Here is a 61,498-nt window from a genome sequence, read left to right as displayed (position 1 = left end):
GCGCGGCGGCGGTGGTGGACGCGCGGGGGCCGGCCGCGAGCGGGCGCGTGGGGAGGGAGACGGTCGACGTTTTTTTTTTTAAATTTCCGATCGGGAATTGGGGCTGCGTCCCGATTTAGGGTTCGTTCTTTGCCGAGGGCCCAGATGCACGGCCCTCGGCAAAGATTTTTTATTTTTTATTTTTAAAATTCTTTGCCGAGGGCCACGGGGAAGGCCCTCGGCAAAGAGCCCTCAGCAATTTTTTTTAGGGTTCGATCCTTTGCCGAGGGCCCAAATCCACGGCCCTCGGCAAAGATTTTTTTATTTTTATTTTTAAAATTCTTTGCCGAGGGCCACGGGTCAGGCCCTCGGCAAAGAGCCCTCGGCAATTTTTTTTTTGGTTTTTTTAGCCCAGTTTTTTTGTGGTGCTACAATACATTGTTTTGAACTCAATTTTAAAATTTAGGCCAATTTTGATTTTGTTTTGTATATTTCCTTAATTTATTTCGATTCTTTGATTTTTTTTTTTGAATATGTCAAATTTGAACTGCAGGTGCATGGAATATTGCAATGTAGTGTTTCGAAAAATGTTATTCATGTTAATTGGTGCATGTTGAGTCCCTATCCACGAGCTCGCATCAAATTTTCACGCATCTTGTTCGCGTAACATGGCGACCGACTTGCCGGGAAAGTGTTTTAAAATTATATAAAATCCATACGAAGTCCGAAAATCACGAAACTTGGCGAGATGTCATGTTATCACATGTGTAGGCTGTGGTAAAAAATTGAGAAGGCTTCGAGCGAGTTGCGACGTCGGATGCCTGAAACCCAGACATCTCCACATATTCAAAAAAAAATCAAAGAATCGAAATAAATTAAGAAAATATACAAAACAAAATCAAAATTGGCCTAAATTTTAAAATTGAGTTCAAAACAATGTATTGTAGCACCACAAAAAAACTGGGCTAAAAAAACCAAAAAAAATTGCCAAGGGCTCTTTGCCGAGGGCCTGACCCTGTGGCCCTCGGCAAAGAATTTTAAAAATAAAAATAAAAAATCTTTGCCGAGGGCCTATCCTGGCCCTCGGCAAAGGTCTTCTTTGCCGAGGGCCTAGCCTCGGGCCCTCGGCAAAGCCGATTTATAAAAAAAAAAATTTGGCCGAAAACTGGTTTTTAAAAAATCTTTGCCGAGGGCCTGGTCTGGGGCCCTCGGCAAAGACTTAAAAAAAAATTTGCCGAACCTTTGCCGAGGGCCTAACGGGTGGCCCTCGGCAAAGTTTGATGGGAAATGGCCGCCGTGACCCAACGGGCCTACTTTGCCGAGGGCCGAGGCCCTCGGCAAAGATTTGATTTACCGTGGGCCTGTCTTTGCCGAGGGCCGTACCCTCGGCAAAGGCCTCTTTACCGAGGGCCGTTCTTTGCCGAGGGCTCCTGTGTCTGGCCCTCGGCAAAGAGTCTCTTTGCCGACTGCCCGATATTTGGCCCTCGGCAAAACCTCAGACCCTCGGTAAAGTACGCGTTTTCAGTAGTGCATCCCTAGTTTCCACCGAAACACATCAATCCTGCGTTCGTCCATTTTTGTTTCGTACAAAAACAGGATGTCGGGGTCCTCCTCCTTCTGAATATTCAGAAGGCCTCTCACTGCCGCATCATTCCTCAACCCGCGGCAGTTCCACGCGATAATCTTCATTGGGCTCTGCGAGACTGTTCCGACAGTCCCGTATTCACAAGTTCAGCTTCCAAGATTGTACCCGCACCACTCTTGTGGATACAAAAGAGGACGTTTTTTTTTCAAAAAGGAAGGATTTTATTAATCCACAATTATTACATCGATACAATAATTGTGAACCCACTTCCGGCCTCTGCAGAAAACACACAGCCTAACAAAAGAGGAGGTACGGTGTACGTTCCTTGCCGAAGATGTTAGAAGATAACATGCAGCCGCAACCCCAAGAGGCTGCCCCGGGCCACGATCCATGCCCAGGTCCCTGCTCACTAGCTGCCAATAAATCCCGAGCACAGCGCACGGGTGCCATCGTCGGGACTAGAACACCCTGAACGACCCACAATGCCGGCTAGGCGCCCTATGGCAAGCCCTTATAATGGAAATTAAATGGACCCCTTCTATAAGAATTTGCATAGTCGATAGGGATCACGAGAATCTAGATTCTGCTTAATAATAATCTAGGCTGTTTGGATCTCCAGGATGTGCGGTGTAGTATGGCCCGACCTCTCTCACACACACACAAATCTCCAAATAGTAAGGTTAAGGGAGATAGTTTCTTATAATCCACACAAGAATATATGGTGTTTGGACCCAGGGATTTCTTAGCCAATTCTATTACACTTATGAGATCCAAACAGGCTCTAAAATATTGAGGGTAGGACGGCGTAGGTGCAGATTCAAAAAATGAATTGAGGCTGCACTGACTTAGTCTGTGAAGCCAGTGTGTCATGGATAAAGCTTCTAGGAAATGAACAGCTAAATTATTTTGTTATTAGGACCCAGCTTATTTCACTGACCTGTGTCTTGCATACTTCAGTTTGATGATATCCAACTAAGCCCCCCTTTAAAATTCCTGCTGTGCAGATGCTCAGTTGTTGCACAAAGCATTAGCTACCACACACAACAGATAGAAGAAAAACAGTGTACATCCTACTAGAGAGGAGGCAAAGGTTAGGAAGATGGAGGTAGGGGTGAGCGCCTTCATGGGGGTGCTGGAAGCCCTCTTGCCCAAGCTGGCGGAGATGCTCACTGACAAATACAAGTTGCACAAGGGCGCCAAGGAGGGGATCCGGTACATCCGGGATGAGCTGGAGAGCATGCAAGCTGCCCTTGAGAAGGTGTCGGCAGTGCCACCAGACCAGCTTGACAAACAGGTCAAGCTCTGGGCAGGGAAGGTGAGGGAGATGTCCTACAACATCGAGGACACCATCGATTCCTTCATGGTACGCGTTGATGCTACTGGTGAGTGTGGATCCTCCACGACGTGCTGCTTGAGTACTAAATCCATGCTGCCACGGACGTGCAAGGCTCGGGGCGACATCGCCGCCGAGATCGAGCGAATAAAGAAGGAGGTTGAGGAGGTGAGCAAGCGTCGAGAGAGGTATAAAGTTGACAGTATTGTGGCCCCAGCCCCGTATGAGTATGATCCCCGCTTGCTGGCACTGTACGAAGATGAAGCAAAACTTGTTGGCATTGACCACTCGAGGGAAGAGATAATCAAGTTGCTATCCATGGAAGGTGAAGGTACATCGGAGCAGAAGCTCAAGCTGGTCTCCATCGTTGGCCCTGGTGGAATGGGCAAAACCACCCTTGCCAATGCGGTGTATCAAAAGCTTGAAGACAAATTCGATTGCACAGCTTTTGTTTCAGTTTCTCTTGAACCTAATGTGAAGAATATCCTCAGCAGCGTACTTCGTCAAGTCACCAGCAAAATCAAAGATGACCCGGAGGACAAGGGCAAAAAGGACAAGAGGTACATCAGTTAGATTCTTGCTAGTAGTCGTTTATTATAAAAAAAAAACTGCTATTAAATCATAAAAGAATTCACTAAATTTCCAAGCCTAAAAAGTTTTAAAAACCTTCACAGCCCACATCGCCGAGAAAGCCAAAAACATAATGGAAACAGTGAAACGTGGTCCGAAAAGGAGGTCATCGACAAAATCAGACGTGTTCTTGAGAAAAGAAGGTACGTCGATACTGTTGTCATCTTATCTTATTATACCAAAGCTCCAATTAGATGAGAATTCTAGTGGGATGTAGCCATGGAAGCACATGGTTTACAGACCGACCGTGGTAGGTTCGACAATTTGCGTTGTTTTTTTTTTTAATAAGGAACAAAGTTCCAGCCTTTACAATCTTTCGACAGGGTACGCGAATGCGTTGTTTTGCTTATTGGTCTTAGTTTGCGGTTCTAAACCGTGTTGCTCTGTGAGTGAGGATCGTTTCTCCCTCATTAACTTTCAAATCTGTCACTGCTGATCCTACTAGAAGCTGGAAGACAAGTCCAGATGTGCACGTCAGCACGTGTGAGCCTCCTCTTCTCTTTCTCTCCATTCACCCCTTTTCTCTTTCTCTTTGCTTTGCCGACAGAGTAGAAGAAACTCGTACCAAGTCAGTATTGTCAGTCTTTTTAAATTTCCTACATAACCTAACCTTCCAGGTCCTTTTTTGCAACGTCTTAGCGTTAGGCCTGTGGTTTCTAGTACCAAAACTGCACCCACCACTCATTTATCACCATCTTCATCGAAAACTTCCACAAATAATTCCCCACAGAAGTGTTTGATAGCTGTCCTTTCCAATTCTTCTACACTTTCCTCCTCACTATCATAGGTCAGATCCTCCACTTCCTGCCTAGAAAATTAGCGGATTCTCTAAATCTGTCTACCTCACAAAGTTGATTGACAACACTTAAATCGTTCTCCCTACCAGCCACAAAAGATACCCGAAGGCTATTAATAATATTAACAGCACTACTAATGGACAAACTTCACTGTGTTGACCCTCCCACCTTCCCCACATCGTCCGTACGGGGCAACTCGGGGGCGACCTAGCTCCGTCGCAAGTTCCTCCCACCGCGCCTGCTGCCCAGCCGCCGCCGCCGCTCCCCGGCTAGCGGTGGTAGTGGCCCGTGGCAGCATCCAACAAGGCCTCCCTCCGCAGCATTTTTCACCTCCTTACTCCTCTCCTCTCCTCCTTTTCCCATGCTGAACTCAAGCACAGCGACAGCAAGGACTGGCGAGCAGGGTGGCCAGCAATGCCAGATCTGCGCACCCTAGCCCCAGATCCGGCGCTCCCAGCCCTAGATCTACTTGCTCAGTGTTGGTATAAATTAATACACACAAAATAATCCGCAAACGCACAGATATTATACCATTGTAGCACTTCACCGAGAGTAACTCAGTTTTATATCGAACCGAAAGGAACGGGGGTGAGAATAACCGATTCTAACTTAACTCAACTTCACAATCAAGGCTAGATAATAGGAGCATAGAGGAGACTGCTAAGGTCTTCTAGTTCTAATTTCAGTAAACTTTGTCTTCTATTATTCAATTCTGGGGATAATACTAGAGAAAACACAAACAAAGTATGTTTCCTATAGCAATACTGTCCTGCTAGTCCTATTAACGGGAGGTGGACTACAGAGGATTCAACGAGGCTATAAAAATCACCCTCGTGAGCTACCACCGATTCGGAAAATAGGGTACATCTACGAGTAACCGAGTCTAAGCACCACGCTTACACTACGAATACTAATTTAAACCAGGAGCTACAAGAATTAAAGTACTCAAAAGAGAGTCGCAAACCTGAAGAACAATATGAACAAGATGCTTACTTGAATTAGAAGTCGATTACCAGAGAAATCCCAGAAGCAAGCTCAAGAAGAATTTGATTCCGCCAGGGTACAAGCCATAGAGAGAGTACCGACAGGCCGGGACTCCTCCGAACTCTTCCCTCACACTCTATCTCTCTATCTTTAGAACAAGACTCGATCCTATCGAGGACTAATCTTCTCTTGATTACTAGCTCTAATCCTAGTGGACATATGAATTAGGGTTCCTGGCTTCTCAGCTCTCAGAATCAAATGAGCATTGCCTCAGGGGGGTACGGGCTGGATTATATAGCCCTGAGGGTCCAATGTGAGCTCTTGGATCAAACCGACTTAAGCAGCGACCTAAATGCATCCTCAAAGGCGGTGGAAAACCGACGTAGGAAGCTGGCTGACAGGTGGGCCCACCAGGGGCCGGGCGGCCCCACATGTCAGCCACTCGGGCTCCACTTCGGTGATGTGGCTTCTGGATCCTTCTAGAGTCTTTCCACGCAGGTACCACGGCGGGATTCCGTATTTTCCTTTGACGATTAGGTCCTCTTTGGGGGTTTTCTGATTAAATCATGCTGGAAACACAGATTCACCAAAACTCATAGAATTTGTCAGTTTAAACCTCTAAGTCTAATTTAGTGATTCATTTATATCCTTATGCATGTTTAATTGATGGATAAAATATGTATGATAACTACCGTCAACCCTCGGCGTGGCCAGCGAACGTATCGGTAGAGCCACATATCACCCCGCGGCCAGGCGGCCTCACCCCTGTGCGCCAGCCCATGGCAGCCAAGTAGGCTTGTCCTAGCGCTGGCCTGTAGTGGCAGCGACCGGGCCGAGCGGGGGTCGAGCGGATCTGGCCCCCGATGCCGGATCTGGTGTCCACTTCCGGTGGCGGCTGGCTCGGATCCGGGCGGCTAGAGCGGGCAAAGGCCCCCTGCTGCTGCATTGCAGTCCAGTTGGATGGAGGGTGGCAGCCATGCGGCGCTCGCGCTGCTCGTCGTCGTTTTGGCCACGGCACCCCAGGTCTCCTCCAGGGTCGGCAAGGTCCAGCGGTTTGTGCTGGGGCAAGGACCAAGGTCTTCACGCTACGCGTCAGCCAACCGCAGCTCGGGATGTCCTTCGTCTGATTCATCTTCGCATTGTGGCTGGCCAGAGGGGTGTCCAGCTCGTGGCCGGATGGCTACTACTCGTCGATGGCAAGCTCGCAGGCGGGTGGAACATGGGTGAAAACCCAGCCTGGTTGTTATACTAGGCCAGTTACGATGGCGCATTTGGCATCATATCCCTTGGAGGCATCGTTGTAGATTTCAGCTCCTGCTTCATTATCTCCACCACCTCCAAACAATCGGACTGGATGATGGGTCATTGGCAACCAATATGTTGGGCTAACAGGAGCCATTCTCTTAGAGCATACACCTCCGCTGTTGGGGCATCCACAACATGATCAAGATAACAATACGATACAACTATAAACATACCAGCTGAGTCTCTGATAATCCCTTCGTTGCCTCATCTCCCCTCTCTGGTTTGTAGCCGGCATCTATATTTAGAAGCAAAGTTCCCTCTGGCGGCGTCTTCCATCCATCAGCACATTTGGCATTCTTCTTCATCACTCGTTGATAGTTTGTTGTCAAGGTCACGATAGATAAAGCACTTCTCATCTGTGGTTGGATTGCCTCACCAAGAACGAATTTTCTTCGTTCCCACCATATATACCAGCTGCCTGTTAAAATTAATTCGGCCAATCCTAGGTTGTTCAAATGCCCCAATGTTCTCCATCTATTATTATCTCCGCCACCACTACTGATCCCGATCGATCCACTACTATGTATTTCTAAAATTCCTGCCAAGCACCAATCTTCTGCCATATATCCTGTGCTCGTTTGCGTAAAAACAGCAAGTGTTTGATGTCCTCGCATCCTTCATTGCAACCTGGGCAGCTCCCTGAATTTTCGATATGCCGGTTTGCAAGTATGACCCTACATGGCAGCAGTCCATGCAACACCCGCCAACCGAAAATTTTTATCTTTGCTAGAACATTCAGATTCCACAATTTGGACCAACCATCCACTTCACCAATTGCACCTGCTTGCTCATTAACTCTATTCTCAACAAATTTATGTAACCATTGGCCATGGTAAGCAGATCGGACTGAAAAGAGACCATTCCTATTGTAATGCCATGCTACTAGATCCTCCCTACCATGAGTGAGAGGGATCTGTATAATACAGTGAGCATCCACTGGACAGAAAAGCTCATTAATCAAATCTACATCCCATGATCCAGTCACTGGATTAATTAACTCATCCACCCTCGACACCAAATTATGCCCACGTGGTGTTAAAAATTTTGAGGTTATGACTTGATGGAATCCAATTATCTTCCGAGATTTTTATCTGAGATCCATCTCCAACTCTCCAAATATAACCCCTTTTGAAACATTCCAAACCCGCCAACATGCTCTGCCAAGAATAGGAGCTTCCACTCTTTAGCTTTGCAGCCGCCAGCAGATTTCCATCAAGATAATACCTTGCTCTCAAGACCTTTGCACATAAAGATTCAGGTTCCAACAATAGCCTCCATACTTGTTTAGCAAGAATTGCAAGAGGGAAGCTTTCTAAATCTCTGAATCCCATCCCGCCTCTCTTCTTTGGTATACAAAGCTTCCACCAAGCCTTCCAATGAATCCTTTTGTGATCATTGTCGTCGCCCCACCTGAATTGCGAAATGACATCATGATCCCTTTGCATATGTTTTTTGGGATTTTGAATACCATCATCGTGAATACCGGCACGGCTTGGGCGACTGATTTAATAAGAACCTCCTTCCCACCCATACTTAGTAGCTTCTCCTTCCAACCCTTTGTTTTCCCTCTTACTCGATCAATCAAGTGTCTGAAGCAATCACTGCGATCTATACCGATCATAGCTGGAAGGCCCAAATACTTATCATTCAACGATTCTATGACAATGTTTAGAGCTGCACAAACTTTAGCTCTGTCCTCCACATTAGTATTTTCACTGAAAAAAATACTAGATTTGGCATCACTTACTTTCTGACCGGAACTTGCACAGTACCGATCCAATAACAATTTCAGGTTCTCAGCATTCTTTTTATCCACCTTCATCAATATAAGAGAATCATCAGCGAATAACAAATGAGACACCATTGGTGTATCTCTGCACACCCAAATGCCTTCCAATTCTCCTCTATTTTATGCCCCCTTCAGTAAACAAGAGAGTCCTTCAGCTATCATCAAGAACAAATAAGGGGACCTGTTGTCCCCTTGGTGAAGACCCCTTGTAGGCAAGAAAATCTCGGTTTCTCTTGAGTTAAATCTCACATTATATCTCACTGAAGTGACGCATTCCATAATCAGCTTTACCCAGCGTGCACCAAAACCCAGCTTCAGCATTATCTTCTCCAAAAAAAACCCCACTCTACTCTATCATATGCTTGATGCATATCCAACTTTACTGCACATAGCCCTCTTTTCCCTTTTTTTCTTCTTAATTGCATGGATACTCTCACATGTGATGAGAATATTATCAGTGATCATTAGTCCTGGAACAAAACCACTTTGATGATCACTTATTATATACGGGAGAATGGTCCTCAGCCGATTAGCTAGCACTTTTGAAATAATTTTGTAGACCACGTTACAAAGACTTATAGGAAGAAATTGAGACACCAAAGTAGGTTGATTTACCTTGGGTATTAACACAATTGTTGTATCATTCCACCCCTCTGGAATTGTTGTCGTGTTAATTGCCTGAAGCACTTCTCTAACTAGATCATCACCTAGAATCTCCCAGAACCTTTTACAAAACACCGCATGCATCCCATCCGGGCCTGGCGCCTTGAGATCGCCAATTTGGAAGAGAGCTCTTCTAACTTCGTCATGAGTGAAAGTGTCTAACTGCCCCTCATTCATCTCCGGAGTAATTCTGCGCTAAACCTCCGCTATCACAGATGGGTATGGATCCCCTACTTCTGATGAAAAAAGGTTCTGAAAATAACCTTGGATAATATTTCCCATTACCTCCCCGTCCTCCTGTAGAACACCATTATCATCGACAAGGCCTTTGACCGTGTTCTTCTTTTTCCTTCTCTTGGCATAATTCTGGAAAAAAAACTAGCGTTTCTATCACCGTTTTTCAACCAATTCACCCTGGTTCGCTGAAACCAGTACATCTCCTCTTGCTCTAGCATTAGCTCTAGCAGAACCATAATTTCCTTTTAGGAGGCTATATTAGCATCCGTCATTGGCCCTCTCCTCAATCTCTCTAAATCCATCTTCAGGTCTGACATGCGCTTTGTCGGATGCTTCAATACTTCCTTGTCCCATTTATGCAAATCATCATGAACATCTCTCACTTTTTCTCTAAAAGTTGGCCCTTCACCTCTAGCTGAAGCACGCGCCCAGGCTACTTTAATCATCTCTTCCATAGTATCTTCTTGGAGCCATCGTGCTTCACCGCTTCTTAATACCACCACCATCATGGCGACCAGCGAGATAGGACAGGTCCATCACAATGGGGCGGTGAACTGAACGTGTCATCTCAGTATTTATCAGCGCAGCCTGGGGATAAAGACTCAACCAAAGGGTGTTGGCAACAGCCCTATCAAGTCTCTCCCGAATTTTCCTTCTATGCCATGTGAATAAATCGCCTATATACCCCATGTCAACGAGCTCACAATATGATAAAGCATCATGAAAAGCTTGGAGCTGACGTTGTGTGGTCTTGGTCTACCTCCCTCCTTCTCCGCATTAAATAAAATTTCATTAAAACCTCCCATCACTAGCCACGGGACACTTCCATCCCCTCTCATGGAATGCAACGCATCCCATGTAACGCCCTTTTGACTCCACTCTGGTTCCCCATACAATCCTGTGAATCTCCAACCTATTCCATCGTTGATGACCACATCGATATAATTCTTCATGATTCCTTGCTCACGAATCAGAATACCATCTTTCCACATCAACAATAAACCACCGCTTTGACCATCACTCTCATGAATGAGTATGTGATCAAAGCCTGCTCGCCTTCTCAATCTTTCTGCCTTAATTGTGTCCACATGTGTCTCAGACAGAAAGCACACATCTGGTTTTATCCGCCTCTGGACCTCCAGAAGCGAACGAACTGCTCATGCTGAATTCAGTCTGTGGCAGTTCCAAGCTAGGAGTTTCATTGTTCTCGGCGTTCCTCCTCCCTGGAGGATGCCGTTAGTAAAAGTTGCTTTGCCACTCCCTCCTTCACGTCCTCCTTCCTCTCTCTTTCTCTCCTGAATCTTCTCCAGACTCTCTTCCACCCCTACTATATTAGAGGTTTGCGGGATCAAACTCGCATCCACTGGCGGAGCTACCTTAGGGCCATAGAGGGCCATGGCCGCCCCTTGCCGTGCATCAAGTTCCATAGTTGTCATGTGCCAGTGCATATATATCTCCCCACTGTCTACTGGCATAGCTGCATGCATAGTTGTTTTATCTGTTACCTGATGCATGCAAGCTTGCTAGCTATGGTGCCATGCTTGCCTATAGCAGTACGTTCTTGAGGCCCGTTTGGCCCCTGCTTGCTTTGAGCGCTAGCTCCGCCACTGCTCGCATCCCCCTTGTCGTCAAAGATATCCATGTCATCATCTTCGTCCCCATTTGGATTTGCACCCCTACCTCTTTCTCTTCCCCTGGTCGTCAAAGATATCCATGTCACTACTGGATTCAGGTTCTTTGCCGAGTGCCTGAGGCACTCGGCAAAGGCCAAATTGCACTCGGCAAAGCCTTTGCCGAGTGCGGCACTCGGCAAAGAACACACGGCAAAAAAATGATCGGCAAAGCCCTCTTTGCCGAGTGTCTTTTATCGGGCACTCGGCAAAGAAAAGCGACCGTCACGGCGCCGGCCCTGTTGACGGTCGCTTTGCCGAGTGCCAACCATGTATGCAATGATTTTTTATTTTTTTTAAAAAAAAAATCTTTGTCGAGTGCCCTCTATCCGGCCCTTGACAAAGATGTTTTATTTTTTTTTCTAAAAATTCTTTGCCGAGTACGTGACAACGTGCACGAATTCTTATAAATTTTTTATCATAGCCTCCATATACGATATCACGATATCTCAACAAGTTTCATGATTTTCGAACTTCGTTTGCTTTTTATAGAATTTAAAAACACTTCGCACGCAAGTTCGAGATCATGTTTCGTGAACAAGATGTCCGAAATTTCGGGTCCGTTCCTGGATACGGCCTCACACTACACTCAGTAACATGACTATCATTTTTTGAATCATTAAATTCCATTATTCGTACCACGTGCAGTTCAAATTTATATTTTTCGAAAAAATTCACGTAAACGAAATAAAGTAACTAAATATATCAAAAAGCCACAAAAAATCCCCAAATTCTAACGAGGAGTTCCTGGTACTTTAAAAGGGCTGCACAAAAAATTTGGAGGCAAAAAACAAAAAAAAACTTTGCCTAGCGCCGGGGCATGGCACTCGACAAAGGGGGTCTTTGCCGAGTGCTAAGAATAAGACGCTCGGCAAAGAGGTTTTTTGAATTTTTTTTAGAAATTTTCTCTTTGCTGAGTGCTTTGGGCACTCGGCAAAGGTATTTCAAAAAAAAATGTAATTTTTTTAATTCCTCCCTTTGCCGAGTGCCGAAGCTGTTAGGCACTCGGCAAAGACATTTCAAAAAAAAATTGAATCTTTGCCGAGCGCCGTGTCAGGGGCACTCGGCAAAGTATTTTTCAAAAAAAAATCTTTGCCGAGTGCCTAACAGCCGACACTCGGCAAAGAAGTACGTGGCCGAACACCGTTACACGGGGCAGCCTATGCCGAGTGCTGCTCTTTTGACGAGAGTCTGGCACTCGACAAATAAGTCCTTTGCCGAGTGCCCTTTTTTACCGAGTTCCTGGCACTCAGCAAAAAATTCTTTGCCGAGTGCAATTCTTTGCCGAGTGCGGCACTCGGCAAAGAAGGTCTTTGCCGAGTGCCCGATTTTTGACACTCGGCAAAGCAGTTTGCACTCGGCAAAGGCCCTGTTTCCAGTAGTGTGTCAAGAATGGTATTCTATGCAATTCAACCTATTGCGAGTAACATAATTACTTTTCCACTACATAAACTTGGTCAAACTTTAAAAAGAAAGTTTGACTTATAAACAAAGCTAAAATATCTTACATTTTGGAACAAATGGAGTAAACTGTTTGTAACACCCCAAAATTTGCCACTTTTGAAAATAGAGTTAAAATGATTTATTTGTGAATTATTGTGCACATGAAAACATAGGAAAATAAAAATTTTCATTAATTTAAAATTTATTATAAGGTAGAAACATGTTTGTTGCATTCATGCCGGTCGCACCTCATGTTTCTATGTGCAAAAGTGTGTGTTTTTAGGTTTAGTAGACGAATATCTATCTCTAGGAATTTTCCAGCTTCTTTCTGGAATTTAATTCCTGCCTCCTTCACCTTAATCTTTATGTTCAAAGTTCCCAACAATATTTTTATGAGCTCCAAATACTTTATTTGGGTTCATCATGTTCCAAAGTGTCTCTGAGAATTTTCCCCAAATTTTTCGAGGTCTCGGAGTATTTTTCGTGGCTTAAATATCAATTCTGGACTTTTCTAGAATTATTTTATCCATGAAATTAATTAATTCCGAAAATAATAAATCTCTCATTTATCCCAACGCTCAAAGCCCATGTGCAATAATCCTGATAAATCCTAAAGGCCCATGCATTTATTTACTAATGGGCTTTAATGTTTATTTAGGCCCATTAGTAAATATGGAGGGGGTAACATCAATTAGTACCATATCGCTAGTTGACGTGGATGTGGGGAGTTTTTCTTCCTATATATATCAACCAACCCCTTGGGCAAAGCACACCAAAACTACCATATGGGGAGCCCCTAGTTTGGGAAATCCCTCGTGTAGTAAATTATATTTTTCTCCTCTTCCTCTCGCCGACGCCAACCGCAGCCGAGCTCGATTCAATGTTCCGACGATTCGACGCCCCTAGCCCTAGCTATCTAGCTCTGCCGCTCGTTTTGGGATCTCGCCGATCGAGCAGACCACGTCCGCCACCGCTGCATCGATCGTCGCTGTCCTCCGCTTCTCCAACGCTCGCAACTCATCGTAGCCGAGCCCCCTCGTCAAGGTGACGAAGCTGCTGATGCTCTTACCTCCTCTCTTGGCCTCTTGCTCTCTATTTTGCTCACGCCGCAGTCCATGAATCACAGGAAGCTGCCGCCGCGCCGCCGAGCGAGCTCTGCGGGTACAACGTGACTCTACCAGTCTACCACCATCGAGAACCCCTATGTAAGCTCCTTTGCCCCCTCAATCTCCCGGTATTGGTCCCGTAGCAAAACGAGGCATGTAGGTTCCTTTCATAGAACTCGGTCGAAGCTAGCTCCATCGCCGGCCATAGTTGCACTGCACCGTGCATGCATGCTCTCTCCAGTTCCTAGCTTTGAGGATGTCATCTTTAGCTTTCATGACATCATATTTAGCCTTGATGACATCACATGTTGTTTTCTTGCCGTTTTCCTTTAGAAAAACAAATCCAGAAAATACAATGAAAATACATATACACGTACAATCATCTTGAGCACATCTCCATATTTTCTTTCCTCGCTGGGAATTACACTATGCCTTTGACTACTGCTGACGCATGCTGCTTATGCATGTGTGACATACGTGTACATGCATGCCTCATCTACATACAGACAGTTAATCATGCATATTCACTAAAATACGTAAGTTCTCTTTTCATTTACCAAGTGCAGATATATGCATTGCATCTGTGCGTACCTTCTGCTCACCGGTACCTTTCAAGAGCACATTGATCATCTACAGAATACAGCATCGCATGTACCGCTTTAAAAGCAGAGGCCTTCGGCCTTTACGTCTGGATGCTGCTGCCCCCGTCAGCCAAGCCCTAGCTACCTGCTGACCGGTTTGCAAGATCATGAGGCATGTTTTCTGGATATCGTGTAGCAGCTGGACATGCATGAAGGAAGCCAAGCTAAACAAGCTATGGTAATTCTGCAAAGTTCCTTCGCCTCTTGTTTATTCGATCAGCTATGTATATATCATGCATGACCCTGTGAATCCTCAGTTCATAGTTTAAATACACATCTGTACTAAACTATGCCGATGCCCTTTTATGGCTGTGGAAGCCGCTGCCACTCGGAGCCTTTCCAAGAACATAGGCAAAGCCGTCGTTGCCGTAGGAAGTGTGACATGTCTGCTGTCCACCTTCTCCAAGATCAGTCGAAGTCTATTTGGCTGGCCACGATCAGCTACAGCCAAGGTAGGAGATGTAATTATTTAGGATTTCGCCATCCTATTGTTAATCTCCGCCGTTTAACCGTTTTAATTTCGTTTCGAGCGATTCTAGTTGCATTAGTTTCGTAATTTTGTGCTCTACGCAGTAGTAGTAAAGTTTATCATGTCAGTTAATTATGAATTTATTAACCTAATACTAATTTCATTAATAATTAGTTAATGGTTTCCCAATTAAAAACAATCAGTTTAATTTCGTTCTTGTTCTTTTACGACTGTGCTGATCATGAGGTACACATTAGTAGGAAAATTTATCATGTTTCACATCTTTGAAATTTTATAAGTAAATAATAATTTGATTTGTGCTTATGCAATTGAGTTTCTAATTAAAAGTAACATAGGCATATAATTCGGTCTTTTATAAATTACTGTAAATCTAATTAATGTCACCCTTAATCTCTCTTGATTTATAAGTGATTTAGTTTAATCTTGAAACATAAGTGCTTTCGTTTAGTTATTATATGTTCTTTATCTTTTCGTGTTAAATGTTGAAATGACTTAAAGCATATGTATGATCATTAAAATAGATAAAGCATATAGTTTTTCTTCCAACGTAAATCCTTCGATAGATGTTTCTGTTTTACCGTAGCTTCAATTAGTGTGCCTTTCGCGTGTGTGTGATCGTAGCAATGCATAGATTAGATTTCGAATCTTTTCATGGATTGGTGTATTGTTCTAATCTAGTATGTTTGCTATGCATGCTTGTTCGGATGCTTGTGTGGTGCTTTTCGGTCTTGTCCAGTCGGTGAGTTTTGCGTTGGTGATCTATAAGAAGTTGGAGATCAAGAAGAAGAAGAAGAAAACGTTAAAGATTAAAGCTTACCGAAGGATCGGTGTTTAAGGCAAGTATAGCTTGGGTTTTCTTTCTGTGATCATGATCTTGAAACTTGATTAATGAATATGCTATAAACATAAACAAGATGACTTTTTAGCAACATAAGGACTTGTCTTGTAAGTGATCATCCGGGACTTACAGTACAGCTGTGAGGGCTATATGGCTCTGGCTTTAGCTCAGTATGAGGACCTTTTCTAGCTTGTTAGTGGTTACCTTTATTGGCGTAAGAATGGCTTGACGAATCGGGTATAGTGCGGCCTCTGTCCCCATGTGTATAGGCTGCGTGTCAATGTGCCATCGGGAAGGGGGGCACTACATCTGTTTGCCGAGTGAATCTAATGGCCCTAACTTGTTAGACGAACCTTTGAAAGGCTTCATAGTGAACCCTGCCGACCTTCCTTGGAAGTGGGTCAAGAGACTAGCTACCTCGGGCGAAAGGGTAAATCACGACTCACAGTGAAAGTGTACAACCTCTGCAGAGTTTAATAAACTGGTATACTAGCCGTGCTCACGGATACGAGCGGCCTTGGAACCCTTACATAAGGGATGATGACTTTTATTTGTTAAGATGATCATTTATGTCAATTGTTTAAGATATTTATTATTCAATTATACTTGATCCTGTGGTTATGGAATACACTACCTTGTTGCTATATTTGCTGAGTTCGACATGGACTCACTCTTGCAATTTCCCCCACACCTCAGGCCGGATAATAGTTTGTCAGAGACTTGAGAAGTTAGGCTTGTGATCAACCAGTCAGTTTGGATCCAGTGGAGTGAAGTCTGCACCCGGGGATCAGAGTTGTCTATCCGTTGATTGCTTTCTAAGGTTATCTCTTTTGCTAAGTTCGCTATATATTAAGCATTACGATTTGATACTGCCCTTCATTTGTAGCTATATGTGAGATTTGATTTCCTGGGCTCACATATGGTGTGCATTCGGCTTTGTCCTTGAAACCGGGTGTGACAAGTGGTATCAGAGAAATGCTGACTGTAGGACGCAAGCCTAGTTAGAAATTGGCCGTCTTAAGGTTTTGAAATTGCTATAAAATTCTTTTTCTATAAATCTTGATATTTTCTTCTCTACTATATCTCTATCCTTGCTATTCATCTCTACCTTGGTGTTTTTAAAAGTCTTTATTCTCATCTTCACTCCTTGATTTGATATGCTTTTAGAACTGTCCCTCATCACCTTCTTGCGAAATATGAAGATAAGTCTTAGGATTGTTACCCCTAGTACAATGAGGACGATAGTATCGCAAGTTGAGTCAATGATTGAGTTGTGCACCTTTATTGCTTGTTGAATTATCATTATGCTTATGATTGTTTTGAATCTTTGTAATGATTTCAATGATCTTGTTGGGTGTTCCCATAATTTCATTTAGTTTATAGGCCTAAGGCATAAGGATTAATGCAATAAGTAGATGGGTTTCGCTTATCTCCTGTTTTCTCTATCCTATCTTTTCGGAGCAGTCTGCACTCTTCGGCTTATTTCTCTAATCTTGGATGGCCATAAATCATGAGAAAATTTTGGACAACAGTAGACTTCAATATCTTTCTCTGAGCGCAAGAATCAGCTTGATAGCTATTTTGGTTATGGAGATACGAAAATCACAAGGCGATGCATCTGTGCTGTTTGGAATCTGGAGCAGTTTCTATTGTGCACTATTTTCGACTAAGAAAACTGAGGAATTTGGAAAAGTGTTCTGTAAAGAAGTTGGGGAATTTTATAAGCTTTCCAACGGTATAAGATACAACATCATTGGATTAACGGAGTAAGAGTTACAGCTGTTTTACTGTGCTGCTGTTTTTCTGCTCGCGAGGAATTTCATATTTCTTGTCCTTGCCCGTATACAAGAGTACCATCGGGATGTCAGAATGACTTCATACTGGTTAGCTCATCTAAAAGAATATGCAAGCTGTGCTCGGTGTCCCCTAGTTTATTTTTCTTAAGGAGGGTAGCCAAGTGAAAGAATTTGCAAGATGAAGTGTCCTACGTTCTAGTTTGCGCAGCAGAAGCGTGGTGGTACCCACAGATATGAGAGAAACTTAGAGTTTCAATGGGATTTGGTTAAAGGTCCAAGGAAGGTTTAACCAAGATCATCAAGATTTTGATAGAGCTACTGGAGAAGTTTTCAAGTTAGTTTGGATAAAGAAACTTCAGCTAAGTGTTGAAGGAGTCCAAGAAAAGGTTGAAGTAAAACATAAGTATTAGCTTTACCAGATCAGGACAAGAACTTTATATCCACTAGGATGCACTTTATCAAGGTGTGGAATGTGTCCTTATGCAAGAAGAAAAATATAGTACCTTGTTCATTAAGTCAACTAAGGAAGCATGGGTTGAATTACCTAACGTGTTATCGGGAGTTTTCCACTATGGAGTGTCTTCTTGGAAATAAGAGTGACATCTAGGAGGATCACAAGAATCTACAGGACATCTTCACTAAGCTGGCCTTGAGCTTGTGATATCCTCGTTGGAATGATATTTATTATGTCTTGGAAAAGTGCTATCATTAGGAGAAGCAAAGTCATGGCCGATGCCGTTAGCAATGGAGAGTCATGCTAAGAAGGTTCGGGTGACACCAAGGACTAAGAATTGTATTCCAAGTTTAAGCAACTTGATTGGAATCATTAATGTTTTGAAGATTGGTAGTAGAATTTCCTTCTGATTAAGAGATTTGTCAGTCTTGGTTGGAAGGTGGATATTTTAAGACAATGGAACTGCACGAGGAAGTAAAGAAGAATCCAAGAACAAAGTATCTCTATCTCCTAGTCGACGTCGTCCGAATCTCGAGGACGAGATTCATCTTAAGGGGGGTAGAATTGTAACACCCCAAAATTTGCCACTTTTGAAAATAGAGTTAAAATGATTTATTTGTGAATTATTGTGCACATGAAAACATAGGAAAATAAAAATTTTCATTAATTTAAAATTTATTATAAGGTAGAAACATGTTTGTTGCATTCATGCCGGTCGCACCTCATGTTTCTATGTGCAAAAGTGTGTGTTTTTAGGTTTAGTAGACGAATATCTATCTCTAGGAATTTTCCAGCTTCTTTCTGGAATTTAATTCCTGCCTCCTTCACCTTAATCTTTATGTTCAAAGTTCCCAACAATATTTTTATGAGCTCCAAATACTTTATTTGGGTTCATCATGTTCCAAAGTGTCTCTGAGAATTTTCCCCAAATTTTTCGAGGTCTCGGAGTATTTTTCGTGGCTTAAATATCAATTCTGGACTTTTCTAGAATTATTTTATCCATGAAATTAATTAATTCCGAAAATAATAAATCTCTCATTTATCCCAACGCTCAAAGCCCATGTGCAATAATCCTGATAAATCCTAAAGGCCCATGCATTTATTTACTAATGGGCTTTAATGTTTATTTAGGCCCATTAGTAAATATGGAGGGGGTAACATCAATTAGTACCATATCGCTAGTTGACGTGGATGTGGGGAGTTTTTCTTCCTATATATATCAACCAACCCCTTGGGCAAAGCACACCAAAACTACCATATGGGGAGCCCCTAGTTTGGGAAATCCCTCGTGTAGTAAATTATATTTTTCTCCTCTTCCTCTCGCCGACGCCAACCGCAGCCGAGCTCGATTCAATGTTCCGACGATTCGACGCCCCTAGCCCTAGCTATCTAGCTCTGCCGCTCGTTTTGGGATCTCGCCGATCGAGCAGACCACGTCCGCCACCGCTGCATCGATCGTCGCTGTCCTCCGCTTCTCCAACGCTCGCAACTCATCGTAGCCGAGCCCCCTCGTCAAGGTGACGAAGCTGCTGATGCTCTTACCTCCTCTCTTGGCCTCTTGCTCTCTATTTTGCTCACGCCGCAGTCCATGAATCACAGGAAGCTGCCGCCGCGCCGCCGAGCGAGCTCTGCGGGTACAACGTGACTCTACCAGTCTACCACCATCGAGAACCCCTATGTAAGCTCCTTTGCCCCCTCAATCTCCCGGTATTGGTCCCGTAGCAAAACGAGGCATGTAGGTTCCTTTCATAGAACTCGGTCGAAGCTAGCTCCATCGCCGGCCATAGTTGCACTGCACCGTGCATGCATGCTCTCTCCAGTTCCTAGCTTTGAGGATGTCATCTTTAGCTTTCATGACATCATATTTAGCCTTGATGACATCACATGTTGTTTTCTTGCCGTTTTCCTTTAGAAAAACAAATCCAGAAAATACAATGAAAATACATATACACGTACAATCATCTTGAGCACATCTCCATATTTTCTTTCCTCGCTGGGAATTACACTATGCCTTTGACTACTGCTGACGCATGCTGCTTATGCATGTGTGACATACGTGTACATGCATGCCTCATCTACATACAGACAGTTAATCATGCATATTCACTAAAATACGTAAGTTCTCTTTTCATTTACCAAGTGCAGATATATGCATTGCATCTGTGCGTACCTTCTGCTCACCGGTACCTTTCAAGAGCACATTGATCATCTACAGAATACAGCATCGCATGTACCGCTTTAAAAGCAGAGGCCTTCGGCCTTTACGTCTGGATGCTGCTGCCCCCGTCAGCCAAGCCCTAGCTACCTGCTGACCGGTTTGCAAGATCATGAGGCATGTTTTCTGGATATCGTGTAGCAGCTGGACATGCATGAAGGAAGCCAAGCTAAACAAGCTATGGTAATTCTGCAAAGTTCCTTCGCCTCTTGTTTATTCGATCAGCTATGTATATATCATGCATGACCCTGTGAATCCTCAGTTCATAGTTTAAATACACATCTGTACTAAACTATGCCGATGCCCTTTTATGGCTGTGGAAGCCGCTGCCACTCGGAGCCTTTCCAAGAACATAGGCAAAGCCGTCGTTGCCGTAGGAAGTGTGACATGTCTGCTGTCCACCTTCTCCAAGATCAGTCGAAGTCTATTTGGCTGGCCACGATCAGCTACAGCCAAGGTAGGAGATGTAATTATTTAGGATTTCGCCATCCTATTGTTAATCTCCGCCGTTTAACCGTTTTAATTTCGTTTCGAGCGATTCTAGTTGCATTAGTTTCGTAATTTTGTGCTCTACGCAGTAGTAGTAAAGTTTATCATGTCAGTTAATTATGAATTTATTAACCTAATACTAATTTCATTAATAATTAGTTAATGGTTTCCCAATTAAAAACAATCAGTTTAATTTCGTTCTTGTTCTTTTACGACTGTGCTGATCATGAGGTACACATTAGTAGGAAAATTTATCATGTTTCACATCTTTGAAATTTTATAAGTAAATAATAATTTGATTTGTGCTTATGCAATTGAGTTTCTAATTAAAAGTAACATAGGCATATAATTCGGTCTTTTATAAATTACTGTAAATCTAATTAATGTCACCCTTAATCTCTCTTGATTTATAAGTGATTTAGTTTAATCTTGAAACATAAGTGCTTTCGTTTAGTTATTATATGTTCTTTATCTTTTCGTGTTAAATGTTGAAATGACTTAAAGCATATGTATGATCATTAAAATAGATAAAGCATATAGTTTTTCTTCCAACGTAAATCCTTCGATAGATGTTTCTGTTTTACCGTAGCTTCAATTAGTGTGCCTTTCGCGTGTGTGTGATCGTAGCAATGCATAGATTAGATTTCGAATCTTTTCATGGATTGGTGTATTGTTCTAATCTAGTATGTTTGCTATGCATGCTTGTTCGGATGCTTGTGTGGTGCTTTTCGGTCTTGTCCAGTCGGTGAGTTTTGCGTTGGTGATCTATAAGAAGTTGGAGATCAAGAAGAAGAAGAAGAAAACGTTAAAGATTAAAGCTTACCGAAGGATCGGTGTTTAAGGCAAGTATAGCTTGGGTTTTCTTTCTGTGATCATGATCTTGAAACTTGATTAATGAATATGCTATAAACATAAACAAGATGACTTTTTAGCAACATAAGGACTTGTCTTGTAAGTGATCATCCGGGACTTACAGTACAGCTGTGAGGGCTATATGGCTCTGGCTTTAGCTCAGTATGAGGACCTTTTCTAGCTTGTTAGTGGTTACCTTTATTGGCGTAAGAATGGCTTGACGAATCGGGTATAGTGCGGCCTCTGTCCCCATGTGTATAGGCTGCGTGTCAATGTGCCATCGGGAAGGGGGGCACTACATCTGTTTGCCGAGTGAATCTAATGGCCCTAACTTGTTAGACGAACCTTTGAAAGGCTTCATAGTGAACCCTGCCGACCTTCCTTGGAAGTGGGTCAAGAGACTAGCTACCTCGGGCGAAAGGGTAAATCACGACTCACAGTGAAAGTGTACAACCTCTGCAGAGTTTAATAAACTGGTATACTAGCCGTGCTCACGGATACGAGCGGCCTTGGAACCCTTACATAAGGGATGATGACTTTTATTTGTTAAGATGATCATTTATGTCAATTGTTTAAGATATTTATTATTCAATTATACTTGATCCTGTGGTTATGGAATACACTACCTTGTTGCTATATTTGCTGAGTTCGACATGGACTCACTCTTGCAATTTCCCCCACACCTCAGGCCGGATAATAGTTTGTCAGAGACTTGAGAAGTTAGGCTTGTGATCAACCAGTCAGTTTGGATCCAGTGGAGTGAAGTCTGCACCCGGGGATCAGAGTTGTCTATCCGTTGATTGCTTTCTAAGGTTATCTCTTTTGCTAAGTTCGCTATATATTAAGCATTACGATTTGATACTGCCCTTCATTTGTAGCTATATGTGAGATTTGATTTCCTGGGCTCACATATGGTGTGCATTCGGCTTTGTCCTTGAAACCGGGTGTGACAAGTGGTATCAGAGAAATGCTGACTGTAGGACGCAAGCCTAGTTAGAAATTGGCCGTCTTAAGGTTTTGAAATTGCTATAAAATTCTTTTTCTATAAATCTTGATATTTTCTTCTCTACTATATCTCTATCCTTGCTATTCATCTCTACCTTGGTGTTTTTTAAAAGTCTTTATTCTCATCTTCACTCCTTGATTTGATATGCTTTTAGAACTGTCCCTCATCACCTTCTTGCGAAATATGAAGATAAGTCTTAGGATTGTTACCCCTAGTACAATGAGGACGATAGTATCGCAAGTTGAGTCAATGATTGAGTTGTGCACCTTTATTGCTTGTTGAATTATCATTATGCTTATGATTGTTTTGAATCTTTGTAATGATTTCAATGATCTTGTTGGGTGTTCCCATAATTTCATTTAGTTTATAGGCCTAAGGCATAAGGATTAATGCAATAAGTAGATGGGTTTCGCTTATCTCCTGTTTTCTCTATCCTATCTTTTCGGAGCAGTCTGCACTCTTCGGCTTATTTCTCTAATCTTGGATGGCCATAAATCATGAGAAAATTTTGGACAACAGTAGACTTCAATATCTTTCTCTGAGCGCAAGAATCAGCTTGATAGCTATTTTGGTTATGGAGATACGAAAATCACAAGGCGATGCATCTGTGCTGTTTGGAATCTGGAGCAGTTTCTATTGTGCACTATTTTCGACTAAGAAAACTGAGGAATTTGGAAAAGTGTTCTGTAAAGAAGTTGGGGAATTTTATAAGCTTTCCAACGGTATAAGATACAACATCATTGGATTAACGGAGTAAGAGTTACAGCTGTTTTACTGTGCTGCTGTTTTTCTGCTCGCGAGGAATTTCATATTTCTTGTCCTTGCCCGTATACAAGAGTACCATCGGGATGTCAGAATGACTTCATACTGGTTAGCTCATCTAAAAGAATATGCAAGCTGTGCTCGGTGTCCCCTAGTTTATTTTTCTTAAGGAGGGTAGCCAAGTGAAAGAATTTGCAAGATGAAGTGTCCTACGTTCTAGTTTGCGCAGCAGAAGCGTGGTGGTACCCACAGATATGAGAGAAACTTAGAGTTTCAATGGGATTTGGTTAAAGGTCCAAGGAAGGTTTAACCAAGATCATCAAGATTTTGATAGAGCTACTGGAGAAGTTTTCAAGTTAGTTTGGATAAAGAAACTTCAGCTAAGTGTTGAAGGAGTCCAAGAAAAGGTTGAAGTAAAACATAAGTATTAGCTTTACCAGATCAGGACAAGAACTTTATATCCACTAGGATGCACTTTATCAAGGTGTGGAATGTGTCCTTATGCAAGAAGAAAAATATAGTACCTTGTTCATTAAGTCAACTAAGGAAGCATGGGTTGAATTACCTAACGTGTTATCGGGAGTTTTCCACTATGGAGTGTCTTCTTGGAAATAAGAGTGACATCTAGGAGGATCACAAGAATCTACAGGACATCTTCACTAAGCTGGCCTTGAGCTTGTGATATCCTCGTTGGAATGATATTTATTATGTCTTGGAAAAGTGCTATCATTAGGAGAAGCAAAGTCATGGCCGATGCCGTTAGCAATGGAGAGTCATGCTAAGAAGGTTCGGGTGACACCAAGGACTAAGAATTGTATTCCAAGTTTAAGCAACTTGATTGGAATCATTAATGTTTTGAAGATTGGTAGTAGAATTTCCTTCTGATTAAGAGATTTGTCAGTCTTGGTTGGAAGGTGGATATTTTAAGACAATGGAACTGCACGAGGAAGTAAAGAAGAATCCAAGAACAAAGTATCTCTATCTCCTAGTCGACGTCGTCCGAATCTCGAGGACGAGATTCATCTTAAGGGGGGTAGAATTGTAACACCCCAAAATTTGCCACTTTTGAAAATAGAGTTAAAATGATTTATTTGTGAATTATTGTGCACATGAAAACATAGGAAAATAAAAATTTTCATTAATTTAAAATTTATTATAAGGTAGAAACATGTTTGTTGCATTCATGCCGGTCGCACCTCATGTTTCTATGTGCAAAAGTGTGTGTTTTTAGGTTTAGTAGACGAATATCTATCTCTAGGAATTTTCCAGCTTCTTTCTGGAATTTAATTCCTGCCTCCTTCACCTTAATCTTTATGTTCAAAGTTCCCAACAATATTTTTATGAGCTCCAAATACTTTATTTGGGTTCATCATGTTCCAAAGTGTCTCTGAGAATTTTCCCCAAATTTTTCGAGGTCTCGGAGTATTTTTCGTGGCTTAAATATCAATTCTGGACTTTTCTAGAATTATTTTATCCATGAAATTAATTAATTCCGAAAATAATAAATCTCTCATTTATCCCAACGCTCAAAGCCCATGTGCAATAATCCTGATAAATCCTAAAGGCCCATGCATTTATTTACTAATGGGCTTTAATGTTTATTTAGGCCCATTAGTAAATATGGAGGGGGTAACATCAATTAGTACCATATCGCTAGTTGACGTGGATGTGGGGAGTTTTTCTTCCTATATATATCAACCAACCCCTTGGGCAAAGCACACCAAAACTACCATATGGGGAGCCCCTAGTTTGGGAAATCCCTCGTGTAGTAAATTATATTTTTCTCCTCTTCCTCTCGCCGACGCCAACCGCAGCCGAGCTCGATTCAATGTTCCGACGATTCGACGCCCCTAGCCCTAGCTATCTAGCTCTGCCGCTCGTTTTGGGATCTCGCCGATCGAGCAGACCACGTCCGCCACCGCTGCATCGATCGTCGCTGTCCTCCGCTTCTCCAACGCTCGCAACTCATCGTAGCCGAGCCCCCTCGTCAAGGTGACGAAGCTGCTGATGCTCTTACCTCCTCTCTTGGCCTCTTGCTCTCTATTTTGCTCACGCCGCAGTCCATGAATCACAGGAAGCTGCCGCCGCGCCGCCGAGCGAGCTCTGCGGGTACAACGTGACTCTACCAGTCTACCACCATCGAGAACCCCTATGTAAGCTCCTTTGCCCCCTCAATCTCCCGGTATTGGTCCCGTAGCAAAACGAGGCATGTAGGTTCCTTTCATAGAACTCGGTCGAAGCTAGCTCCATCGCCGGCCATAGTTGCACTGCACCGTGCATGCATGCTCTCTCCAGTTCCTAGCTTTGAGGATGTCATCTTTAGCTTTCATGACATCATATTTAGCCTTGATGACATCACATGTTGTTTTCTTGCCGTTTTCCTTTAGAAAAACAAATCCAGAAAATACAATGAAAATACATATACACGTACAATCATCTTGAGCACATCTCCATATTTTCTTTCCTCGCTGGGAATTACACTATGCCTTTGACTACTGCTGACGCATGCTGCTTATGCATGTGTGACATACGTGTACATGCATGCCTCATCTACATACAGACAGTTAATCATGCATATTCACTAAAATACGTAAGTTCTCTTTTCATTTACCAAGTGCAGATATATGCATTGCATCTGTGCGTACCTTCTGCTCACCGGTACCTTTCAAGAGCACATTGATCATCTACAGAATACAGCATCGCATGTACCGCTTTAAAAGCAGAGGCCTTCGGCCTTTACGTCTGGATGCTGCTGCCCCCGTCAGCCAAGCCCTAGCTACCTGCTGACCGGTTTGCAAGATCATGAGGCATGTTTTCTGGATATCGTGTAGCAGCTGGACATGCATGAAGGAAGCCAAGCTAAACAAGCTATGGTAATTCTGCAAAGTTCCTTCGCCTCTTGTTTATTCGATCAGCTATGTATATATCATGCATGACCCTGTGAATCCTCAGTTCATAGTTTAAATACACATCTGTACTAAACTATGCCGATGCCCTTTTATGGCTGTGGAAGCCGCTGCCACTCGGAGCCTTTCCAAGAACATAGGCAAAGCCGTCGTTGCCGTAGGAAGTGTGACATGTCTGCTGTCCACCTTCTCCAAGATCAGTCGAAGTCTATTTGGCTGGCCACGATCAGCTACAGCCAAGGTAGGAGATGTAATTATTTAGGATTTCGCCATCCTATTGTTAATCTCCGCCGTTTAACCGTTTTAATTTCGTTTCGAGCGATTCTAGTTGCATTAGTTTCGTAATTTTGTGCTCTACGCAGTAGTAGTAAAGTTTATCATGTCAGTTAATTATGAATTTATTAACCTAATACTAATTTCATTAATAATTAGTTAATGGTTTCCCAATTAAAAACAATCAGTTTAATTTCGTTCTTGTTCTTTTACGACTGTGCTGATCATGAGGTACACATTAGTAGGAAAATTTATCATGTTTCACATCTTTGAAATTTTATAAGTAAATAATAATTTGATTTGTGCTTATGCAATTGAGTTTCTAATTAAAAGTAACATAGGCATATAATTCGGTCTTTTATAAATTACTGTAAATCTAATTAATGTCACCCTTAATCTCTCTTGATTTATAAGTGATTTAGTTTAATCTTGAAACATAAGTGCTTTCGTTTAGTTATTATATGTTCTTTATCTTTTCGTGTTAAATGTTGAAATGACTTAAAGCATATGTATGATCATTAAAATAGATAAAGCATATAGTTTTTCTTCCAACGTAAATCCTTCGATAGATGTTTCTGTTTTACCGTAGCTTCAATTAGTGTGCCTTTCGCGTGTGTGTGATCGTAGCAATGCATAGATTAGATTTCGAATCTTTTCATGGATTGGTGTATTGTTCTAATCTAGTATGTTTGCTATGCATGCTTGTTCGGATGCTTGTGTGGTGCTTTTCGGTCTTGTCCAGTCGGTGAGTTTTGCGTTGGTGATCTATAAGAAGTTGGAGATCAAGAAGAAGAAGAAGAAAACGTTAAAGATTAAAGCTTACCGAAGGATCGGTGTTTAAGGCAAGTATAGCTTGGGTTTTCTTTCTGTGATCATGATCTTGAAACTTGATTAATGAATATGCTATAAACATAAACAAGATGACTTTTTAGCAACATAAGGACTTGTCTTGTAAGTGATCATCCGGGACTTACAGTACAGCTGTGAGGGCTATATGGCTCTGGCTTTAGCTCAGTATGAGGACCTTTTCTAGCTTGTTAGTGGTTACCTTTATTGGCGTAAGAATGGCTTGACGAATCGGGTATAGTGCGGCCTCTGTCCCCATGTGTATAGGCTGCGTGTCAATGTGCCATCGGGAAGGGGGGCACTACATCTGTTTGCCGAGTGAATCTAATGGCCCTAACTTGTTAGACGAACCTTTGAAAGGCTTCATAGTGAACCCTGCCGACCTTCCTTGGAAGTGGGTCAAGAGACTAGCTACCTCGGGCGAAAGGGTAAATCACGACTCACAGTGAAAGTGTACAACCTCTGCAGAGTTTAATAAACTGGTATACTAGCCGTGCTCACGGATACGAGCGGCCTTGGAACCCTTACATAAGGGATGATGACTTTTATTTGTTAAGATGATCATTTATGTCAATTGTTTAAGATATTTATTATTCAATTATACTTGATCCTGTGGTTATGGAATACACTACCTTGTTGCTATATTTGCTGAGTTCGACATGGACTCACTCTTGCAATTTCCCCCACACCTCAGGCCGGATAATAGTTTGTCAGAGACTTGAGAAGTTAGGCTTGTGATCAACCAGTCAGTTTGGATCCAGTGGAGTGAAGTCTGCACCCGGGGATCAGAGTTGTCTATCCGTTGATTGCTTTCTAAGGTTATCTCTTTTGCTAAGTTCGCTATATATTAAGCATTACGATTTGATACTGCCCTTCATTTGTAGCTATATGTGAGATTTGATTTCCTGGGCTCACATATGGTGTGCATTCGGCTTTGTCCTTGAAACCGGGTGTGACACTGTTCCTAGCCATGGTTAATTTCTTGATCGTCAGTGTGTTTTCCATTGCACATTTCAACTTGACTTGATTGTAGGTAGCAGTTAATTTTGCCAACTTAATTATAACGCTTTTGCAAAAACTGTAGGTACTTGATTGCCATTGATGATATATGGGATGAACAACCGTGGAAACTTATCAATTGTGCTCTCTTTGAAAACAAACTTGGCAGTAGAGTAATCACGACAACTCGTAAGATTGATGTTGCTAAATCATGTTGCTCTTCCAACGATGTTGATGGCATCGTTTATGAACTGCAACCTCTTTCTTATGGTGACTCTGAGCAACTGTTCTATCACAAAATATTCGGCAAGGATGGATGCCCTAACGAATTAAAGGTTGTATCAAAAAGAATATTAGAGAAGTGTGAAGGCTGGCCATTAGGTATCATTACCATAGCTAGTCTATTTGCAAATAAGCCGACACAAACAAAGGATCACTGGTATAGTGTATACAACTCAATCAGTACTGGACTTGAAAATAATCGTGGTGTGAAGGACATGCGGTTGATATTATCACTTAGCTACCGTGATATGCCTTCACAGCTGAGAGCTTGTCTTTTGTACCTAAGCATATTTCCGGAGGACCACATAATTGCGAGAGATGACTTGATACAGAGATGGATAGCCGAAGATTTAGTTCGTCGAAGACAAGGTGACAGCCTCAGCCTGTATGAATTAGGAGACAAGTACTTTAACGAGCTTATTAATAGGAGTATGATCCAACCAAGCGATGTGGATGCCTTAGGGAGGGCGCATGCTTGTAAGGTACACGATTTGGTACTTGAGTTTATTAATTTCTTGTCAGCTGAAGAAGGCTTCGTCGCGATATTGAATGGCCGGCAATCTTTTCCATCTGAGCCAGACAGCATACATCGGCTATCCCTCCGAAATAGCAAGGGAAAGGACGGCATACCCAAGGTTATCAACAGGTTGCCTCATGTGAGGACACTCGTTGTATCCTCGGGTGCTATTGATTCAATGCCTTCCCTCTCCATCTTTCCAGCTCTACGTGTCTTGGAGTTAGAACATTGCACCACACATAACATCAGGGGTGTGGAAAGCTTGGTTCACTTGAGGTATCTGAGGCTAAGCCAAGAATCCCATTATTACTATCATGATTACATTAAGCTTCCGGAAGGGATCGGAAAGTTACTGTTTTTGCAGATACTAGACCTAAGGGAGGCCAGAATAAAAGAACTGCCATCCACTGTGGTTCAGTTTAGACAACTGAGGGTGCTAGAGATTTCACTCCGTAAATGGGACAAGAGATGTGACAAGCGTTTGCTCCAGTGTTTGTCCAATGTGAAGCAACTCGAAGCTCTTTGTATCTTTGCTCCAGATTTATCCTTGGACTTCATGTTGCGAGCAGATTGGGCCCCTAGATACCTCCAAAGATTTGCAGCATCTCCCCGTGTGCGGACTGAAGATGTACTCAGGACAGGGTCTGTATGGGCAGAGTTGAGCCCATTCTCCACACTGCCAAGGTGGATAAATTCCTCGCTCTCCACCCTCTCTGACTTATCCATCATGGTGAGGACACTAGAGCAGGCAGATCTCGACATTCTTGCAGATTTTCTCATACTTCGTTCTGTGGATTTGGTAGTGGGAAAAGCCACCAGAACAAGGCTGGAGATCAAGAGCAGTACTGGTCATGGAACAGCATTCCGGTGTCTAGGAAACCTCAAGTTTGCAAGTCGTGCAGTGGGGCTGGTGTTTAGACCGGGAGCCATGCAGAAGCTTCAGAAGCTATATCTTTGCTTTGACGTTGCAGAGACAGAAGATATTCATGGTGATTTCGATTTGGGCTTGGAGAATCTCACCTCCCTTAAGACTGTCAACGTGGAAGTTGACTGTCGCTATGCCAGGCTCTGGGAGGTAGAGGCTGCAGAAGCTGCATTGCGTAATGCAACCAACCTGAATCCCAACCCTCCAACTCTAGATTTGAAGTGGCATTTCCAAGGACTGATGCTAAGTGATGAAGAGGAAGAGATCCCTGAGGATCGACAAGAAAATAAGAAAGAAGATGTACGTACTGATTTACTACTGATCTCTTGCAATAATGTGTGTTCGTTTGTTTATGCATGTTCTCACTTTCACCTTCTCCTTTTTCTAATCTCTTGGTGTTGGTCTGCGCTCAGGCTCTACTTTCCAGGATTGGGCCGTTTGGTGGGAACGGAGGGAGGGCTCGTGACATCCGGGTGCCACCACACCGTCTGGAAAGCGTGACAATTTGCAGCGGCAACATCGTAGGTTCACTTGCATTTTCGTACACTGATCATAATGGGCAGCAGCGCAGTGCAGGCCCGTGGGGTGGCCGTTACAGGACTGGTTATGAAACGGTGAATAATAATCCAGACTTAATTTTTAACTCTTGATTGATGCTTCCAAGCATGCATAAGCGTTTACTATGTTACCCAGTAATTACCTCCTTGGTCCCCATATACAAACACCAGGTTATGCGTTGAATAATATTGCATTTCTTCTCTTACAGATTCAACTTGGTCCTTCGGAGTATCTCATAAAAGTTTCTGGAACAATTGGTTCATTTGCTGGACTTCACAACCTTATAACCTCGCTTACCTTTGTCACCAATGCTGCTTCCTATGGACCTTTTGGAGAAGGTGGAGGAGATCCGTTCGTCGTTCCAAAGCAGAGCAATAGCACAATTGTTGGCTTCTTTGGTCGCGCAGGAGTATTTCTTGACGCAATTGGTTTCTACGTTCGCCCACCGTGACTGCAGCTCGTTCCACGTTGTTTCGGTGTGAGTGATCCTTGTCCCTCTCTCAATGTGCCATGCTTTCCTCTGGCAAATAATTGGCTAGCACGATATAAAAGGAAACGAATAATTAGCAAGCAATTTATCCTTCTTCTTTTTTTATAAAAGATTTGCCTCGCCTCACCGCCGTGCTGCCACCCCTACACTCAGCCCTCCCACCAACCGAGGGTGCTTCTTGCTCCACCGCAGCCCCCCACCATCACCACACACACACACCAGCCGATAGCGCTCCACTACCTTGCCTTGCCACCCATCGCCCACCGCTCATTGCCATCATCGGACTGTCGCCCCAGCTAATCCTCTACAGTCGGTGTACGCCAAATCCTAAACCCTAACCTCGCCCAAAACCCCCCGACCCTTAAATCTAGTCCTTCTTCAATTCCGGTTGTTGTGAGCTCCTGCCACCACCACCATGCCTCCCATGCAGTGTCCTGCTTGAGCACTGTAGAACCCTTTGATCGTGTATGAACGGTGGATCTAGGCATGCGTGCGGCCAAAAACACGCACGCACTACTTGAATATATTTCCCATGATTGTTTTCTTGCAATATTGGCCAGGTCTGTTGCTGGGAGAGCTACAGAAAGACGCAAGGCTGGATTTCACCATCTTCACTCTTCAGAATGTGACCTTGTCAGTTGTGACTTGTGAACCAGGGGCATCTACACAACCCGACTTTTGTCATATGACTTATTGCCCCTCTTCAATAAATATGCATGGATAGCAGCTTCCTACCTTCACGCAAATTTCATTCTCATTTGTATATATCTATGTCTATACTACCAACGACTTGAGAATCGAGGAGCTTGCTTCTTATCATATCTCTGTTCCAGCTAGTTTGTCAGGCAGTACAACTATAGCGGTGTGGTTCTTGTTCGTTATGGTGCTGTAACAACTGTGAATCCAGTAAAGGTGTTTGTTTGCTTCCGTTTTTAATTACTGGAAAAATGGGGCGGGGTTTCCCCTCCGCAAAAAAGAAAAGAAAAGAAAAGAAAAGAAACACGGCATGGTGTCACGTGGTTCCATTCGTGAATTGGGTTGCAGTTCGTGCCATTTATGTGCTGTTTTAATCCTAGAACTCCCCTTCACCACCGTAGAGTCGATTATTCATGACGGCCCAAAACCAATAGGACAAGCCTAAAACCGTCTTAGGAGCGTAATCCTTGATGGCAAACCGTCAGTAATTAGCCGACAGGACCAGCTGGTCAGGAAAGGTCGACCTTTGTCAGCCGACAGAAGCAATTGAACTGCATTCAAGCAAAAAAGGATTCAAGCCAAGGTGTTGCAGGCGAAGGTCTTGAACAAAATGTAATGGCTATCAAAGATCAAATGCAGAGTCAGTTTTTCATGGTGGCTATCATTCTCATGAGCTGGACAATTTGGTGGGCCAGAAATGAATTGATCTTCAACAATAATCAAGTTGGGATTCAGGACTGCAGAAATTTTTTCTTCAGAGAAGCAAAGTTAGTCTCCCTAAGGGTAAAAGCTAGTTTGTCAGTTATCTTCAACCAATGTATCCAACATCTGTAATTGATCAAAGCCTTAGGCTCATTTTCTTTGTTTCTTATTTTGTTTCTTAAAGCTGTTTGGTCTAGTTCTGCGTTATTTTGCTTTTTTGTTTGTATTTTGAACTTTGGTTCTTTTAATAAATTTCTGTAGGGGCCTTGGCCCCTTCAGTTTCCTAAAAAAAGGTCTTGGACAATCTTCGACGAGGATAAGTCAAAAGGGACGCCTAATCGAGAATGCCGGCAAAGATGATGTCGTGAGGTCATCTTCAACGAAGGTCCAAAACTTAGTAGCCAGGACCCTAGAACGACGGGATTGAGAAACGTGGAACGATGCTTAACTTCTGAACCCAATCTAGAAGAAGATGCCGAGGATTTCATCCAAGAAGAAGCTGATCTCGAAGAAACCATATAGACCTGGAGAAATTTGAGATACCATCCAAATCTCCGATCGAACTCATACCCCTTCCTTCTAGACTCAAATATGCTTTTCTCAGTGGTGATCATGAAGCCCCCGTAATCATAAGTGACACACTCTCTGCGGCAGAAACCTTCAAACTCCTCATCGTTCTAGAAAAGCATCAATCTGTCCTAGGCTACTCTCTTCAAGATCTCAAACGGATTAGTCCCGCTTTCTATACACATCGCATCCCGATCGAGCCAAGAGCTACATCGTCTAGGGAGCCTCAAAGGAGGCTAAACAATGCGATGAGATAAGTTGTCAAGAAAGATGTCTTAAAACTCTTACAAGCGGGCATAATTTATCCCGTTCCAAATAGCGAGTGGGTTAGCCCCATGCAAGTTGTGCCTAGGAAGGGAGGCATGACGGTCGTTAAGAATGATAAAAATGAGATGACAGCTTGGACTTGGTGCCGACAGGTGTGGAAGCCGGCTTGTAGTTGTCCATCCCTGCACGTTCCAGAATGTCCTCCGTGTATTGTGCCTACGTCAAAAAGGATCTACGGTCGTCGCGGCGAACCTAAACACCGAGGAAGAACCTCAGGGCACCGAGGTCCTTGATGGCGAAGGCGTGGTGCAGTTGCTCGATGATGTGCTGTAGCAGTGCCGATAAGGACGCGGTAAGAATGATGTCATTGACGTAGACCAAGATGTAGGCAATATCCGATCCCCTCTGGAAACGAAGAGAGAGGAGTCGGAGCCTGTAGTGACGAAGTCGATAGAGTGGAGATGTGCACCGAGGTGCTGGAACCATGCATGTGGCATGTGTCACGTCGACGAACCCCACTGGCTGATGACAGTAAACCCGTTCCAACAGATTGTCGTGGAGGAATGTGTTTTTGACGTCAAGCTGGTGCACAGGCCACCGGTGCGTCGTAGCAAGGTGCAGGACCGTGAGGATGGTGCCCGGTTTGACCACCGGGGAGAAGGTCTAGTTGAAGTCGATGCAGGCGCACAGGGGAAATCCACGGACAACCCACCTTGCTTTGCGGCGTTCCAGTGAACCATCCGGGTGGAGCTTGTTCTTGAAAAGCCACTTGCCAGTGATGACATTTGCATGGGGTGGCCGAGACACAAGCATCCACGTGCCATTGGACAGCATCGCATTGAACTCCTCCTGCATCGCGGCATGCCAGGGATCGCGGAGCGTAGCACGAACTGTGGTTGACGGGGATGTCGGTGTCGCCGTTACTGTGACGTGCGCATACTTCGGGTTCGGCAGGTGAATGCCCGCGCGCGCCCGTGTGGCCATCGGGTGCCGTGGCACGTCCGGGGCGGCCATAGGAGCCGCATGTGACATTTTGTCCACGTCCGTAGGTGGCACGCACGACGTCGTGTCCACATCCGCAGGAATTGCGTGCGACGTCGTGGCAGCAGTCGGTGAGGCCGATGTTAGCGCTGGCGTAGATGACAGCAGAGTGGAGTCATGGGTCGGAGGAGATGGAGGTGTACCTGGTGTTGGTGCCGTAGGAGGCGCCAATTCCTGAACAGCAACGCGTCGTGGAGCACGTGAGTGAGCTGCTGACGAGCTGAAGGCAGGTAGCACACCGCCGAGACACGGCGCGCATCGGTGTTGGTCTATTGACGAGGACTGCACCACCTGTGCAAAGGGAAAGCACTGGTCGTCGAACTAGACGTGCCCATTCTGCTGCGATGTGTATGGGCATGTGTCAATCGGAGGGCAATGCCGTGGGCTGCAAAGAACAGCGCGATTGGCTGAGTTATCGAAGTCTTTGCCGTTGTCAATTTGGAGACACATGACCGGAAGCTGAAACTGAGTACGAACAAAAGCATGGAATGAGATCAGAGTTGGCAGAACATCTGATTTGTGTCTCAAAGGGAAAGTCCATACAAAGTGGGAATAATGATCGAGAAGAACAAGATAGTATTTGAAACTAGAATTGCTCACAACCGGTGAGGTCCAAACATCACAATGTAAGCTGAAAGGGAATAGAAGATACATTGTTGGAATTACTAAATGGCAGCCTTACATGTTTGCAAGGCGACAGGCATGGCATGTATAGGCGCCGGACATGGAACAGGAGAAGCCAATGTGGCAAAAGAGAGGCGCTTGAGCGTGGCCTGGCCAGGGTGACCAAGCCAGGCGTGCCAGAGCAGCGTGTCTGCTGAAGCGAGGAAGTCCTACGAGGACTATTGGATGCCTTGCAGAGCATGCAAGGGGTACAGGTAGCCAGAAGAATCGCAGCAGAGGAGTACCATCCTGGTGTGAAGATCCTTAACAGAAAAAGGCCCAAGGATCAAATTTAATAGAGACACCATTGTCACGAGTTATAGCTCGAACAAATATCAAAATTTTCACTAATTGAGGAGCAATCAAGACATTATGCAGTTGCAAAGGAGAAGAATTGCTAGGGACAGCAGCGCTGTCAGTGCACTGCGCAGACAAGGTGTGCCCATTGCCGACAACATTCTGATGAGGAACAGTAGAAGAAGAATGTGTGACAAGAATACCAGGATGGGAGGCCATGTGGGATGTGGCTCCAATGTCCAAGAACCAGTCGCCACTCTACCACTATTCGGGTTGAGGGACAAGTTGAGGGCGGAGTAGAGTGTCGGCAGAATAGTCAGTGCAGATCGAGAGTAGAGGGTCGCATCGTGCTAAGGAGGTGGTGTGGTCAGAGCAGCCAAGGCCTAAGGTGAGTGGACGCCTGGGCGGGAGCCGAGGACGCCTGGGCGCCACACATTCAGGGTGCCACGCTTGAACCACGCCTTTCCATTGTACAACGACGCCCACTACGGTGCAATAGGAGGCGGGGCTGCGTTGCCGCCTGGCACGGGCAGGCATCCACGGGCATCTGATGCCTTGCGTTTCTTGTGATGGTCACCACTGCCACCCCTACCACTAGAGGACGCCTGCTGTGGAGGATGAGTTGGAGCATCTGACTTGGGCGGGGTCGAGGCGGTGTTGGCTGCCAGGAGCGTCGTCTATCACTATTACACTCGGATCTTTCACAGCCACGTCGTAACCCCCATTGCAGTCCAATTTCTGCCTCGGCAGTAAGCTGTCTGCAGTGATAGTCATAGCCATCACCGTCGGTATCTGAGACCGACTGGGGTGCACACCACACCGCCGTATTGGCTTATCATCCGTCCGTGATAAGGTCCTTACTTCCGTCGCATTGGAGCACGACCCGCTTGTGTGGGTATGCACTAACACTGCTGCATGGTGTTGACGGTAGTTGACAACCAACTTAAACCGTCAATTAAACATGCATAAGGGCATAAATATAATCACCAATGAAGGTTTAGGGTTTAAATTAATAAAGTCCACAACTTTTGGTGAATCTGTGTTTCCAGCAGGGTTTAATCAGAAAACCGCCACGGAGGACCTAATCGTCAATGAAAAATATGGAGTTCTGCCGCGGTACCTACGTGGGAAGACTCTAGAAGGGTCTAGAAGCCACGTCATCGAAGCAGAGGGCCATCCCCTTATAGGTGAGGCCGCCTGGCCCCCTTGGTCCCACCTGTCAGCCAGCTTCGTATGGCGATCTCCCACCGCCTTTGAGGATGCATCTAGGCCGTTGCTTAAGTCGGTTTGATCCAAGAGCTCACGTTGGACCCTTAGGGCTATATAATCCAGCCCTTGCCTTCCCTAGGAATCATAAGTCATCAAGTCATTTGAAGACAGAAACCCTAATCTCCTCAGAGCTCCTCCTCCTCCATAGCATAGCTAGTTAGGATAGATCTAGAGGGAGGCAAGCAGGACTTCGCTTGGATTCCTGATCTTGTCAAGAGTGTGGTTCGGTATAAACTTTGTACCCCTCTCTCTTTTGTTTTTCCATTATTTTTATATGCTAGTTACAATTGTTATGACAATCTCAATATTCATCTTATTCATGTTCTTCATTATGATGTTCACCGTCTACTTTGATTATATGGTTAGTATAGCTAGTTTATCATTATGTTTATGCATAAGTTCGTATAGCTCTCACTTCAAGGTACCATGGGTGGATGGTCGACATTGTGTAAGCGTGGTGCTTATACATTGTTTACCTGTGGATACACCCTATATTCTGGGTCATGTGGTAGATCGTGGATGTGACACTCCCGTTGAGTCATTTGTAGTCCATTCTCTGAATATAGGCACACGTAGGGTCCGATTACGAAGGTAGAACGAGCTCTGCCCTCAATCTTTCTTAGTAATATCCCTTCTGTGTAGATATGATGATGATCTTAGCCATAATTACTTGGTGTAATTGCACTAATCAAATGTATGCTTTGACTTATAATTAAGAATAACATAGGAATTATTCCTCTAATATTCTACCTGACCATGCTAATGCCATAGAAAGGAGTGCTCTGAGTGACTTATCATTATCATTACTTATTATATATACATATCTTATCTTATGACTTATCCCTGTTGTGAGTAGAGTATTTGTTATGGTTTACTTCTCCTTCAATAATATAAGTTATCAATACATGTCCATGCTAGACCTTTCTAGTGGTAAAAATATAAATAACGATACCTGAAATACTCTCAGCTAAAATGCTACAAGGGTATATTATCTATGCGCTTGCGGATACTCTTTATTCATAGATTTATATAGTCACATACTTTAATAAAGATCTGCTCAATGTTATTCTAGTAGTAATACTATGTAGTACCAACACATATCTCTGGCATCATCACTAGGGATGACAACCTAGTAAAGTTAGGAGACATAGGTTTATAATAGGTGGCTAAGTACTTCAACCAAGTGACACGTTATTAAATACCAATAATCGTTTCTGGGCTGTTTCTAGGGGTTAGGATTTAAACTTCGTTCTTAGTAGCAACGCTAAGAAATGTCAACACATGACTTATGATCCGTCCGTGATCAGATCCTTATTCCGTTGTATTGGAGCACGACCCACCTATGTCGAGGCGAACATCACCGTCGCTTCAGCGTATGAACCGTCTAGTCATAGGGCATGATCACCGTCACGTTGCAGTACGATCCGCCTGTGATGATCCTTTAGTCGGTGTCGGGTTACTAAATGATGCGGTGGTGATACACTATTGACCCCTGTCGCATCAGACGAATAGAGGCAGTGATGGCCATCTGCTTCACCAACAGCGAGTGGTACGGCGGTGATGACAAAACAACCAACAGCCCTTACATCCGACGGTGACAGAATTGCATCTAGTTTTCACAATGTATTTACTAATTCAGTTGGGCCTTAATAACTTACTAAACACACACCATACAGATATAATCATTACACATCATTCATCATATCCACAACGAAGAGTACTTTTTATAATAACAAGCGACACTAACATAACAACTGTGTCAAATCAAGAATTAACACAAGCGGTACATAGATAGGAGAATAAATGTTCTGCTTCCTACAGACTTACATAACAAAAACGAGGTAGATGTGCTCCGCTCCTTCAGATTGGCACTCCTGATTGTAAGGCAAAGCTTCCTTCAGCTTGGTAGCTAGTGCACCATGGAACCCCTCTTCTTCCTCCCTTAGCCATTGAAGGAAAATCATTCAAAAGCACTCAGACTCCACAACATGCACAAAGCAGCAGCATTAATAATATTCAACATACAAGTGCTTTAGTTACCAAGGCAAAATTGGACTATATATAGAATCAAAACAACTCCCTACCTAAAGAAAGAACAACATATGCAACTTTACTGCTCTCCTACTGACTCCATGAACAAGGGAACATAAGGAAGATAGTGGGGTCCCTCCAGACGTAGCCTCCAGATAGGTCTAGGATACCACGCAACCTAGGCAGGGAGGACAAGAACTTTTCTAAGGTTCATGTCATATGCCATCAGTGTTCTGTCCTCACCAACATGGAAAATCAAATTCCATTCTAGGTGAACTGTAACCACTCTATAGTCCACATCGTAAACATCGTAACCAAATTGAATATTGTCCCGTCCCAAATGTCTCCAGCGTGGTCACCGTATGCTTCAATGTCTAGTTATCAGTACCATAGTCTTCTAGGATCTAGAATGAAAGCTGATACTTCCTGAACATACTAGCAGTACATAAACACAAATGACCCTAAGCTTCATGGATGGAGATTGCTTCACCATGTGGCCTACGATTTTCCTCCATGTCTTTCCCTGCATATCAACATCAACTATCTAGGAAAACTCCAGCCAGTGCATAGAACCATTAAGGAACACACTTGTCAAATATGTGCATACAACACCCTCGCCCCATTCAGATTCCTTAAACATACATGCTGCACTCTTAGATGAGTAGATGCTCACACCTACGGACTCATCTACCCTCGTCTTCCCATATTTAATCACATGGAACTATGAGGAGACTGTCGGATAGAACCCTAAGAGAGCTGAACCAAAAGAACGGTTGTTATCCGGCAGTAACCACCATTTGTTAGTCACCAGATTGTAGACAATATAGCGAAACCCAACGCACCAGCAGAGGATGAGCCTGCGGCAGCAATCTGAGATCACAACATCCTGAATGGGGAAGGGCAAGAAGGTCAAGAAGGGGTATTCACCATTGATGCTGGTGAAGTTGTGTTTGTCTTTCCAACTGCGATAGAAGAATCCAACGATAATCTAGGGCAGCTCCTTGCGGTACTTGGATTCAGAGATGAGGCGGTTCCAAGAGCGACAGACACACTTACAGCTGCACAAGGAGTGGGTAGTGAGGCATTGGAGGATGAGGACGAAGACATGGTCTGTGAGGACGGCCACTTCGTTCCTCTTGTTGGGGGGCTCCTCCTCCATCTTGAGTTCTTGACTAGGATCTGGTGGAGCGGGACCGGCGATGGAAGCGGTGGCGTTGCCGCCTAAATCAGAGAAGGAACGCCTGCGGAGATTGGATCGTGAGCTCCTTAGTAAATAGATGAAAGCTTGCTTCGTACTCAGATGAGTGAAGAGGGGAAAATCCAAGAAAGATGGAGGGAAGTGCGAAAGCATTACCATTGCCTTTGGATCTTGCGAGATTGAGCTAGAGCAGCCACGGCGGTGATGAGTACAAGCCTGGTCACTGGTGGATCTGTGTGGGCCTTTGCCGGTGAGGCATACCGGTGTGGGGTACTAGCTTGTCGGCGATGAGTGGCGGCTTGCACCCCGCTGAGTAGGGGCAGTCACGTAGTTCAGCACTGGGGAGCAAGGAGCAGTGATGAGAAACAAAAGCTATGGGCGAGGAGAAAGACACAGGGTGGGGAGCGTGCTTTGTAATCAACCATTTTAGACACAGGAATGGAAATTGTAAGCAGCCGTACTTTGTAAAAATGCGCGGGACTCAACGCGTGGGCTTGGAAATTGATGAAAGTGTTACCATCTAGACCGTATGTATGCAGGCGGTGGTGAAGGCTACCGACGGTGGTGAATGGGTCCAATGAAGACGTTCCAGGAGCCACCGCACCACTGTCGCCTCGGATGGCGGCGACTGCTGCCTAGTTGAGGGCATCAATCGTTCTACCTGATTATAAACCATCACTCGTTCTACCCGGTTGTAACTAAAAAATGTTAGATTAAGTACAAAATAAACTAGAACTGAGTCCAACATTCAACAATAAATCTTGAGATTTCATTAATATCTTATACCCTATATACAATCTACGGGTCTAGGAAATTTGGCATTACAACGATCCTCATAACTTGTTGTGTGTTGGATAAGGGTCATTTGCATCTATCTCCTTAATACGTTCAATCAATGATTGATCTAGATGCAACAACATTCTTCCATTTGCATCTATCTCCTTAACTCATACCCGACTAAATAGGAGAATGGAGATGGGGAACAGCCTCGTGAAACTTCCTCTAACATCCCCTAGGAGCAGTGGGAGGAAGAGGAGAAACAGAGCAACGAGGATATCTATTCCCACATCTAGATTGCATTCGTGAGCCAGAACTACTCTGGCTCACGAATGCAATCTAGATGATGCTCGGGCTCTTGCTCTAGTGAAAGCTCCAGAAAATCCACCGGCGCTAGGGCCCTTGCTCCAATGAAAGCTCTCCATGGTTTTGATTCCACATGCTCTAACTGCAGATGGTGATTAGTAGCAGGACCGTACCATGGAGACGTTCCTCCCTACCTCCATGAAACATCCTCTAACACCCAGGATGAGCGGACATAGCCACACCCAGGTGATGGCGGAAGCTGATCTTGAAGGCCTTCTCCCAGCGGCGCCGGAGTAGATGGAGGTCTAGGGTAGCCATGGTAATGGAGGAAGAAGGTTGGGATCAGAGCGCGCTTAAGAGGCTCTCCTTACCTTTGCTTAAATAGCGCCACCTCAAGACACGAGTGAGGAAGGAACCATCAAGATCCGTGACTTGCGCGGTCACCCACGCGGGTCACGAGCGACAGCACGGCGAAGATGACGGGAAGTGGAAAACGAGGTGGTTTACATTCACTTGCGCATTTCATACTCATCTACTAAAGGTCGGTCTCAGTGCGACTTTCATTTTCATTAAATAGGCCACGCCTCCCAGGCGTTCTTAGTGGACCATGATTCTCCTGAAACGCTTCTCCCGTAACTTAAGACGACTTAATAGACTATATGTACAATGGTTGTCCTTTTAAGTTATCTCATAGTAACTCACAATTCCTTAATTAATGCATAGAATAAAAATAGGAATGTGAGTTGCGGGATTGGAAATTGACACGAAAGTGTTACCATCCACACCGTCTGCAGGCGATGGTGAAGGCTACCGACGGTGGTGAATGGGTCCTTCGAATATGTTAGCACCTAATAATGACAGCCGTGTCATACGGTGTCATACGTGTCAAAGGCGCACAAATGGAACGTTGCAGGCAACATAAAACATAGATATGATCAAAGTTCAAACTCAAAGTAACTAGTAGTATGAACAAATTTTGTACAGGATGCAGAGGCAGGTTACAATCCAACTACTCACGGGGAGCGTTAAGAATGATGTCCGGTACATACATCACGACCACAGCCGTGGGCTGAAAGTAGATGACGAGGTCCTCTCGATCACGAAAGGACGACCATGGCGGGAACCCCGGCTCCAGCCCACATAGGCCCCCAAGCCAAAGACGCTGCTCCACTGTTGCCCTCGCATGCAGGTGCCACCACGCAGATGGTGGCGACTACTGCCTGGTAGAGGGCCTCGAAGCGGTGGCTAATTTCTGCTGACAACTGGGCGGCGACGCGGGCGTTGTCGTCGGCATCCCAGCGAAGGAGGATCTCCTCCGCCGTTTGCTAGGCTAGGTCATCATTGGCCCAATGCAACTCCGTCGCCTTGGACTGCGCGGCGTTGAGCTGCTCCTCGATGGCTGAAAAAGGTGACAGGAAAACCCAACAACTGAACACACGACGTCGCATCGCACGAAGTGAAAGAGCAAGATCGTGCCCGGTATGACTTACCAGCAAGCCACGCCTGGGCCTCGGTGGCCGCATCCTCCACCGCGACCGTTTCGCGCTTCGACACGACAAGCATCGTCTACACGGCATCTAGGCAAAGCTACAGTGGTGGTCGTTCTGCGCATGGATTCGGCGGGCGGTTGGCCTCGCCATTCACATCGTGGCTTAATGGCGCCCACCCACAAGCAGTCGTGCGCCGTGGAACGCGGACGCGTAAATTGAAAAGGTATGGAAAAGATGGGAATGCATAAGACTTAATTGGTTCGCGCCGCTGCGTGGGCAACCGTCTCTCCGCCTTCCCTCCGATCGCTTCACCTGCCTTAGGTGTCCGTCGTGGTTATAAATACGCTACAGTGGTACGACAAGGGAGGCATTCGCTTTAGGTCACCTGCTCCGCCACTTCCTCATTCTCGATTTTACACACTTGCACCCTCTTCTCCGCCCGCCGAGATGGATTGCGACAAGCATCCTTGAGAGGAGTCACCGGAGGCTGGAGGGCCACCGCCACATCTCTGAGCCTACCTACGCGGGCAAGGGTGAGTTTTTGAGCAATGTTTTGAGATTAGGATTGATCTACGCTGATCAGTGACATTTCCAGGGTCGTTTCTGACGCCGCATCTAGATGGGCTGCCCATGCCGTGACCCCATGATGGTGGGGTCAAGTTCGTCCTTCTCGTCGTCGTCTTCCTCGGATGATCGGTGGGAGTTCCGTGAGCTCGTCCACGTGGCGTACAAGGCCCACCAGCGCTACTCCGATGCCACCCGTGAGGTGGGTTGGTTGGAGCGTTGCCTCGACGTTGTTGGGGTGGCGCTCGCCGCCTCAGAGAGGGGGACTGTCGCCATGTAGGCGGCGACCGCCGACGCCTAGGCCCATATCATGGGTGAGGGTTCTCTCTGTCTTGTCATCCTATCTGACATCCACAGCTTCTAATCTTCTCATCGTCTTGTTGCGAGCGTTGGAGGAGCAGCTGGCAACCTCTCGCTAAGAGATGGAGGAAACCCGCCTCCAGGAGTTTCTACTAATGGAGGACCTCGAGCGGACTGTGGTGGTGGGAATCTGGCAGGGAGCCGGCGTTGCCCTCGCCGCCATGCAACTCCGCACCGGCCAGGACTTCTGCCGAGTGGAGCTCGGGTTCTCGGGCCACGTCGGGCAGGCGGAGCGGGCCGAGCTGGTCGGTGACTTTGCCGCCGCCACAAAAGCCATCGTGGTTGTCGTGAATGTGGAGGACATCCTCCGCGGCGGTGGCCAAGGGCCTTAGGTTGTACGTAGGGCCTTTTAATAAAGAAATCTTCTCAGCTCGTGTTTCTTGATTTCTTTTCTTTTGTGCACCGCCGTCTTGCCGTGCTTGCGGATGATCTGATCGTTCGAATGCCGTACAGCCATAGTCGCACAACCTTGCCTGGGGATTGACCCGCGAGGCTTAGCCCAGTGCAACTCTATTTTCATGACTAAAGTGTCGTAGGACAGATCCGACGGCATCGCGCCCTCCGTGGAACGGAGCCCCAGATGGCCGCATCGCCGCGTCGTAGGTATCAGCGTAGAGGAGGTTGAGACCGCTCCCGCCATCCATGAGGAATGAGACAGGCGGGTCTTGCCGATGATTGGGTCGATGACAAGGGGAAAACGTCTGGCTGTGGAATGTGGTCGGGGTCATCCTTTCTGTCTAAAGTGATCGCAGTCTCCGACCATTTCAAGAAAGCAGGGACGACGTCGCCCAGGGTGGCCGCGTTGACCTTCCTATCCGTGAGCTTTTGCCGGTGTTTGGACTCATGCGCTGCCGGCCCACCAATGATAATGAGGCACCCTTTTGGGTCGGGATACGCATCCCTCTTTCCCTCATCGACGGCCCACCAATGAGCATGAGGCACCTCGCAAACTTGAAGCACCCCCAATCAAATATGGAGTCCCTGAACAGGAGAGAACCAGATGATTACAGATCTTCTGTTAACACAAAATCTACAAGAAGATCTGCAATCATCAAGGTCAAGCTCTTGTTCAGCGGCAGCACCTCGCAAAGGATGAAGAAGGAGCACCTCGAAAACTTGCACCTGCATCTCAGTGAGGTTCTTTATATTCCATAATCTTGCTACCTCTGAGGGTCGAGGGGTGCAGATCTGCATCTCGATGCTCAGGGGAAGCAAGGTTATGGAATCTAAAGCACCCAATCTTGAAGGCCTTCTCCAAACACTAGTATCCCTGTGAGATGCTTTATCTCCATCTTGCACCTCTCATGACCATGGCGATGAGGAAAGATACAGTAGCTCACGAGTGTGTGGATTGAGCCCAAGAGGTGCATCCAGACCCTGGTTAAATAGGCCAACCTTGAAGATGGAGAAGTGCAAGTAATGGCGATGCAACTTTGTTGTGGGCATAGTTGGAAAATAACTCACGCAGACTTCACTGTCGATAGACCAAACAGTCGTGGAGGGCCAGCGTCCATAACACGTATCCCAGTTGGCTCAGCTTTTCATACGACTGAGAAAATACCACTGCCGCATCTATTATTAACCCGTCGGTGGTAGAAGTTTCAATTGCCGGTTTCCTTCCTCAGGAGGCCTCGCTATCGGTCCAACCGGCGGTGGACATATAACACCGCTGCTTCTATCGTTACGGCAGTGAAAGTGGCGAGAGTGATATATCAATATGTAGTAGTGTATGCCTTCATCTGCGGGGAGTGGCGGATCCGATTTTCCTCCTGCACTAAGACCTCGTGTAGAGGAACATCGGCGGCAGCTTGAACGTCAACGGCAGCATGGTGGAAAGGACTGCCGCCTGCTTCAACTCTCTGAAATTCTCCAACCACTTTGGGCAACCCAACACAACGTCGTCTTCATCGAAATGTTTGACTAGATCTTCAACAAGCTGCACATCCTCGGGTTGGCTCACAGTATCCTGACCATCCCCACCATCGCCGGCTTCGTCGGCCATGTCTTGCATTAGATCATCCACCATGATGTAATCACGACAATTGTTGTCACTGTCGGCTGGCGCAGCTGCTGCTGAAGATGATGAGGAGCCGGGTGCTCCTAAAGGATCTTTATTCACCGATGGTGCTGTCGTCGTCGGCGTCGAAGAGCTCACTCCAGATGCACCGCCACTCACACCAACTCTTTCGCCGTGAAATGTCCAGACTGTGTAGCCCTCGACGAAACCATACATGATCAAATGAGTTTGCACCTCGCTGTCTCGGTGGGCTTTCAGGTTCTTGCAATGAGAACATGGACATATGGTTGTCATCCGCTTCAGTCTCTCACGGTGAGCTTTACCAGCAGCAATAAACTTCCTTAATTCAAAGAGGTACCGCGGATCATTCACTCTATCGATCCGGTACATCCATTCCGACCTATCCATCATACCTGCGAACATTATCCGTCACAATCAACAAATAAAGAAGAATTAGGAGAAATTGATGATTTTTACGTCCAAAATCATGAAAAAGAGAGGAAATAACGATGTGAAAGATGAAGCATGCATCTATGATGAATCTAAGGTTAAAGAAATACATGACATCATTTTTTCCATTAAAATTGATCTAGATCTAGATATAGATCTAGAGAGAACTCTAGGTGATGGAAATAGAGAGAGAGGATGGAAGGAGAGAGGGGGAGCCTTTATGAACCTCTTATGATGTCCTCCTCCCTCAAATCCAAGCCCTTCAACTCAAATCAAAAGTTTCTTCAAATTTTAGGGCAAAACCTCCCCCATGAGTTTGAGAGAGAGGAAGACCCGTGGAGAAGACGAAGGGGCGTCGGTGATTATTTGTACAGGCTTTACCGCGGCGGGCAATATAAAGCACCCGCCGCAGGAAATGAACTCTCCGCGGCGGGCAATATACGGCGGGCAATATAAAGCACCCGCCGTAGGAAATGAACTCTCCGCGGCGGGCAATATAAAGCGCCCGCCGCAGGAAATGAACTCTTTACCGCGGCGGGCAGTTTAAAGAGCCCGCTACGGTACATCGTATTAACCGTGGCAGGTGATTCATACTGCTCGCCGCGGTAAATAACGATTTCCTGCGGCGGGCAAATAAGGTGGCCCGCCGCGGTAAACCATTTTCCCGCAGCGGGCGCCTCGGTGGCCGGCCTCGCTGGCCGGCCACCGGTTAACCGTGGCGGGCAAAAGAGGTGCCCGCCACGGAGCCCATTTTGGCCACGCTGCGCAAATTGATTCCTGTAGTAGTGTCAGATCAGAGATGGCGGCGCCACAATCGTAGAGGGTGTCGGTGAGGCACTTGAGGCCCCTGCAATACTCGCTCATGGACATGTCGCCTTGGAAGAGGTTGTGGAACTCTTGCTGCGTATAGACAGCGCGCTGCAGGCTGTTGTCGAGGAATTGGCCTGCGATCGCCATCCATGCAGTGTAGGCAGAGCTGCGCGGCTTGTAGACATCGTTCCATATGTCCTTGGAGACGGTGGCGTAGAGCCAGGAGATGATGCAGGCTATCAACATGATTGACAAGCCCGAACTTCTTGAAGTGAGTTCAAAAAACTAGCGCCATTGACGGAAGTTGCCTTTATCCCTAGACAACGTGACGGGAACGTGGCTGTGGATGTTGAGGAGAACTATCGTTGAGGCAGGGGTGGAGCAGGATCAGCGGCCGAGGCGAACGGATTGGTGGAGGAGGAACCAGTCAGGCTCTCCATGGCCAGATGCAGCGGAAGAGGGAGATTGGATGTTGAAGGAAGCTGATACCATATAAGAGTTGGGAATTGGCAAACCGCAAGTTCCATTGATATCTGAGTACAGGTGGTATACAAGTGCCGAAGCATTGGTGGGCGATCGTGGTCAGCCACCATGCCTAGAAGCTAGGGAACGTGTATTGAGAGCCGTTGGCTCAAGAAACGGAAAAAAATTCAGTAGGGATGGTCCTCACAAAAACACGGTGTGGATGTGCAGTCTACGTGTGGACCATGAGACATCTAATTTACCATGCGTGCAGTTAAAATGATACGACGGCCCACATGTTAGCCGAATAGTCCGCACCACGTCCTAGTAGAGATGGTCCTCACCCAATTTCACTGACAGAAACCAAACCAAAAAAAAAAAGCGAGAAGTAAAAAAATGATGGATCAACTAAATCCTTAAACCAAACACTCCCGTAAGAATGGCGATAGCATTTGTCCTTTTAGAACGGACCAACGTCGATCTATTACAAGTATGAAAGATGTATTTAGTACGCTTTCTTATTAAAATTATCGTTGTTACGCGATCGAGGCTACACAGAAACAAAATGTTTGCAAGATACAAATGCTAAGAATTATCGAGCATATCCTTTTTCTAGTGCTCAAGTAGTAGACGACACTGGGGATCATCGGACGAATGAGGATCTAGCTCCCGCTGTGTACGTAGGCAACGATAAACCCGAGGGTCATCCATTGCAGCCACCCAGGTCGGTTGAAACAATGCAATGCAACAAGAGGTTCTTCGTGGGTACAACAAGAGGACCGAACGTACGGCTCTTGAAGAGAAATTTCCATGTATTTGCTCGATCAGCAGGATCACAATGCGTTGGACGCGTGCTAGTTGCTATATAACATCAAGGAAATAAGCACAGGCACGTCTTGTGGAAAATCCAAAATGATCACTACTCATCACATAGTCGTTATCCTTGCGTTCATCCTCATCTCCTTCGTCGTCCTCCTTCCCGCTCTTCCGGCCCATGCCGAAAGCCGAGGCTTCCGCGGCACCATGATCCGCCGCGGCCGCATTGATACCACCACCACCATCAACTTCACGCAGGCCGCTCAAGAGTCTCACCGTCGGCTGTCATTCCTCACCGTCCGGTCCCAAGTCGACAAGCAGTCCTCGGCGAGCCACTTGGACAGTAATAGTAACACAGAGACAGTACCCCTGTGGATGGACGGCGTCGTCGGCGCCTACGACATGGAGTTCTCTATCGGCACACCGCCACAGGAGCTGACAGCCCTTGCCGACACCGGCAGCGACCTCATTTGGACCAAGTGCGGCGGCATGCCACAGGGCTCGCCTTCGTACCACCCGGACACGTCGTCCACGTTCATCAAGCTCCCGTGCTCCGACCGCCTGTGCACCGCCCTGCGGTCTGTCGCACGGTGTGCCGCCGGCGGCGCCGAGTGCGACTACAGGTACTCTTACGGCCTTGGCGACGGCGACCGTCCCCAGTACACGCAGGGGTTCCTCCGGAGTGAGACCTTCACTCTCGGCGGCGACGCGGTGCCGGGCGTCAGCTTCGGCTACAGCACCGCGTCGGAGGGAAACTACGGCGAGGGCTCCGGCCTCGTCGGGCTCGGCCACCGCCACTGTCCCTCGTCTCCCAGCTCGACGCCGGCACCTTCATGTACTGCCTCACCCGTGACGCCTCCTGTCAGCAGACCTCGCCCTGGGGACCCGTCGGCAGCGCCAAGGCCCAAGAGAAAGAGAGCAAGCAACGTCAAGTTGTCTAGGCCGGAATGGGCCTGCGTGTCTTGTAACGAGAAGCCCAAGTCAGAGTGAGATAAGAGGGGCAAGGATGGAGTCACGAAGGGCATCAAACAAACTGATGTATTGTTTTCTGGCTGTAGCGAACACACTTCTGTCAATATACATCGTAGTTCCTGTATTTCCTTCTTCCTAAGTCCGGTCGTCCGCCGCCTCGTTGGCTAACATTGGTACCAGAGCCATCGATCCCCGGCCACCGCGCGTGCTGGAGATCGTCCCACCCGCCCATCCCTACTTCACCCGCCTTCAACGCACCCGCGGCGCCATGGATCCCGTGGTCCGCCAGATGTTCGATGAATTGATTCACCGCTTCGACGCTTTTCGATCCGAGTTTGACGATCTCGGTACCCGCTTGGATCGGCGCTTCACCGAGACGGAGGCCGTCCGCTCCGAGCACGACTCCACCGTCGACCGCCGCCTCGACTCCTTGGAGTAGTTCGCCTCTGCCCAGTATATCGTCGCCATCGTTGCTAACAACTGGGGTGGCCACTTCTCTGAGCGCGCCGGCGAGCTGGAGGAGTTCGTCCACGATCTGGAGATGGTGCGCTACGTCGAGATCCAGGACGAGCGCGACGAGCGGGTCGCCGTCCTCGAGTCCGCAACAGAGGCATTCGAAGCCTGGCGTCCCTGGATCGAGAGCTCCCTCTTCACCATTCGCTCGGAGGTGGATCGGTTGTCCAAGCTCTAAGATCGATCCTGCGCTGCTCCTACCGATGGATCTCCTGAGCCCAAAGGTACTCTGGAGCAGGTCGTCGGCCGAGCACCTGCCGAAGCAACGACCGACTGGCCCAGTGGGCACGGCGTGGCCTCACCAACACAGGATGCGGGGTATGGTTTGGTCACAACCATAGCCCCGTTCCCGGCCAATGGTACGTTACCTGCCCCCAATCCTCCTCCGTCGCCATTACAGTTCCCTTCTCCTCCCCATCCACCACCGTATCCTCCTCCTTCGCCACCGCTTACATACCCTCTTCAACCTCCTCCACCACCGCCAAACCCATACCCGCCACCATATTACCCGCCGCCTCAGTTTCCACCTCCACTCTATTCTCCCAATTCCGCTCCGCACCCCATAGCCCCAATTCCTCCACCCACCGTTCAACGCCCTGCCCACCCACATCCTAATTCCATACCCAATTCACATCAGCCTAATTACTTTCCCCACCAAGCCAACCCCAATTTAGGCCAACTCCCTAAGATGTTGTTTCCTCAATTCGATGGGGATAATCCTAAGCTGTGGCTGTCTCGTGCTCGCTCCCATTTCGAAATGTACTCGGTTCATCCAGCGATCTGGGTTCGCGTGGCCACTCACCATTTCACCCATGCCACAGCTCGCTGGCTTCAGTCTATCGAGTCTGAAGTGCAGAACATATCCTGGGAGTCATTTTCTAACCTCATCCATGAGAGATTCAGCCATGATCAGCATGAGTTGCTCTTACGCCAGCTTTTCCACATCAAACACACCTCCACCGTTTCCGATTACATCAAAAAGTTCACTGATCTTTTTGAACAGCTCAAAGCCTATAATCCTAACCCTGATAAACTCTACTTTACCACTTGCTTCGTTGATGGTTTACGCGAAGACATTTGGTCTATTGTTATGGTTACTCGACCCCAAAACCTCGATACTGCTTGTACTCTCGCCTTGTTACAGGAAGAGGCGCTGGACCAAGGTATCCGCAAGGAATTCAAGTGCTCGGAAGCATCACTGTTCGCTCGCACGGCAACAATCAAGGGTGCTCTTCCCTTGCCTCTTCCACCCAGGCGTCCCCAAGCTGTTCCTGATCCAGTTGCTGAGAAGCGAGTTCCGAACAAGTCTACTTCCATCGATGACAAGCTGTCCACACTGCGAAATTACCGTCGAGCTCGTGGACTCTGTGTTCGCTGCGGCGACAAGTGGGCTCCAGGCCATCGGTGTGCTCCAGTTCCACAAGTTCATGCTCTACAAGAAGTCTGGGACCTGTGTTCCGAGGCGTTCCAGGAAGCTGTCGATACTCCTCTCCAAGATTCTGAATAGCCCACCGATGCTCAGGCTTTCATGATGTTATCCTCTGCTGCGGCCTCTGGTTTTGCTGCTCCTAGAACAATGCAATTCAAAGGTTCACTGCTAGGCCGTGACGTCATCATTTTGGTGGATTCAGGAAGCAGCCATTCCTTCTTGAGTTCCTGCCTTGCAACCGGTCTGCCAAACCTGAAGCCTCTTCCTAAACCAATGATAGTAAGAGTGGCTGATGGGGGATCTATTCTCTGCTCTGCCGAAGTTAACTGCGTTGAATGGTCAGTTCAAGGCTATAGTTTCCACTCTACTCTGCGCATCTTGCAGTTGGGCTCCTATGACATGATTGTCGGTATGGATTGGTTAGAGGCCTTCTCACCTATGAGGGTTGATTGGCAACACAAGTGGATGAGCCTTCCTTATGGTCAGCACCATGTTGTCCTTTAGGGCCTGTTGCCGGATTTAGATCAGCATTCTGTCATGCAACTTTGTCACATTGCTACTTCTGCGCCTTCACCTGCACCACCTGAGCTTCCTCTAGCCATCCAGCATCTCATTGAAGAATTTTCTGAGCTGTTCCAAGAACCGTCTGAGCTGCCACCTCGCCGTCAGTGCGACCATCATATTCCCTTGATTCTCGGTGCTCCTCCAATTGTTGTCCATTAGTACCATTACAAGCCGGCGCTCAAGGATGAGATTGAAAAACAAGTCTCCGAGATGCTGCAGTCAGGCATGGTATAGTCGAGCTCGAGCGCCTTCTCTTCACCGGTGCTCTTGGTCCGCAAGAAAGATGGTACGTGGCAATTCTGTGTTGACTACAGGATGCTCAACGCCTTGAATGTCAAGAGATAAATTTCCTATTCCAGTAGTGGATGAGCTGTTGGACGAGTTGGCACAAGCTCGCTGGTTTTCTTGCTTGGATCTCCGGGCTAGCTTTAATCAGATTCGTCTGGCACCCGGTGAAGAACACAAAACAGCCTTCCAAACACATTGGGGTCAGTTTGAGTTTACTATCATGGCCTTCGGATTGACCGGAGCACCAAATACCTTCCAAGGCGCCATGAACACCACTCTCTACCATCTGTTGCGTAAGTGTGCTCTGGTTTTCTTCTACGACATTCTTGTATACAGCCGTACTCTCGAAGACCACATTCAGCACCTACTCCAGGTCTTTACCCTATTAGCAAGAGACCAGTGGAAAGTTAAGATCTCCAAATGTTGTTTTGCCCAGCAGTCAATTTCATACCTCGGACACATTGTCAGACATAATGGCGTGTCTACAGACCCCAGCAAGATTGAGTCTATCCAACAGTGGCCTCAACCACAGAATATCAAAGAGCTCCGTAGCTTCTTGGGGTTAGCCGGCTACTACCGTAAGTTCATGAAGCACTTTGCTACATTGGCAAGACCTCTGACTGATCTTCTCAAGAAGGGATCTATATTCATTTGGACTCCAGCTCATCAAGCCGCTCTAGATGCTTTGAAGTCTGCCCTTGTTTCAGCTCCGGTGCTTGCTCTTACAGACTTTAGTAAGCCATTTCAGTTGTAGACGGATGCTAGTGACTTGGGTGTTGGCGCAGTCCTGTTACAAGATGGCCACCCACTTGCTTTTGTTAGCAAATCACTTGGCCCCTGAACTAGAGCTCTGTCTACTTATGAAAAGGAGTTCCTGGCCATCCTAGTGGCAGTCGAGCAGTGGCGGTCATACCTCCAGCATAGCGAATTTACAATCTTCACCGACCAACGCAGCCTCATGTACATTACTGATCAGCACTTGCAGACTCAGTGGCAGCTCAAGATGCACACCAAACTGGCCAGTCTTTCGTACAAGGTCACTTACAAGCCCGGCACGTCCAATTCTGCAGCCGATGCCCTGTCTCGTCACCCCAACCCGCCATCCCAACTCCAAGCTCTATCATTTCTACTCCGGCTTGGCTAGCAGATGTTACAGTCGGTTATGCATCTGACCCGGAGTCTTCCAAATTGCTCCAGGAGCTGTCTATTAACCCTCACAGCCATCCACCATTCACCTAGCAGCATGGCCTCATTCGCTACTCAGGCCGCATCTGGGTTGGCAACAACCATCAACTGCAGCAAAGCATTATTTCAGCCCTTCATGACAGCGCGCTGGGCGGTCATTCCGGGTTCCTGGTCACTCACAGCCGCATTAAGAAACTATTCTGCTGGCGCAGTATGAAGCAGACCATCAAAGCTTTTGTTGCTGCTTGCTCAGTTTGCCACCATGCCAAACTAGATAGAGCCCGCTACTCGGGTCTCCTTTCGCCTCTCCCAGTTCCAACAGAGGCCTGGCAAATGGTGTCCATGGACTTCATCGATGGCTTACCAACTTCTGGACACGCCAACTGCATCATGGTGGTAGTGGATAAGCTAAGTAAATTCGCACATTTCATTCCATTACATCGTCCTTACACAGCCCAACGAGTAGCACAAGCTTTCCTCGATAATATCTTCAAGATCCATGGCTTGCCTACTCATATCATCTCAGATCGTGATCCCATCTTTACCAGCCAGTTTTGGCGAGAGCTATTTCGTCTTGCTCAAGTGACATTGGCTATGAGCTCACCCTACCACCCTCAGTCTGACGGTCAGACCGAACATGTAAATCAATGTCTCGAAACATACCTGCGGTGTTTTGTCCATTCCTGCCCAAGACAGTGGTTGAAGTGGCTGCCACTTGCCGAATACTGGTACAATACCAGTTCACACTCAGCTCTGAGAAGGTCGCCATTTGAGGTACTGTTCGGTCGATCCCCTCGTCATTTTGGTATTACTGATCTTGCTGCTTCCCTGTGCCGGACGTGGCCTCCATGCTGGCAGAGCGAACCACCATGCTCGCTTCTGTACGTCAGCATCTTCTTCGAGCACAGCAGCGCATGAAGCATCAGGCGGACAAGAAGCGCTTGGAGCGTTCGTTCCAGACTGGAGACTTCGTCTACCTCTGGCTGCAGCCTTACGTTCAGTTGTCGTTGGCGCCGCGCTCCAACCACAAGTTATGCTTCAAATACTTCGGTCCCTTCAAGGTGCTGTCCAAGATTGGAGCGGTGGTGTACAAGCTTGAGCTTCCTCCGACGTCTTCAATCCACCCGGTGTTCCACGTCTCGATGTTGAAGCCAGCGTCGTCCCCTGTTCCAGCAGTCTCTGCCAGGCTCCCCGACCTCGACAACAACATGCAAGTCCCTGAGCGTCCAGACTACAACAACGTGGTACCCACTCCGTGAAGCAGTTACTGATCAAGTGGTCCGACCTCGACAACGAGCTTGCTACCTGGGAGGACACCGACGCCATCATGCAGCGCTTCCCTGGTGCTCCGACATGGGGACATGCCGGCACTCAAAGGGGGAGGGATGTCAGCAGACCTCACCCTGGGGACCCGTCGGCAGCGCCAAGGCCTAAGAGGAAGAGAGCAAGCAACGTCAAGTTGTCTAGGTCAGAATGGGCCTGCGCGTCTTGTAACGAGAAGCCCAAGTCGGAGTGAGATAAGAGGGGCAAGGACGGAGTCGTGAAGGGCATCGAACAAACTGCTGTATTGTTTTCTGGCTGTAGCGAACACACTTCTGTCAATATACATCGTAGTTCCTGTAGCCAGCCCTCTGCTGTTCGGCTCACTAGCCACCATGACAGGCGCCGGCGTGCAGTCCAGCGGCCTCCTCGTGTCCACCACCTTCTACGCCGTGAACCTGCGTAGCATATCGATCGGCTCGGCGACGACGGCCGGTGTTGGCGGACCCGATGGCGTCGTGTTCGACTCCGGCACGACGCTGACGTATCTCACTGAGCCGGCGTACACGGAGGCGACGGCGGCGTTCCTGTCGCAGACGACGAACCTTACCTAGGTAGAGGATAGGGACGGATTCGAGGCGTGCTACCGGAAACCTAGCAATGGCAGGCTGCTCTCGAGCGCTGTCCTGGCGATGGTGCTGCATTTCGGCGGCGGCACTGACATGCGCCCTGTTTGTTTGGACTTGTTTGGCTAATAAGCCATGACTGATTTAGTGATAGAAAAAAAAATATTATTCGTTGGCTTACGGACCAAACAAGCCCAAATGGCCTTGCCGGTGGCAAACTACGTCGTGGAAGTGGGCGACGGCGTAGTGTCCTGGGTCGTCCAGAAGTCTCCCAGCCTGTCTATTATCGGCAACGTCATGCAGAAGAACTACCTCGTCCTGCACGACCGTCCGCAGATCGGTTTTGTCGTTCCAGCCGGCCAACTGCGATAGCTACAAAGCGAACAAGGCATCAGGCTCGCCTCGTCCCTTGTATCAATTTTCTATAACTATGCTTCTATATCTATATGTATACTTCTATATTTTACTAGGGTAATATTCGTGCGTTGTACCGGGTAAATAATCAGGTCTAAAATAAGAGAAAATCGAAGGCTTAGGTGGTTTGTGTAACCGGTTACACTGCAAATGATCAAGTTTTTGAGGAGTTTCTTTTTTAATTTGTGAAGCAATCAGATTAATCTATCAAATTAGGTACGAATCTAAAACACTACTAATGCTATAGGTATGGGGCCAACAAGATGTTGACGTTATAAGTATTGCACCAACAAGAAGTTAATGGAAATAAAAAAATTACTCTATTCGTCTAATGAAGTTTTTTCTCCCTCCATCTTAGAGTAACTTCAACCGAAACATGACATTTTGAACCTATGTGGCCTCAAATTACATGACTTTTTAGTGCACCACAATCAAATTCGCATTTCAATCTAGTAATTTTTTATGCATATGTTATAACTACCAAGTATGGATTGCAGAAGGCGCGAAATAGGTGGTGATACTTTTACCGCGAGAGTAATTTTACTTTGTTCCTTGTTTTTTGTAAATGTATTTTAAATTTTCTACTTTAAATAGGCACAAGCTCGTGCCTGTTGGTTGAAATAAAATATATAACTACTAGAGGGTATAATTTGAACTCGGAGTAGCGTATAGAATAGATGGCTGGTGTTTTGCCAAAGTAAACCTTTTTTGACAAGTAAACACAAATGAAAGGTACTTTTTAAATCATAATAATTGAACAATAAAATATACATTAGTCTAAACAAATGAGGTGAAGTATATTTGTCTTGTCAATGCCAAATATAGATTATTCCAAATAAGTTTCATATAAACGTTAGTAATGTATAATTTAAAGTCAGAGTTGCCTACATGTTTAAGAGTGGCTGCTCCAAGTACTCTCCGGACCTGAAATATATGTCCTTCCAGAATCAGAGTCCGATCCGGAGATTTTGTTCTGCCGGTGGAGGGTTTTTTTTTTCGGTCCGGTTGAGTACTTCCGAGAGTCGGTCCGGTCGAGCACTTGCCAGGGTCCGATCTTTTTAGTAGCCTACTACTCCTTTTTATAGCGAACATAGTTGTTTTTACCGTAGTTTTTTTTTCCCAGAGTCGGATCCTTTTTAGTAGCGTAGTCTTTTTTTTTAACCATATTTTTTTACGGAGATTTTGTTCCGCCGGGATGGATGATTACTCCGGAGCCTTTTTAGGAGTAGAACAATATTAATTGAAAAAAAATACTTGCCTTCTTAGCCTCATATATTTGCAACGCGAGCATTTTTTTTAAAAACGTTCTATCAACTCTATGAGTAGTATATTATAAAAAAAAACTCTATGAATAGTAGAAAGATCGCATAAACATATACTCCCTCTATCAAAAAAAAAACACAATTCTAGCTTTGAACATGGACACACGCTATGTCTAGGTTCAAAGTTAAGATTGTACTTTTTTTTAGACGAAGCGAGTATGTGATAAATTTAATAAACATTACTACAGAAACCGTTTTCCACGCAGTCTAGCACCGCCGATTTCCAACGAACCGACCATGATGCATTTTCACCGTTGATTCTGAGGTGGGTGAGCCTAGTGAATGCCTGACTCGACTGTGAAAATGTTCATCACAACCGGTTAGTTCCAACCACGGAACGACAGTGAAAGGAGAGCCCATTTTAAATAACGGTTTGTGGTTGGAGCCGGAGGTGAAAAAATTATCGTAATCGGCTCTGAGTTCCATCACATCACCTACTTTAGAACACGGTGAAAATAGACTTCCTTGTCGCTTCTTATATCAACCCGGCGGTGAAAAGGTACAGTACAAAACCTCCCGTCAACTCCTCCTGCAGGCTTCTCACCTTGAAGCTCATGGAGAGTGGTGATTTTTTAAGAAAGCATACCACGGTTGGTAATTAGCTTCCCTTTCATTTCAAGCTTGTTGCATTTGTGTAGATTGTCTTACATTTTTGTAGATTGTCTTCCTTCATTTTAGGCCAATTTTCACCAATTCGATCGATCATGGAGGAGTTTGCCTAGATTGTTTGGTTTCCTAGATTGTGTGAGATTTTTTAATAAACTACAAGATACCCCGCAAGTTGAGATGACGTGGATAGCTTACATTAAGAGGTTGAAAGTTAGTGGCATGATCTGACTATTATTGGTGGAGGATGATGTAGATGTCTTGCATGTTGAGCTAGAACTTGTAGTAGCGTTTGTTTGATCATATGAACAATGGAGGTTCTAGACGCTGTTAGCAAATAATGCAAATAAAGATCGAACACGAGACACAGATTTTTACGTAGAAAACCCTCGCGGGAAAAAACCACAGGTGCCAACCGGCGATCTTCACTATACGAGGAGAGTTTACAGAACGCAGGAAATACAATGAGTCGTCTCAACTCTTTTCGTGCGACTTACAAGATATATTTATAAGACGGACGGACTGCAGTCACATACGAAACAAATCCGTTAAATATATAATCCGAACCGCGGGCCGTCCAGGCGTCCCCGCAAGACATGTTAGAATTCGGATCATACTCCAAAAGAGGCCACTTCAATGACATGCACCAGGAGCATCTTTTGGTCAAGTTCTATGTCAAGCGTCCTTTGGTCCGTGTTTTTGTGAATCTCCTTAACAGAGATACTTGTGGTCGGTGGCGGAGCTAGGAATTTTATGGTGCCTGAGCGAGACAAAACGCCATGCTAATAGTAAGGTCACTCCCAACGCAGAAACCACATGGTTCCTATATTCATTAATTAGGATATCAATTAAGTAAAAAGATGATGTGACACTGCAATTAAAAGAGAATGAAATTATTTTTTAATAAAAAACCATGTCTATACGGGAACTAAGATATGAAGAGACGTGATAGGTAAACGACGGAGAGAAAAGATATATCATTGGACAAACGATTATTGTGTAGAATCTATCCAACAGGAATATACTCCCTCCGTCAAAAAAAGAAAGACGCTATGAGATACGTGTTGGTTAAACTTTTTTAAATTTGACTGGTTTTATAGAAAATATTAGCAATATTTGTATTATTAAATAAATTTATTATGAAAATATATTCCAGAGATTTATCTAATGATACCAATTATATATTATAAATGTTATTATTCTTATATATATATAATTGTCAAAGTTAAAAAAGTTTTACTTCTCAGGAAGTAAGAATGACATTCTTTGTGGGATGGAGAGAGTAGTTTCTATGTGTACTGTCTACATAAATTAATATACATAGAAATTATCTATGATTTTTAGTATTGTTAGTGCCCTAACAAAGATATGTAAAATAGGACATAATTATATAATATACAAACAAAATTAGACAACCAAAATAGTTTTAAGTTTTAAACTAAAAAATAATCACTAAGTCCTAGGCGGCGCCTGCTCCCTACCTCGTCTCTGTATGTAGCTTTTCTTTTGAGTTTTATTTAGAAAAAAAAAATTATTTTTGAGTAGGGTCTGTATGTAGCTTCTTCTTTTTTTGTTTTTTGTTTTGAGGGAAGTCTGTACAATAGCTATGACTAACTAGACTAACTATTGGTGTCTACAGCAGCCAGCGGAGGAGCCCGGGCACCGGCCCAGGGTGCCCGGGCCTTGGCTCCGTCCCTCTGGCCACATCATGTACGACAGAATCAGTAGCTTCCACACACATGTGTCCTTAGACACAAGGAGTCAAGAGGCGTGCAAGCTGCCACAAGAGAAGAAAGGATCGATGATGTCGGAAAGCGCCGAGCCAGAGGGGCCAAAGAGCTTGGCCATATCAACATCGAAAGCATGCTCTAAATGCGGCTCTGAATGTTTTCCAAATGGTTGGCCACACACGCTAGCAATAACTTGATGGTAGAAAGCCTCCTCTTTGAGGGGATGCATCACTTCTTCCAGACAAATAACTGCAATTAAGGTTTTAAGCTCTGATCGCAAGGACTCCACCAAAGGCGTGATCATAGACTTGAGGTTCAAAGGCATCAAAGCAGAAGGGACACAACAACAGTTGTGGTAAACGGGACTAGCATCATCCTTACCACACAAACTATATATAAGGTCTCGTAGTCGACGATGAGTTGACGTGTCCTTGCGGCAACAATGGATGCATCGGGAAAAAAAATTTATTGCATGAGCTAACTTGGTGATCATGCACAAGACAACGGTAACATCTACCCAAGCCCACCTCTTGAAGGGTTTGTGGTGTTGTGTTGTTGTATTTTACTCCTTTTATCAATACATGCTCGGCAAAGCTATTGCTGGTAGCTTTCTGAAAAAAATGGGTTATCCAGTTCAGCAAGCGGCTCTTGCTCAAGCTTCAGTCGATCCCTCCTCAGGGGCGCACTACTACAGAATGGACTTGTTGTCCCGGGTGGTAACGGCCTTTAGTCCCGGTTACCGCGCCGGAACAACGATCCTAGGACTAAAGGTGCCACATTTAGTCCCGGGTCATCGAGCCGGGACTAAAGAGGGACCACCAACCGGGACTAAAGGCCCTCCAGTCGAGCAAACGTGGCCGCACCCTTTAGTCCCGATCCCCAACCGGGACTAAAGGTTCCTTTTCTTTTTTTTTTGTTTAATTTGTTTTCAGTTCAGTTACACGTATTTGTTTAATATATAATATGTTTTTATGTATGTATTCTACGCTGCTAATATAAATACACGCACGCATATAATTACATCTAATTCTCATCTCGAGCATTATTATATTCGAATAAAGTATGAACCTATATATATTATAGATATATATATATATATATGTATATATACAACACTTTCATAATCTTGTTCTCGAAAATAACGATATCAATAAACATTTAATTTACATCATTTATTCCTTAGGATCAAAGTAGAACTCGCCGTTGGGATTTAGCACTTTTTCTAGAAGAAATCCTGCTACTGACTCTTGAACTGCTTTCAGATGGTCTTTTTGCATGACCCTTCGTTTCAACCATTCAGTCTTGCATTTGAAATAAAAGGAAAAGTATTAATACATATATATATATAGGAGTTCTTCTTATATGCACAGTGATAAATTCATAAACGTAGTATCCACATAAGTTATTACCTGGTTGCTGCCGCAAACACCACTGTACGAGAAGAAGATTATTCTCATCATCTCACACGTAAATTGAAGTACGATATAGTAACTAAACACGTGGGGAAGTGTATATAGTACAACTTACTGGTATTTCAACTACATTAAGTGGTGCCTTGCAATCCTTGCGATGTTACCGAATAAACTCTTTCCAAACCCTGTGCGACCAATAATATACGATCGTTAATAAATTATGGCAAAGTCTATTCAATAATAGTTGTGCGCGAGAGATCGAAATTACCTCTGGATAATGTCTATCATATCTTGGTATAGTGCCCGCTCTTTTCTCAACGAGTCAAAGATTACTAACCGACTTGAGTTTAACTCAATGACAATGAGTATCCAGTGAAACCTGCATTGGTTTATACACACGTACATGCATATAAGTTGTATTGATATTACATAAAATGTGTAGACTACATTATTATTAACACTTACTCAAAGTTGTACGGGAAAAGTATTGTTGTCTTGTCGTGCTGCTTCACGAAGAACATCATGATATTCTCCTGTGCTTCAGATACCCACCGCTCCTTGACAATAATACCGGTTTTGAATACGATATAAGGATCAATGAAGCCAACACTGGTGTCTTGTATTCTTTGGAGCTCTGACATCTGGAATCTGTATATAAATATAAGTTACATGTGAGGATAATTATATACACGTACGCATGGAAGTGAGTTTATTAAATAAAAATAAGAATCACTTACAAACAAAAGGAGCTAATGATTGATTTGTCCAGAGCGTCCATGTGGTATAGTTGATGCAATTCTTCGAAACTAATATGTAAGATGTCATCGCCACGGAAGTAATGATGGTCTCTAAATCTGACAAAGATCCACTGCTCACCCCTGCCACATGCCTGCATGTACCACTTGTTGAGCAAGTACATTTGCGTACCCAATTCATTCAGAGCCGCAGGGTTGTATAGACTTTTGCCATATTTATAAGTCTTTCAGGTATCAACTTCTAGGTTCTGGATTGGAGCTTTGCCCGTCAATTGATCCAAGGTTAAACCAGTATCTTCAAAAAAAGCATTAAGGGCTTGAACCGACACTTCTCTAGAGTTGTCTGGTCGATAGACTTCTATGTTGGAACCATATTCATTAGCAACAACAAGATTTTGCATTGGTTGCTTCTGTTGTCCGAGCTGTGGGACATCCTTCCCTGATGCTCTTTTCCTTTTCTTATCTGCATCATGTGACTTCACAAGGGAGCGGTCATAGTCTGATAGTGGCGAAGGCTTACGAAGTTCAATCATCTTTTTCTTGTGAGCATCGACCTTCTGCCTCAGCACATCTCGTGGTATGTAAAAGTACGGCTTCTCCTTAAGCTTCGCTTGACTCTTGTTTTTGATATCTATAAAAAAATCTTTCACTTTTTTGTCTTCTTCAGCTGCTATTTGCTCATCAGTCTTTTCAGGAAGTATTTCTTGAGAAATAACTCTTTTTCTCGAGGTCTTCTTTGCCGCCGGGACCTTAGACGTCTTTGTAGTGCGTCGCTGTGG

At 45.4% G+C, this 61,498-nt stretch overlaps 1 protein-coding gene across 1 annotated transcript; it reads left to right on the top strand.

Annotated features, from left to right (window-relative positions):
• The first annotated feature begins 2,687 nt into the window (after nucleotides 1-2,687).
• Nucleotides 2,688-30,821, top strand: LOC136515413 (disease resistance protein RGA5-like). Its single transcript, XM_066509005.1, has 5 exons — nucleotides 2,688-3,411; nucleotides 3,586-3,670; nucleotides 28,174-30,112; nucleotides 30,226-30,426; nucleotides 30,579-30,821. Exons 1-5 carry the CDS (start codon nucleotides 2,688-2,690, stop codon nucleotides 30,819-30,821), a joined length of 3,192 nt encoding a protein of 1,063 aa, XP_066365102.1.
• Nucleotides 30,822-61,498: the final 30,677 nt, after the last annotated feature.

Source organism: Miscanthus floridulus, chromosome 17, assembly GCF_019320115.1.
Source record: "Miscanthus floridulus cultivar M001 chromosome 17, ASM1932011v1, whole genome shotgun sequence".
Taxonomy (NCBI): domain Eukaryota; kingdom Viridiplantae; phylum Streptophyta; class Magnoliopsida; order Poales; family Poaceae; genus Miscanthus; species Miscanthus floridulus.
The sequence above is the reverse complement of the archived record's forward strand: the minus strand, read 5'-3'. Positions and strand labels throughout refer to the sequence as shown.

What these genes read in the sequence shown, in the direction of transcription:
- LOC136515413 (XM_066509005.1), top strand. Translation starts at nt 2,688, where the DNA reads ATGGGGGTGCTGGAAGCCCTCTTGCCCAAGCTGGCGGAGATGCTCACT. An exon ending in CGTACTTCGTCAAGTCACCA is followed by an intron (nt 3,412 to 3,585) that starts GCAAAATCAAAG and finishes CACATCGCCGAG; the next exon opens with AAAGCCAAAAACATAATGGA. An exon ending in AAGAAAATAAGAAAGAAGAT is followed by an intron (nt 30,113 to 30,225) that starts GTACGTACTGAT and finishes GTCTGCGCTCAG; the next exon opens with GCTCTACTTTCCAGGATTGG.